This window comes from Prunus mume, linkage group LG6 (genome assembly GCF_029339155.1).
Source record: "Prunus mume cultivar Tortuosa linkage group LG6, ASM2933915v1, whole genome shotgun sequence".
NCBI classification, from domain to species: Eukaryota; Viridiplantae; Streptophyta; class Magnoliopsida; order Rosales; family Rosaceae; genus Prunus; species Prunus mume.
Genome location: NC_142703.1, coordinates 2,079,538 through 2,141,009, shown reverse-complemented (window position 1 = coordinate 2,141,009; position 61,472 = coordinate 2,079,538). Strand labels below are relative to the sequence as shown.

Here is a 61,472-nt window from a genome sequence, read left to right as displayed (position 1 = left end):
CCGGAAGCACAGAGAAGCTGCCCCTTGTACTTGCTCTTCAAAAACGTAGCATCAACGAACAACAAGGGTATGCAATATTGAAATCCAGCAATGCAACCGCCAAACGACACAAAAAACCGTCTAAAGCGATTAATTCCAGCTTCACATTCAAGAGTGCAGAGAGAACCAGGGTTAGTTTCCTTTACGGCGTCCGCATACCACACTAACTCGTTGAAGGACTTCGACTCATCACCGTGAACGTTCAATTTAGCTAACTCTTTGCCAAACCATGCATGGTAGTATGAAATGTCTATACCATAATAATCTTTGAACTCGTGTATAATCTCAACTGGCTTTCTGGTTTTGCACGAATTCTGTCCACAATGAGGGAGGACACCACACGAGACTTCATCATCTTACTCTTTGATTCCTGTATCCGACCCACACATGTATGCACATTATTTAATGTACGAATTACAAAACAACAGAGCTTCACAACAAGAAGCATAAACACGCCAGCTACAACCTCTAATTTCTTATTTGAACAAATAGCAACCACCCGCTTCTTGTCATTGCCGGCATATAAAAATTAAATCCTACTTCAAGAGCGTACTTGCACAATTTCAAACGGAACTCCTCTGCACCACCGTCAAACTTCTGCCCTACATGATGTATGTACGTCTCCCACTCATTCGACAACAAAGGCTTAGCACTTGCTCTCTTGACCTGCCCAAAAATTCATTTCTGTCTTTCGACAGTACTAGAACACGACGACTCGCCCTTTTCACATGCTATCAACTCCTTATTTGCACAAAAATCACCACTATATTCACTGCTCCCGCATAAATCCTTCACTAAAATATCAACACTCTTCTCATTTGATACAAACAAAAATGACCTCATCATGTCCAAATCGCTATCCGTTTCTAGAAAACAACTCGGATAACTGGGCAGCGAATACCGTAACGTAAAACAACCCAACTGCAAACCCTTAAACCTTAGACACAAAGTCTTCAAAATATCAACCATGGATGACTCTGATGAAACTGAAAACATAATGGTTTCCGACTTATATGTGCACTTGGCAATGACACACACCTCCATTAGCCTTGAAAATGCAAACAAAACAACAAACAAAAACGAAAACAATTTAAATCAGTAAATAATGTACATGAGCAGTTGTAAAATTCCAATAGACTTCCAAATATTAGTCGAAATCGAATTATGAAACAAGAAATGCAATGCAGTTTCTGCCTAAAGTACTAAAACTAATATCAAAACACATTTAAGTAGGTCAGCAGTTGTAACATTCCAATATACTTGCAAAAATTATTCTGAAATTGAATTATCGAACAAGAAAAGCTGCAGTTTTGGTCTTGAACAAGAAACTGCACTGTAGTTTCGGTCAAAATCTGCACCTGCTGCTCAAAAGGTAAAGGCATAATCAAAGTACTAAAACTAATATCAAATCACATTTAAGTAGGTCAGCAGTTGTAACATTCCAATATACTTGCAAAAATTATTCTGAAATTGAATTATCGAACAAGAAAGCTGCTGCATTTACGGTCTCAACAAGCTGCTTCTGTCAAAATCTACTTGCTCAAAAGGTAAAGGCATAATCAAAGTACTAAAACTAATATCAAATCACATTTAAGTAGGTCAGCAATTGTAACACTCCAATATACTTGCAAAAATTATTATGAAATTGAATTATCGAACAAGAAACTGCAGACAGATGTAGTTTATGACAGAAAATCAAAACAATTCGAATAGAAACCAAAAGGAAACCATGATAAAAGTACTAAAACTAAATTCCATAAACATACAAGTCGACATAAACGAAAACAGGTTCTAAAGTACTCATACCTCAAAACTTAGGACTGCCAAAAATCTCCACAACCAAACAGCAGCTTAAAATCAAATCTGATCACGAAACGAAGAATATAGGGTTTAGCATTGAACGCCACAAGATCGCGCCGCAAAATCGAGCCACAAAACTGAGCTCGAAATACCCGAACTAAAGAGAACAGAAATCACCCAAAGCGCGGTCATTGAGCTGAAAATCGACACGTAGCAGAAAGAAAAGACACGAAGAAAATAAAAGCAAAACCTACAAGAAAATTGAGCTCAATGGCGGAACCCACTCTGAAAGCGAAGAAGAAAACGAACGAAAGAGAAGAACTCGGCGTCGTTTAAGCGTTGAGAGGCAAAGCGTCATTTAATTTGTAGGTTTACAGATGGGCCAGCTTTTAAGAAAAGGGTAGAATTGTCTTTTTATTTAACATTTTTAAGCTGACCCAACGAATCTAGGCTAGCCTTGGGCCTAATCTAAAATAGCTATTTTTTATTAAGTATTAAAACCCAAACTAAAATACCTAATATCTCACTTCCTAATTAGTAAACTTAATTATGTCTAATACCTAATTTTCCTAAGTTTAATTGTTGTGAAATGTACGGTGTATGATGCGTGAATATTGAAGGTGCACGTAAAGGAAATGAAACTAAATATTTAACAAGGTTCAGTTATGTCTATATACCTGGAGAGCAGCAAAAGTAACCTTTTCACTATGTAAAATATTAAGGCTACAAGAGAATACAACCTTAGTGTTTACACTCTCACAGACTCATAGATTTTTCTCTCAGCTCTCATTTTCTCTCATCTCACTCTCTTCTTTCTTCTTCCTCTCTGCCTAGCTCTCTTTTTCTTCTCTGATGAGTGCTTGCGAAGGCAAAATGATGCCTTATTTATAGGCTAGGGAATGATGCTCGTGAATGTACAATCCAAACCTGATGCACCAAAGTCTTCTAGTGGGCTCCACATTTCTTCTTTTTACAACACTTCCCTTTGGAGACCACAAATAACATATCTAAGAGTTTATTGTATGCAAAATATTTCTAAACCAATTGAGCACTTAAACCGCATCTTAACCCAAAAAGACAATTGAACAAAAGAATTATTAGAGATAAGGCTTACTTGAATTAGCCATAATCAAATATACAAGATGATCTTCTCCTCTCGGTATTCCAAAATGTCAAGGCTTTCAATAGGACAACACATATATGATATGAAAGTATAAATATGAGAGCAGAGACCAAACCTTTTATATAAGTTTCTTTACAACTGACTCTCCTATTAAGAGACAACTGCCAGCCAAAACGTAAAGATAATAGATTATATCCATCTCCTGCAATAGTTATTCCATTTATTCATTATCTAAATAAAAGTCTCATAATATCTTAATTTAAATATAACTCTGTTTATTATTTATATGACATGAGTGCAGCCAATTCATCAAACAAAAACTGTTATATTGAATAATCAATAGTAATCACTGAGTTATATGAAATTATAGATAACTTTTGACAAGTAACCATACTAATATAAAGAGCTGAACTTTAGAAAACTTGACACACTTAAATTGTATCGGCACTATAAAATCACAAACTGATTATATCATAATGTAAATGTTGTAGACATGGAATAAGAAGTGTGAGTATCGATACCATGAGACTCCCACATTTCTTTGGTCTTATGATGTCATGAACATCATTCAATCTCAACAAAACTTTGCAAAGACTTAATAAACACAATACTAGAACCCAAAAAATATAAAACATTCAAAGGTAAAGAATTACCTTACTCCCATGTTCAAAACAAATCAATAGAAGTTTGCATACCCATTTGTGGTACTAGTCTTTCTAATGTAGTCACATGCAAAGGTTTTGTTAAAGGATCTGCTATCATATGTAAAGTGCCACAATGCTCAATATCAATCACTCTACCTCTGACCTTGTCTTGAAGTGCCAAGTACTTGATATCCATTAGCCTTGAAGCATAAGACCTTTTATTATTTTTAGCAAAGAACAGAGCTGAACTATTATCACAATATAGCTTCAATGGCCTCTCTATACTCTTGACAATTTTCATAATGTGAATCAAATTCTTTAACCAAACACATTGCCTTGTAGCTTCAAAACATCCAATATATTCAGATTTCATTGTAGACATTGATCTGGTAGTTTGCTTCTTACTTCTCCATGAAACTACACCATCAGCTAAGATAAACATATACTCACTTGTTGAGATTCTATCATTAACACAGCCTCCAAAATCAGCATTTGAATAGCAAACTAAATCAAGTAAATCCACATAATGATAACACATCACATATGATTTCGTCTTCTGCAAATATCTGAGAACCTTTTGCCTGCAGTTCAACGAGCAATACCAGGATTTGATTGAAACCTTCCTTGTACATTTAGTGCAAATGCCAAGTCTGATCTGGTACAAAATTGAGCATACATCACACTACCTACCAAGGAAGCATAAGGCTTATCTTTCATAGCCTTAATTTCAAAATGTGTCACAAGACATTGATGAGTAGAAAACTTATCACCCTAACCAATTAGAACATCACCACCACTACAACTTTCCATGTTGAACCTCATAAGAACTATGTCAATATAATTATTATGAGATATCCCCAAAACTCTTCTCGACCTGTCCCTAACAATCTCAATGCCTAAACAAAGTGAGCCTCTCCTAAATCCTTCCTATCAAAACTACTAAAAAGCATACTCTTAGTATCTTGAAGCAATTGAACATTTGAAGTTGCCAAGAGTATATCATCTACATAAAGAACTAGAATAATAAAATTGGACTTCACCATTTTCATGTAGATGCAATCATCAAATCTGTTTTCAACAAAGCCAAATGAAGTCACAATCTGATAAAACCTTAAATACCACTGTAGAGAAGCATGTTTAAGTCCATATATAGACTTATATAACTTATATAAAAAGTTCTCTTTCCCCCTTTCAATGAATTTTGGTGGTTGCTTCTTGAAAATATCTTCTTTGAGATAACTATTGAGGAATGCAGTCTTCATATACATTTGGTGTAATTCAAGATTGAAGTGTGTTGTGAGAGCCATGATAATTCTAAAAGAATATTTGGTTGACACATGAGAGAAGGTTTTACAGTGATCGAAACCTTCTCTTTGTGTAAACCCCTTTGCAATTAGCCTTGCCTTCAACCTTTTAACTCTGCCTTGAGAATCCTTTTTAGTCTTGTAAACCCATTTGCAGCCTATTGGTTTAACATTAGCAGTAGTCTCAACCTAAGTCTAAACAACATTCTTGTCCATAAAAGCTAATTCTTATTCCATAGCAGCTTGCCAAAAAGTTGACTGAGAACTTTCCATGGCTTCTCTATAAGAAAGAGGATCATCATGGTCTCCAATGTTAAATTCAATTTCCTGTAAATACAACATATAATCCCCAGAAATTGCAGATCTCCTCGGTCTTTAAGATCTTCGAAGTGCACACTCAAGATTAGCTGGTACTGCTTGTACCTCTGGTTCTGGAATAGGCAATACATATGCTCCTTCAACTTGTTCTTCAAATACTTATGGCTGTGGGACATTATTTGCAACTGGCTCAGATGTAGAACATGGAATTGGCACATGAATTGACACTGAATTTCCAGAGGTTGCAACTGAAGTTTTATCAACTTCTTAAAAAATATAAGAATTTTTGGACTGTGAGGAAGATGTACTGAAATCTTCAATAAAGCTAGCATTATTGGTATCTGCAATTCTAGTATGTGAAGTAGGACAATCAAACTTGAATCCTTTAGACTTCTCAGAATAACCAAATTGGTACCTCCTTTCAAAATGTAATAGTTGTCTTTATAGCTTCTCCCCATAGAAATTCAGGTAACTGAGGATAAGACAACATGCTTCTAACCATATCCTTTAGAGTCATATTCCTCCAGTCTACCACTCCATTTTGATGTGGAGTTCCAGGTGTTGTATAATGTGCTACAATGCCTTGCTCTTGAAGAAAAAGAGCAAACATACCTTTTGTTTGTCCAGCCTCTGTATGCATGCCAAAATATTCTCCACCACGATCTGATCTTACAACTTTAATGGTTTGGTCCAACTAATTTTCAACTTCTAATTTGAGAACTTTGAAACAATTTAAAACTTGTGATTTTTCAGAATTTAAGTACAAATATGAATATCTAGAAAAATCATCTATAAAGAGAACAAAATAGAAATGTCCACATATTGTCCGATTTGATGATACAAATCCTGCTAAAGAAAGCAATGAGTTCGTGGACAATCTTCTCAAGGATATTGAGACTTTGGGTATCAAGTATGAAACAGTTACCTATACTTCAGATTACTTCCCTCAGTTGATGGAAATGGCTGAGAATTTGATTTGCCAGGGCAAAGCATATGTTGATGACACACCACGTGAGGAGATGCAGAAGGAAAGGATGGATGGCATTGAATCCAAATGTAGAAACAACAATGTAGAGGAGAATCTAAAACTATGGAAGGAAATGATTGCTGGTTCTGATAGGGGTCTGCAGTGTTGTGTCCGTGGGAAGCTGGATATGCAGGATCCAAATAAATCTCTTCGTGATCCAGTTTATTATCGTTGCAATCCAATGCCACATCATAGGATCGGATCCAAGTACAAGATATACCCGACTTATGATTTTGCTTGCCCATTTGTTGATTCTATAGAAGGTATTACTCATGCACTCCGATCTAGTGAGTATCACGACCGCAATGCTCAGTACCATCGAGTTCAAGAGGATATGGGACTGCGAAAAGTGCACATCTATGAATTCAGTAGGTTGAACATGGTTTATACAGTTCTCAGCAAGCGCAAGCTTTTGTGGTTCGTTCAAAATAAGAAGGTTAATGGATGGGATGATCCTCGTTTTTTCCAACTGTTCAAGGAATTGTGCGCAGAGGTCTTAAAGTTGAAGCTTTAATACAATTCATTCTTGAGCAGGTAAGACAATATTGTGTTGTAGATGCACAAAAGTAGTTATGATCTATGCCTATAACATATAATGTCTTCCCGCTGCTTATTATGTCCTTACACCAATTGTTTTTCCTTGGCACTAATAGTTTATTTGTTGCGATGTCCACTATTTTGAATGTTTTAATTTCTTAATTGACTTTTATACTCTTAATGTTTTAGGGAGCTTCAAAGAATCTGAATCTCATGGAATGGGACAAACTTTGGACAATTAATAAGAAGATAATTGATCCAGTATGCCCAAGACACACCGCCGTTATTGAAGAGCGGCGGTGTTGTTGACGCTGACCAATGGGCCTGAGAAGCCATTCGTTCGCATCATTCCGAGGCACAAGAAGTACGAAGGTGCTGGGGCGAAGGCGACTACATACACAAGGACAATATGGCTAGACTTTGTAGATGCAGAGTCCATCAAGGTAGATGAGGAAGTGACCTTGATGGACTGGGGGAATGCCATTGTCGAAGGGATTGAGAAAGACGAAGATGGAAACCTCAAACTCATAGGGGTTTTGAATCTTGAGGGTTCCTTCAAGACGAAGAAATTGAAGCTTACGTGGCTACCTCAAATAGATGAACTACCTAAGCTCTCACTGATGGAGTTCAATTATTTGATAACAAAGAAGAAGGTATGTCCCCCAGGTGTTAAGTTATCACACCTTAGCATAGCATATTACTTATTAATACATTGAACTTAAATTTATTGGAAAGTGATTGGTATGTGATTATTTAACTTACGATTGCAGCTTGAAGGAGAGGATTTCCTTGATGTGCTTAACGCATGCACAGAAAAGCAGACTGCGGCCTTGGGTGATTGCAACATGCGAAATCTCAAGCGAGGAGATATCTTGCAGCTTGAGAGGAAAGGATATTTCCGATGTGATGTTCCCTACGTCAGGCCTTCAAAGCCTATAGTTCTCTTTGCAATCCCCAACGGCAGGCAGCATACTGGGTTTAATTGATAAGGAAGAGTTCATAGAAATTCAACTCATGGAAGGAGAGGGATTTGACTACCGAGCAGAAAGGCTACGAGGTACCTCATTGTACATTCACAAATAAGTGAATTACTTTCGTTAATTACTTCATATAATTGGGTACTCTTCATGCTGGCTTCTAATATAATTTCGTTACATGCATCAACTTCTTTCAATTTTCAAACAACATTATCAAATTCTGAGAGTACTCTCCATCAATCATTCATATCTATAGAAATAAATTTCCACAAGAAATGTTTCACAAACCACATTTAGGCGATTATACAATGTAAACAACTGATTTTTGAGTTAAAAGTTCATTAATTTTTCTCATTAGTGTTTCTTAGCGTCTGTGAAATGAGTTGTCCTCCTTTTGGTTTTCCGCAGACCAATATAAGTTGTTACAATTAAAAACACATGATTATAATGGCATGTTTGGAAATGACAAATATGGTCCATAATTCACCAAGGAAATAGGACAGTCCATGCGGTCTTAAATAATTATGAATATCAATGCAAGTCAGTAGTTAATTGCCAAGTTGACCCTCCAACACTCAATAGAATGGATAAGTTGACCCTTCAGGAGGAACACAAAAAGAGTCAAAACAAAACATATTCAGCAGAAAAGAAATCAGTCCCTGTAATTGAAAAATGAGTTGATCATTTTGAGTGCTTTTGGATAAGATATGAAAAGGGATATAACATTTAAGGGCTTGAAAACCCGCAAAGTTTCAACAATCTATGTGGCTGAACTTGCATGAATCTGCATTTGTTTGGGGATGAACCATGCATTTAATCCTAAATTTCAATATAAGCAATTTTGGTACTGTTTGCTATATACGGTTTAATGATTCATCATTGTTGGATTGAGTTCATGTCATACCCTTTTGATATTTTCTTCTTTTGGTGCTTTTTGTTCCAATTCCAACTTTTCTTTTGGTATATGATCTTTAATCCTGGTTTTCCCTCCCTTTGATTGTTCACCCTTTCTAGTTTCCTGCAAAAAATAAAAAATAAAATAAGTGTAAAACACTGAGCAAATTCATTAAATGAATCTTGCTTGATACTTGTGTATGTGTAAGAAGATATTGACAAAATGGATCAGGGCTTACTCTGAAGTTAGAAATAGCGGTTACAGTCTGCTGCTGCACCTGTTCCCCTTGCCGCTGTTTGGATGAGCCTGCTAGATTAGTGTCATGGTGGATGCCAACAGATTCATTTATGAGTGCTGCATATAACCCTGTTTTTACTAGTTGTTAAATGTTGTGAGATGGGAATATGAGCTTTGCTTTTTGAGAAGGGGATGTGTAGCATATGTGGTTTCTGTGTAAGTTATTTAGTAATAATATCTTTCAGAATCAGAAATTTAGTGCTAATGTCTTTCATAATTCATTGCTTCAATTGGTCACTCATTGGTGTAATTGTAATGTGGCGACTGTTTGTTTTGGTCTCTGTACATTTTCCGTTTGCTTTGGTACTTTATTGCTTCAGCTGGGCACTTCATATTTGTCTGTGACGTTATGGTAGATTGGGTCATTGAAAGTTTCTTGTTTTTTGGTTAATTCATCAATATCTTATATTTTGGTAATCAACGAAATTTTTTGGCAGATTGGAGCAACCGGTCAGCTAATTGGAGATCATGGCTTTTGAGGAGAACTAGGAAATTAGTTTACTTCTACTTGTTACTATAAGGTCCAAACATTAGTATTTTGTAAGGAGAAATGAGACGTGTATTTTATTTATGAAGCCTTATATTTTTACATTAATGTATTACACTTGATATTATTTTTGATGTCATTGTTATTATAAAATGAAAATTTCATACATATTTACATTGGATATTTTTTGTACTGATTTAGTAACAAATAGAACATTGCGCAAGTTAGGGAAGAGATTCCAACCAAAAAAAAAAAAAAGTTAGGGAAGAGATGTATGGCATTGTTAGAGTGCTATGAGTGGTGGTGCTATTAGAAAATAGCCTTTCAACTTACTCTCGCATAGTTGAGTTTGAGAAATTCTATGAATTTTTTTAGTTCAACATTATATTTTACAGCTTCAAAAACGAAGAAAATGTCACAAGAAGTTTGTAGTATTTTTCGGTTTCTATTTTAGATTCTCTATTAGTTTTGGGTGCGCAGGATGTTCTTCTCAACCATCTGATCTTCCAACTCTATTTCCTTATTGGCATGGGTGCCAAATACTTGAGCTGGAAACTCACAGGCATACCTGAGAGGGAAAGGAAACAAATCTTGGAGTTGTATATATTATGACATACTACCAAACCCGAATGTCTCTTTCTTTTTTTGAGGTTGAACAGAATCAGGACTGGCAACCTCATCATCTCCCTAATTAACTACTACTGCCATAACAAGAGATGCAATGGAATCCAGTCTTCATATATTGTGAATGGCAACTATATGTGGGGCTCTTAGGGTTGAACCGCACAATGTGAGATCAAATGGAAGCTTCTCATATTCTTGAAGCACCTTCACCTGATTTGCACAACAACAGTCAACAATCATTCTCACCTTATTCTTCATAGGGATATTCTCTGGTGGGAACTTCTTTTTGCAAACCTCTATATGAGAACACCGTTGGATCAAATCCAACGGCTGCTAAGAAGCAATTGTAACTGAAAGTGTCTAAAACTGTTCCACTGGAACGATGCCTCCTCCCTCCAAAACGGATGTATTGTGCTCTTGAAGACCACAATATCTCCCTCCAAAAAAAGTTGTCTCTCTCTCTCTCTCTCTCTCTCTCTCTGTATGTCTCTGTCTGTCTGTCTCAGTCTCTCTCTCTCGTAGGTGTAGCATTTATATTCACTGACGGGTTCATAGATTATTTCGTTGCAGACTCCATTATTTAATAATGTTGCATAGTCTATTTGATATTTGTGGAAAATTTGAAGATCAAAATCACTTATGAGGTAATTAATATCCTGGAGGAATTGTTTTTACCAAATATATTTGCATAATTTACGTTATTTTGGATGTCGGTTGTTTGATATTTCACTAGAGACTCCAAAAGGCTTCGTACATATAGCACTTGTATTCAGTAATGGTTCATAGCTTATTTCGTTTCATACTTCATTATTTACTAATGTTTGATAGTTGTAGGGGCTTTTTTCTTCCGATACTACTACGGGCCGAAGGGCAAAATGGAAGAAATTGCCCTGAGCCCGAAGTTCAAAAATTAAGCCCCAAAATACCTCGAAAAGGCAGTAGAGTTTAGGAAGTATTTTGGTTATCTTCACCAACCAAAATAATGGCAGCTTACAGGTAATTTCTTCATGCTTATAGATAAACTTTTGAGTTTGGCATGAGGGGCTTGTGGCATAGGAGCAAAATTAGCATGAGTTGAGCACCAAAAAGGAAATATGGCTTCCTAGGGTGAAAATGGAGTGTTTAAGGTGAGGAAGAAGAGGTTTTCAAGCATATGTGGCTAGGAAGAGAAAAGGGAAGAACTATGTTCTTCTGGCAGCTTGTCAGAAGAAGAAAATGGAGGAAGATGAACAGTGCACGAAATTGCTGGTTTTTGCAAGTATGAGAGGAAGCTTGCTCTCTAGTTGTGGATGATCTTTGTTGGGTAGAAGAGGCCCTAATTTATAGCCGCTGGAAGCTGATATTTTCCAAGAAAACCTAATGGCTTCTACCCATTTTGGCTAAGCTTTTCCTTCCTTTCTCCCTTCATCTCTTCAATCATCCCTTTTTGGTGAAATCCACTCTACCCATTTGCATAAAATCAGGGATTTTTTGGGAGCTCAAAGCCCCCTTCCTGCGGCTGTTTCCACTTCTATTTTCAGCCATCTTTCTTCCTTCTTTTCTCTCCTTTTCCAAGGCTAGGTCTGATGAGGGAAGGAATGGGTATGCATGCTGGTTCAAATGGTGATCTGCGCTCCAATATCCCTTGGTCATTTGGAAGTTTTTGCTTGAAACTTGTTTCTCCCATGTGCTGGAGCTTTCCAGCAGCTTTCACACATGGATATTTTGGCTTTCAACGTGGCTTTTGTTTTCAGCTAGGTGCTGAAGATTTGCATATATATTTTTTTGGGTTGCTTGGGCCTTCTATGACAATAAGTTGGTTTATCAAGTACATGGGCTAACTTCATCAAGTATTGGGCTAGTTTGGTTGAAGTGATGGGCTATTTTGGTTGGAGTAATGGGCTGTTTTTTGGGCTACTTTCTTTTGTGCTCACCCACATGTTTGGGCCTAAGAAATGGCTTGGGTTCCTGAGGCTCCTAAGTAACTGAACCTCCACTTCTTGGTCCATCAATGGGCCTCATGACAATTTATTACCTTCCATACCACAACCCACTCAAGCAAGCCCCGAGTATTTGAGTGGCTTGGGGCCCACTTAAGCTTGTGGCGTGATTAGGTGCGGAATGATAATTCCTTGCTTAGCGTGGCGTGTCGTCTGGCGTGGCATGTGTGCAAGCGCATATGATGAACTTTTGCATGCCCAAATCGGGTTTCTTCTTGGTAAAGCATCGCATTGGGCTGAGAATTTATTTGGGCCGAACCGTGAATATTTTGGGCCTCAACAATAGTCTATTTGATATTTGGGGAAAATTTGAAGATCAAAATCACTTACGAGGTAACTGATATCCAGTAATTGTTAATTTGAGTATACTGGAGGAAATGTTTTGACCAAGTATATGGACATAATTTCGCTGGTTTGGATGTAGGTTGTTTAAGGTTTCACTAGAGACTCAAAACGGCTTCGTAGGTGAAGCACATGCATTCACTAATGGTTCATAGCTTATTTCGTTTTAGACTCGATTATTTACTAATGTTTGATAGTCTATTTGATATTTGTTGAAAATTTGATATTTCAGTGTTTATAGTATTGCGGTTAATATACATTTGAATGCTTTTTGAACGCATGTGGCAATATTATTATGATGATGATATGATTTTCAAGGTTAAATTGCAAGAATTGTGGAAAATGGAGTCCGAAGCAGAGGTGAAACCGGAAGTTAGTGTGGAGTTCAAACCAAAACTAGGACTTGAATTTGATTCTCTTGAGGATTCGTCGAAGATGTATAATCGGTAAGCACTAAAAGTAGGATAATATTCACTGAGAAACTCTTTTGTATCATGGCATCATTGTATATCATGCTTGTTGCATATTTCAGGCTGTCTATGTGGATTATGTATCATTATGGTTATCTTTATGCACCCTACAACACATATTCAACATCATTGTATTAAAACATTGTTTAGAAGATTGGATTTTCCAAATAGCAAAGAAGAAGGCGGAGAAGAAGAGGAGTGGGAGAGATATGTGTGAGGTTTTAGGGATATATGTGGCACATGCCCCACCCAAAAAAAGGGGATTATGAATTTTATGAAAACAAATATAATCATAATCATATTACACGTGGCACAACAAGAGATTAAAATCAAATCACATCAGTGTTTGTGACGTAATATGTATATTAAAATTCCAAAACATGATAAACTGTTGATAATCTTTTAAGTCATTTATAACACTTTACTTTTTTTTTTTTTACTGAGGAGAATCTAGGGAGAGAATTACGTAAAATTACATTTATGACACCCTACACTTTCCAAAACATGATTATCTTCAAATAAATGCGCGAAAATCTAGGGAGAAAATTTTCAGTGTTTTTTTAAACATTTTTTGTGAATTTTGTCAATTAAAAAAAAACATGTGATGACATGTGGCGCTACAAAAGGAAGAAAATTGAAACTTTGATAAACGATTTGAATTTTTTATGTGTAAAAATTTTATTTTAAAGCTTAAAAGATAAAGAAAATGTCATAATGAGTTTTTGAGAATTCTTGGTGATTGTGATTTTTGGAACTTAAAGCATTGCAAAATAGTAATAAATAGAAGAGAATAACACATGGCAGCCCTGCATTGATGCATTATCGAGTTTTCGACAGTGTCAAGATCGCGTAGCGCCATGTGTCATCGAGGTTTTTTTTTGTATCTTAAACTTAAAAGATTCACAAAAATGAATAAAAAAATCTTTAAAATGCACCGAAGATTTCAGAAAATCCCTTGCAACATTATCTTCAACCATGAGGCATGAAAACAAAATTTTGACTTTGGAAAATTTGAAGTAATAACTAGAGGAAGAGTTGTTATAAAGTAGTGATCAATACTTTGTAAACCACTTTTTGGACTTGGGATATGAAGTATTGATGTTGAGAAATATGTATGTAATTTTTTTTTCCTTTTATTTTAATATTTTAAACGATTTACAGTAAAATATGATTAAAATATAACAAATGTGACACATGTCAGCACAAGGAGAGCCTAGCATCCCATCACTTCCATGTGTCGGCAGGGGAAACCGCCACCTGGCATCCCATCCAATTAACTATTTATTTTTACTTCAAAATTGATTTAAAAATCGTTTATAATTCAAAAAATAATGTGGGGATTGGTATGACATTTTCTTCGAGCACGTACGTCAAATTTCACTAGTGCATTCAAATTTCGATCCGATCCTTATGTGATCAAACAATCAATAGCTTAGGGTTTATAAAGTGTAGTTATGCTTTCATTTGCATCATTCACATTTAGAGATGACCCCCAAATTTTAATTTTAAAACAATTGTAAACCACTTTTTGGACTTGGGATACAAAGTATTGGTGCTGAGAAATAAGTATGTATATATTTTTGTATTTTTTCCATTTATTTTTATATTTTAAACAATTTTGATAAAATATGATTAAAATATAACAAATATGACATGTGTTAGCACAAGGTGAGTCCAACATCCCATCCACTTCCATGTGTCAGCAAGGAACGTTGCCACCTGGCATCTCATGCAATTAACTATTTCTTTTGACTTTAAAATTGATTTAAAACGGTAGAGTTTAGTGGTTTGGGGTTTAGGGTTTAGGGTTTATGGGTAAAGGAGTATTATAGAAAGCGTTTTCATATGACAAACTTGTCAAAATTTTGTTCATATTTCCCAAATTCAAAATTTTGTTTTCATACAACATAGTCGAAGATAATGTTGCAATGGATTTTTAGAAATTCTCTGTGCATTTTTATGGATTTTTTTATTCATTTTTTGTGAAATTTTTACGTTTAAGATACAAAAATGAACCTCTGATGACACATGTCGCCATGTGATACCGACACTTGTCGGAAACTATGATGACACACCAAATCTGGCACTACCATGTGTCAATATATTCCATATATTAGTGTTTTCCAATGCCTTAACTTTCAACAATCATAATAAATTTATTAAAATTCACCAAAAATTCCCACAAACTCCCTGTCACATTTCCTTCATCTTTTAAGCTTTAAAATATAATTTTCACATGTACAAAATTCAAGTAATTTCTCAAAGTCAAATTTGTTTCTATACTAACAATTCCCAAAATCAAAATTTTGTTTTCACAAGTCGTGGTCGAAGAAAAATGTGGCAAGCGAGTTTTAGAAATTTTCGGCTTCTTTTTTCATTTTTTGTGAAGTTTTTAAGTTTAAGACACAAAAATGAACCACTGATGACACATGTCGCTATGTGATACGTACATCTGTCGGAAGCTTTGATGACGCACAAATTTGATGCTACCATGTGTCATTCTCTACCATTCATTAGTTTTTTTCCAATGCTTTCCAAAAATCATAATAAATTCACCAAAAAATCCCACAAACTTCTTAGTAAAAATATATCCATTTATGAAGCTTTAGTTAATAGTAAATCATGCGATGTTGAAGCTCTAGTGAATCCTTTTGAAGCATTTATTGTTATTTCCAGCAGAAATCAACTAAACCGGAGTTTCTATGTTCTCCATTGCTGCATTTTGTCCATTTCTCATATCGGGTATGTTGGTCACATCTGACGGAACTATGCTTATCTTTGACACATAGCATATTGATCTCACAACTGATCCACCAACATGCTCCCCAAGCAATTTTGATGGAGACCATTTCTCAACACCTGGCATATACCTAAGTGATCATTAGACAATTAGCTAGTCTTACATAAGCACTTGATAAATCACTCAGTTTTGCCACCCAGGCGGGTTCATATGTTAATTAAATATAGGCAACAACATGCATGTATACTGTCAGCTCAGTTCTCAAGGTTAACAAAAGTGTAAATACATTCAATTATATTATACAATAAATTCAACTATTTTTCCCTTTTCAATTTTATTTTTAAATTTCAAATATTAAATAGCTAATAATTATAATCACACCTAGTCAACCTCACAGTTCTATCTTCACACCCAGTTTCAATCCAACTAGATGTAGAGAAGAGGTTGTGCTTCCCATATACCCCAGGTTGAAATCTTTATGGGACAAAGCATAGGGAATGCATCTCACCCCCATGGAATTGCATATGCAAATTCCTGGAGAGTATCTTCCTTTCACCATCAAGCACCCACTGCCTATGAATATAAATGATTTCATCCTAATAAATCAAAGAAATATAGTGCAGAGTTAAGATAAAATTTAAATGGAACCTTATCTTTTCAAAGTAAACAAATAATGAAACATATGATCAATTATTAACAAAAGATAGAAAGATGCGCTTAGCAGCAAAACAATTCACAAAGCAATTCACGACACAAAACTAAAGGAACTCATATCATGCATTTTATGGATGTGTATTTTCAGATGATAAAAAATACTTTTGACCTACTCCGTGGATATACCTTTCCACAATGCTTATTTGATTTTATTTGTTCTTCTGAGATTACCAATTCTAAGTAGATTGGCACGAACCTTGACATATGAAAAGCAGTTCTTTATTTCTGGTACATCACCAAGATAATAGGAATGAGGACGACTCCATCCACCGCATGGAATTTGCACAACCTGCAATAAAATATGGGTCCTTAGGCATCAAAATAAATTACAAAAACAACCTACAAATCATTTCAGTAAGCAGTCTGAGGTACAGGAAAAGACTACCTTTGGTCTCAGTTATTAAGTTCCAAATAATAAAATCCACTGATGCAAAACCAGCAGCACAATGGCAGCTCGACAACTCATTGACAGAGCTATTATCGGTGGAGACAGATTGAATAAGACTCAACTCCTTCACTTGCTAAATCGACAATATGTACAAAAAGATAATGATTTTCACAAATAATTTACAATTAAATACCCAAATATTTTAACCATTTCTATTGTAAGCTCTCTTTTTCTCTCCAGCCATTGAGATCACTTTGATGGCTGAGATGGAGCCGCAAATAGGGGTTCGCAAAAAGGAGTTCCCACCTGAGCCGCGTGCTTCTTCATAAATGCAAACCCAGATATGGCTCTCCAGGCCAGGCTTCGTAATTTCATAGACCACTTCTCCATGATCATCATCATCATCATGAAATTTATAGGCCATCATCACCCTGTCATAACCGGTGAGTTCAAAAACCTCTTGGACCATTGTACCACAAAGCCTCTCCATGCTCCCACTAGGCAAAGACTGCAATCGGGCAATTGCTTTAGCTGCAAGCTTGTATGACTGCAGGGCCCCAGCAGCAGTGCAGTCATAGGGACTTCATAAGGCTTCACGGGCTTTTAGTCAATGATCAAACTGCCCGTTAATTGATGGGTTATTGCATAAAAAGGCTTGCCAGAGGTCTTGCAATGGATGTAAGATGGGATTCATTTAGGAGAACCTCCCCAAATCCGAGGGCCTTATGCAATGCAGAGGCACTAGGGGCAATGAAAATTGTTCTTACATTACATCTGTTCCTCTGTCAAGAACAGGGGTAGTCCCCAACGCTTGGGACTGCATCACCTTGCCTCGTCAAATATAAGAATCAGAACCTCAATCAATCATTTCAATAACAAAGGATAATCAAACCTACACAATCACATAATAGAAGTATATCAAAACATCTTTGAATGCATTGCCATGTAACTGGTAAAAGCATTATTGGTAGCTACAATACAAAATATAAAAAAGGTGAAAAAAACCAAACAAAATCAATTTCATGTTTCCTATTGTGATCTAGCAAGTATCACAATTAGATTTTATAACTAGTATGTCAAAATGGGTGCTAATTATTGTCAACCCCCACTAAATTCTACACCTAACCATGTGCTATGCATATATAAGAGCTAGCATTGTGAGAAATTTTGAGAATCGAATCATGGGGAGAGACAGGTGTTTAAAATGCATTTGAAAAGCGTCCAAAATGTGATCGATTACTTTTCTTTGCTACTTACTCAACCAGAAAATTGAAGGCACACCTGAAAAAAAAAAAGAGGTCAAAAGTGATGAGAGCTCGGTTGAGTAAGTTTGACGAACAAGGTGTACGCCACAACACAACACAACATATAAATTGGATCACTTGCTAAAGGCTACCATTCTATTTCTTAAACCTTGATGCTCTATTTGTACCTACAAAATTAAGGCACATTGTGGTCTAATTGTAACCAGAAAAGCTAATACTAATTTTACGTAACAACTTGTTCCTCATCTCTCATTTTTATTTTTGTGTGGGTAGAATTTAAAGCTCGTTTCTTGATTTTAAAGTAGCACCCATTTTGACATACAAGTGATAGCTACCATTTTGCATGACAGTCTACTTAATTTTGGGACCAGGCGGGCGTTTCGAGGTTGCAGGGGTCACTTGACCACTCTTGCTCTTATGTGCATCCGTCCGCCACTGCTCCTCAGTTGACCACTCTTGCTCCTCAAATTGGCTGCAATAGTAAGCTGGCCTCCGTTTGGCATAACATTAATTGATACGGCTAAGAAATCAGCTAACACTTGTTGAAGCCCAAGACTATCGCCATATAAGGTCCCATTCATGATCTCTTCTGCTACATCATGGACAATCCGGATACTCCTGGCGTTGCTCTTAATCATGACTTGACTGAGGCAATTCATGCAAAGTGAACTCAACCATTTCCAAGTCCAAGTAGCTGTCAAGGGATTACAAAACAGAGAATTGTTAAGACCACAGTCAGAATGAACAAATAAACAAGAACTACTCCCCTTTCTTTTGCAGTCTTTATACCCTCTATTCTTATCACTATAATTATCAAAATATCATCACGTAACTTGATAGCAATACTACAACATGGTTTAGATATATTTTCTACAGAGAGAGAATATGGGGGTCAAAATCAATAGCTTCTACAGAAAAGAATGTGTTCATGTTTAAATGTGCCAGCATGTAAGTTTTTTCACAGAATCTGAGCTACTATAAACTAATTATCTGATTCTGTGTAGCTGTGTTAATGTGAGGTGAAAAGGAAAAAAAGAAGTCACTCTTAACCAACTAGAACTCATCTTACCCATCAATGATGGTATCAAGATCCGAGTCATCCAGTATTTTGTTGAGTTTGTATTGGCACTGGGCACTAGTATGCAGAAGCTGTTTTTGCTCTGCTCCCAATTCAGTACCCTCCATCAATTTCTGAGAAAATATTTGCCAGATAAAGGATTCCGGATCTTCTTTTTAACAGAAGACAATTCTTTCAATCTCTTCACAGCGGTTTGTTCTCATAAGCGCTGGACATGGAGTGCTTCTTGTTGCTCTGGGCTAGCAAGTTGCAACAAGCAAAACACCCCTGTGACTGAGCCCTCACTGTCCAATTTCTTGCTCACACACAACAGGCATTCTATGTGCTTTCCACTGCGAGCACAGAAACCAAAAGGAACCTTTTCGGATACCTGACCTGTCATGGCATGGTTAAGTACAACACCAAGATTTACGAAAGCTTCCTGACTCTTCAGACGACAACAGGCCTTGTTGATCCCAAAAACCTCCCCAAACAACATTTTATCCATTACCTCCTCTCGTTTCCACCCAGTTAACTTCGTCATTGATGGATTCCACTCAGAACACCAGCCAAATTCATCAGTGCCAAATATTGGGGGTGATCAATGGGTTTCAATCCGGGTGAACTTGTCCATCACAGTCTTCTGTCCAGTGATATCCTAGGCCACAAAACAAACCCCCACAACATTTTCACGAATTTATCTGCTTGCACAAGAATTCAGAACTAAGCTGATGGCACCAAGGTCACTGTTAGAACCATGCGTTTTTATCTCAAATTGGATGTTTCGTTCCTCTTTGCCTGATCAAAAGAAAAGGATAACCACCTATGCCAGGCCATGGCAGAAAGAACAATTTGAAGGGCTCACCTGGTGGACTGTGTCATGGTAAAAGTCATTCAATTTTAAGGCATGTGCAGGGCTTCCAGTCAGACCTCGAGGCTCACCAATATTTCCACCAGCATACTCCTTGTAGGGAAATGCATATAGATGACCAGCAGCAGCAATTAGCATCTCAACACATATTATGAAATTTATTGAGTAGCATCCTCTGCATTCTTTATTAATCCAGATTTGGCGACAAGGAAAACCAACACACCCTAAAAGGTAGACAATAAGAGTCAGAAACGAACTAAATAAGTTTGCAACTTGGACCAACCTATCAGCAGAAAACCAAAGGTGGGAAAAAACATTCTACATCTTTTGCTCTTAATGCATGAGCATGTGATATACAACGTAGTGCAAATTGCTAACACACAATACACCAAATATTGCTACTAATAAAGTGAGACATATGTTTACCTGCCAATAAGTGAGGAAAATGACAGATTTGATTATAATAAACTTCAGAACTGGATTGAAAGGCTGAAGCAGATCTCTGCAAGACGCATAAAATATTGCCAAAGCATAAAGAGCCATCGTGTATGAGATTGTATAGATAATAGTGAGATACAGGTATGACTGATTTGGACAGAAATTTCCATCTGCATATTTCCCTTTTGGGTAAAGTATGAGTGTAACGGCAGCTAATACGAGCTTCAGTATCACAAACTGCAAACAGCCTTGCTTGCACGTACGTATAAAACCCCTGCATTGACAGTTTTAAGCGTATGAGTTCATCAAACAATCATCTCATAAATACACATTATCACATATTGTTATATAAGAAACCCCCATATTTTCCAGAGATCTCCTTAGTTATGCAGGCCTCTGCCTATTATGTAGTGATCCCTGCTTTTATCCGTGTAAATAAAAACAAGGTATTCACAAGTAATACATAAAAGACCAAGACCACTGCTAACATTAGAAAATAGTTCACATATATTTCAACTTGAGAGAAAAAGAAATCTCAAGTAAGAATAGAATTCTGTGATTTTTCTTGCACCAGAAATTCCTGGCTTGCAGATATTGGCAAATTAAGCATAGATTGTGAACTCACAGAGGTAACATGTCATCAGAATCCACTAAGGCTTTAGAATCCTACCAATTAAACTTAAGACAACAGATCCTGGGCCACCAACCCATGCCAAGCACAGCGACAGAAAATTATAAATGACCCACGCTTCATAAACAGAAAAAAAAAAGTAGCAATAGCATGAGAACAAAAGATACAGCTCGTAATTTCCTACAATTATTCAGAGAAACATATACTTAAGCCTTATCTTGTAATAAACAGGCGAAGAGAGAGAGAGAGAGAGAGAGAGAGACGGTGAGGGAAGGGGTGGCTTGGTGGAGGTCGAAGCTATTGGGAGGGTGGGGCTGGGAGGGAGTGGTGGTGCTGGGTCGCAGCAGAGGTGGTAAAGGGTGGTGGAGGCATCTGCGTTAGGGTGGAGGTACAGTAGAGAGATTTTTTATTATTTAAAATATTTTATTATTTATGTTTCCATTGTTTTATTTTGTATTAGGCTTAATTATGTAAGTGTGTCGTGTCTTTATTTATACGTGTGTTTGAAACGTCTCAAGCATTCTCAACCTTTTAAAACCGCTTTACGTTACTCACATTAGTTTTTAGGCATTCGCTATTTGACGTTGACCCACCGCTTTAACCTTTAACCTCTTGAATAAGCGTTTCTCGGTTCTAATAAAGAGGAAATTGGGTGAGAAGGGAAATTGGAGAAGAGGGCTTAGGGTTTGTGAAAATCTGAGGTTGCCTTCGATTTTGGGAGAATTTGGAGAAGAAATCATTGTTTGGCGTTGTCACATCCGGGATCACAGAGACGATATTGTCCAAGCCCCTCTCTTCCCTCACGGTTTTGTTTCACGAGCTCAAGCTTTTCAGCGGTCACCCATTCAGGATTATTCTAGCCCCAACTCGCTTAACTCGGAGTTCCTATGACAAGTCAATCACCCAAAAGCCTCTGTGCTAGATGGAGCGGGCATGTACATATATAAGGCACATCAACCTCTCCGTTGGTCGATGTGGGATGTTACAATCCACCCCTTTAGGGCCTGACGTCTTCGTCAGCACACTCGCACTCAGTGGCTCGATACAAATTGTCACATCTCAGGATCGGCCACGTAGCATGATATTGTCGCCCGGCCCTCCTCGCCTCACGGTTTTGTTTACAGGAGCTCACGAGTAACTTCGGTGGGTCACCCATCTTGGGATTGCTCTAACCCAACTCGCTTAACCCGGAGTTCCTGACTCGGCGAACTCCCAAAAGGCCTCATGCTAGATGGAGGCGGGCATGTACATATATAAGGCACATCATCCTCTCTCCGCTGGTCGATGTGGGATGTTACCACAGGCATTAGACTTTAAGGCTAGAAAGTGCGAAGATGGTGGTGCTTAGAGAATCTGGAGGTTGTCAACCCATATGTAAGTGGACCCATTCTCACTTGATTTTCTTGATTTTGGCATGTGCATTGAACTGCTGTTAGGTTATTTTTTGGTTTTTGTATACTTGTTGACTCTGTACTGGTCAAGGTGTGGTCATTGTGTGGTCCTTGCGTGTTCCTAGTCTGGTGTGTTCTGGAGTTTTTTTTTCTGTTTTTTCATATACTTTTTACTCTGTGCTAGCCCCAATACACCTTATGTGGTCCTTGTGTGTTCCTTGTATTATCCTTGTGTGGTCATTGTTTTGTCTGTTGTTACCTTTGTCCATTTGTTAAGTGAATCTTCCTCTTACACAGATAAAAATGCTGATGAGGTTGTCATATTTAAGTTTTTCCATAGAGGTAAACTAGTTAAAAATATAAAGGACAATGAATGATCTTATTTGGGTGGTGAAGTCAGTTGGTTTGATGATTGTGAGGTTGACTATATGTCTATGTTAGAGCTATTCGGAATGGCTAAAGATTTGGAATATGACGATGGGTATGATGTTAGTTTTTATGGTGAAGAGTTTGGAACTGGTAGACTCATTCAAATAATATCAGATTGTTCACTTTTAGCTTGTACGAGCAAGGTACCTAAAAGCAATAGTAGGGTGATAGTTTTGTACTTGAAAGTAGTGAGCCTGACTCCAAGCCAAGTGGGGAATGATAGCAGTGATCAAGAATATTCTTATTCTGAGGATGATAATAGCAGTGATCCAGACTTTGAAGACAGTGACTATGCACATAGTGATGAAGAGATTGACTTATTGAAGAAGGATGATAAGTGGTTTGAAGGTTATGTGGATTATAGTTACATTGACAATGATCCTAATGCAGAGGAAAATGATGAGTCAGACAATGGAGAAGAGTCATCTACACTTACCTGCCCAAATAGGTCTTCAAGTGAAGATGATGCAGTAGGTGAACTAAGAAGGAAGAAGAATAGGATGCCAAAAGGTGAAGATTTCAGACCTGAAATTGATATGGCAAACCCAGATTTCAAAATAGGTTTCAAGTTTGCAACTGCCGAGTTGTTTAGAAAAGCTTTGAGGATATGCTCCATTAATTGTGGAAGGGAGTTGATATTTATGAATAATGACCGTAACAAAATAAGAGTAGTATGTGAAGAGGGTTGTCCTTTTGTTATCCATGGTTCAAGTGTTAGTGGTAGCATTTACTTGCGGAGATAGATTCTAATCTATATCAATCAAAAAAAAAGATTCTAATATTCGATTCAACATTGCGGAGATAGATACGTGATTCTTGGAAAAATTTCTCTAGTATGCAACCATACTTAGTACACAAAGCACTGTTCTATATAATATGGTTAAATTTCACTTTACTATCCGGAAGTTTCCCGAAATTCAAACTTTGCTAGAGTAGAGGTAGAGTAGAGAGAGAGTTTTTATTATTATTTATGTTTTCATTGTTTTATTTTCATTTGTATAAAAAGAAATTATTATTTATTTAATTATTGGTCCACATGGCACAATTTCAATGGGTCAATGTTAGGGATAGCAGAAATTCCCGTCAAGTCCTAGGCCCTAACAAGGAGAGATTTCAGGACAAAAGAGGGATTACATACGGGAATTCCTGAATTTTAAAATTCTCCGTTAGTGCGGGCGAGGATGGTATTAGCATCCCTGTCCCGAGCCCGCCCGATAATTAACTTCGCTATAAAAGGCATGAACCAAAGAAAAAAAAAAAAAAGGCGAAACAAAGCGGAGAGAAAACACAGAGGGGAACCGAAGGGCCGCAAAGAAGGGCATAGGCAAAAAGTAGGAGTAGAAAGAAACCAAAGGGCTGCAGAAATAGATACTGAAGCAAGAGAAGACTAGGGTCCTGCAAAAATCCAGAGACAAAAAAAATGTTGCAGAAAAGAAGGCAGAAGTTCGGAGAGAAAACAAAGAGGCTGTTGGGATTCCGATTGAGGAGGAAGAGAAAGAAAAGGGCATAAGAAAGGCAAGGTATAAAGTTTATTTCTTCTCTAGAAAATTTCATCATGTTTCTCTGTGCAGTATATTCCCTTGCGGCTCAAAACTCAAACATCTTATGCGAAGTTTAATTAAACAAGCCTCTGCAAATGGCATTTCCTGAGCACCATACAGAAGTCGACCTATAAAATAACAATCATGGTGCACCAAATTGATGATAGATTTCCTAACAAAGTTCAAAGTCCCCTTCTGCTGTGTCTACCATAAAGGCTTTGAGAATGTGCACTGCGAAATTCCTCCATGTCCTTACTGTCAAAGAAGTCTCATGAGACTACTGCAGGCAAAAGAAATTCATCATTCTCAAAAAATAATTGAAGAATTCATGTCTCTGGTGTTAGAGAAATTTCAAGAAATCACACAAAAGGGAGCTCTCGCAAGGACCTCCCTATTGTGAAAATATCTGATGATGGGCTTCCAAGAAGCCCTTGTATAAGTGCTATGAGCAACTTGTAGGTGTTCATAGGCATACTTGACGAAAATCTTGCAGGTGTTCATAGGCAACAAACACAGACACTAACCAAAGAAAGAGGAAGAAGGCAATATGAGACAAACAAGATTGCAAATAAAAAAGCTTATCTGATGAAGAAGAACCCGCAGAAACCGATCTTGGAAATTATTGAAAATGACAGGGAGAATATGTTTTCTCATTACGTTTTGTCTACAAGATTACAAAGGTAGTCTAGGGGTTGTCGGCCAACACACACCAACCCTTAACTTTAGCCCCTAATTATAGGAAAACTTTAATTACAACACATCCCCTAAAATAAGGAAATGAGACAACCACCAGCCAATCACAACTAGCAGCCACCAAGCTAATCATAGCTAGCAGCTACCAATACTCCCCCTCAAGCTGGATCAAGGATATTAATTGATCCAAGCTTGGAAAGCAAGCGTTGAAACTGAATGAAAGCAAGAGACTTGGTGAAAACGTCAGCAAGTTGATCATGGCTTCGAGTGAATGTGGTTTGAATTACCTTGGACTGAACTTGTTCACGAACATAGTGACAGTCAACTTCAATGTGTTTGGTGCGTTCATGGAACACGGGATTGGAGGCAATATGCACAGCTGCCTGATTGTCACAAAGAAGAGACAATAGGTTTGTTATTTGAAAAACCCAAGTCTGAGATGAGGCCCTTAAGCCAAATTAGTTCACATGCAGTGGAAGCCATGGCTCTATACTTAGCTTCCGCACTTGACCGAGCAATTACATTTTGCTTTTTGCTCTTCCATGTCACGATGTTTCCTCCAACAAACGTGCAGTAGCAAGTAGTGGATTTTCTATCAATAGCATTCCATGCCCAGTCAGCATCATTGTATGCCATGATTTGAGTATGGCCATTGTTCTTCATGATAATTCCCGACCAATGGAGCCCTTGAGGTATCTTAGAATCCTTTTAACAACATTTAAATGAGCCTCAATAGGTGCATGCATGAATTGGCTTACAAGATTGACGGCGTAAGTTATATCCGGTCTAGTAATGGTGAGATATATAAGCTTACCCACGAGTCTTTGGTAGTAACTTATATCACTGAGAGGCTCTCCTTCCAAGTCCAACTTCAATTGCTATCAAGAGGGGTACGAGTCGGTTTGCAATCCATCATCTTCACTTCTTGAAGCAAGTCAATCACATATAATACCGTTGACTTAAAAACATTCCCTTAGGAGAAGTAGCCATTTCAATCCCAAGGAAGTATTTTAACACTCCTAAGTCTTTAATGGCAAATGTCTGATGAAGAGAATGATTAAGAGTGTTAATCTCATCAATATTATCACCTGTGATGATAATATCATCAACATAGATTAGAACAACCAATTTGCCAACTGATCCAATTCGAACAAACAAGGATGAATCAGCATGACTTCTCTTGAAACCAAACTTTTCAAGTACAGAGCTCAGCTTGGCATACCAAGCACGTGGATATTGTTTCAATCCATAAATTGACCTCATATGGCTGGTGATATTGAATCCAGAACACGACTAGGCAGTCTGTTGATGAGGTAGGTGGCTGCAAGAACTCCTTGAGACCGAAACCTCTTAGGCACATTCATTTGTAACATTAGAGCCCTAGTTTTCTCAAGTGGGTCTCTATTCTTCCTTTCGGCAATTCCATTTTGTTCAGGAGTACCTACACAACTTGTTTGATGTATAATGCCATGTGTGCTCAAATAGTTAGTCATATTTTTGGATGTATATTCAGTGCCATTATCAGACCTTAGTGTGTGAATTTGAGATGAAAAATGGTTCATGACAAGATTATGAAAATTCTTGAAAGCATCCATGACTTCACTTTTGAATTTTAGGAGGTACAACCAAGTGACTCTTGAAAAATCATCAACAAAAGTAACGTAGTACCTATAACCATCAAAAGACACTAGAGGTGCAGGTCCCCAAACATCGGAGTGCACCATCTCAAAAAACTTGCTAGCTCTAGATATGGAAGAGTTAAATGGAAGTCTAGTAAATTTTGACAAATGACAAATTTCACATACAAGTGAGGATTTGCATAAACTAGGGAACAAAGTAGACAAAAAAAAATTCTGAGGGATGTGCTAGACATTGGTGCCACAACTGATGTTTTAGATTTGAACTGACTTGGAACCCCTTTGGAACATTAAGGTGCTTTGAAAAATAGTACATCCCATTTAGGTAGTGACATTCACCAATCAGCTTCTTGGTGGCTAGATCCTGAAAAACAGCATTGTGATGGGAGAAAATTGCACGACAGTTGAGAGAATTTGTAATCCTTCCTACGGACAACAATTGAAAAGGGAAGGATGGAACATATAATGCTGTGGACTCAACACTATCTGAAATCAGTTTAACTTTCCCTCTACCTAGAACGGGTACACCTCTACGATTTGCTATAGAAACTAGTGATGGTTTAGTGTAGCTTTCAAAATTGTATAGCTTTGAATATTGATTTGTCATGTGATCAGTGGCACCTGAGTCTATAATCCAAAAATCATGAGAATGACTAACATTTAGAGCAGTTGAAAGAGCACACATAATACCTGGAATATCTCCTTGAGGTACACGATTAGACTCAGCTAAGAATCCTGCAAACTGCCCAAGGAGAGCAGTTTGATTTCCACCAGTCAATACTTTGCATGTGCTTCCTTTTTTGGTTTGAAGATAGGCTGAGAACTCATTTATCAAGTCAGCCGGATTGGCTGTGAAGTTTATCAGCCCATCAATTGATGTGGAAGCAGCAACATGGATTTTTGTTTGTATGTGATTTGGTTTGTGAGCCCTTGTAGTCTCTTGAAGGCTTGTTCTCAAACTTTGTGCTTCAACTCAGGGTGCAATATCCAGCATCGATTGTTGTTTAGTGAAGATGTGACAATAGCAAACCCACATCCCAACCAATTGGTTTTGCTGGACATGAGACTCGCATGTTCCCAACCAAATATCCAAGAAAATCATCAAAGAAGGATGAAGGGCAAGTGGGTCATCTTCCAAATTCAAGTTTTCAAACAGGATAAAAACTCCCACATGTTTAAATATTGCCAACCATTGACAATTCTCAAGTGCTAGAAAATACTAGTTAACAAATAATCAACCTAAAAATCAAAACATGCACAGTGTTATAAATTTGATTTCAAACCTTAACTTGCAATATATGGACTTCAACGTTGCTAATTAGATTCTAATCTCTATCCACAAACAAAACAAAAAACAAAAAAATTCTAATATGCACTTCAACATTGCGGAGATAGATAAATGATTCTTTGCAAAATTTCTTCAGTATGCAACCGTACTTAGTACGCAGAGCACTGTTTTATATAATATGGTTAAATTTCACTTTACTATTCGAAAGTTTCCCGAAATTCAGACTTTGCTAGAGGGGAGGTACCGTAGAGTGAGAGTTTTTATTATTATTTATGTTTTCATTGTTTTATTTTCAGTTGTATAAAAAGAAATTATTATTTATTTAATTATTGGTCCCCATGGCGCAATTTCAGTGGGTCAACGTCAGGGATATCAGAAATTCCCGTCAGGTCTTCGGCCCTAAATGGGAGAGATTTCGGGGCAAAACAGGGATTTGGTGCACGGGGATTCTTGAATTTCAAAATTCTTTATTGGGTACGGGCCGAGGATGGTATTAACATCCCTGTCCTCAAACCCGGCCCCGATAATTATATGTTTATTTTTAAATTAATAAATAATATGTTGTCACCCTAGCCCAGTTCCTCATTCCTCCTAACGCCAACCTCTTTGTTGGTCCTATTCATGTGACTAACGGAGATATGAAAGTGGTAGTAAAATCAAAGTTTAGGCATGAGACTGAGATGAAAAAAACTTCATGTAGTAAAGTTTGAATTTTGGAAAACTTCCAGCTAGTAAAGTGAATTTTACCCAAATAATATATAATCTCCCCTTCATAAGAAAAATTAGGTATTAGACATAAAAATCCTTACAAATTAGGATTTGAGACATATAGTATTCTTGTTTGTGTTTTGATACATAGGAATCAAATTTTGTTTTAGATTTGGCCAAAGAGGAGGCCCAGATTCGTTGGGTCTGTCTAAATTATAAAGAATAAAAATACAATTTTACCTTTTTTGTTTAAAAGCACAAAATCAGATCTCTCTCTATGACGTCGCGCCAAAAGCTCTCTCTTCTTGCTCATGACGAGTTTGCTCTAAAGTAAAGCTGAACTTGGCCGCAGCAAGAAGCTATGGCAGGGCTGATCCGGACTCACGGAGGTAGACTCATTTTAAGGCGACGACAAAGTGGCGGTGAATCCGTACGGAGCGTCATTGGTGGTGGCCAACCCTGGCGGAGGAGGGCTGATTCTCGAGAGCGAGAAGGCAATTCTCTCTGTCTGGTTCTTCTTTCTTTGTCGTAGCTCTCTCGCGTTAAGATCTTTCTTGGGCGGGCGCTGAATTGTATTGATTTTGAGGTATTTGTGTTTATGCAATTTTTTCTTCGTAGTTGTTGACAGTTGGAAAATGACTTTTTATTGATTTTGAATAATTGTGTAGTTTGATGACAATTGGAAAATGACTTTTTTCTTGCTCTAGATTCTGCAATGCTGTTGTGATCTGATATGCGTAGAGAGAGTTGAACAATGTTTGCTTGTTTGTGAAGAGAGAGTTGATTAGATTACTTTGCTATAGAAAGTGATCTAGTAATTGTAGCTGGAGTTTCAATCTCTATAGAAATTTGCAGCTTCATTCTTGACTCTCTTTGATTGAGAATTTTTCATTAGATTTCATTAGCAGTTTTAACACAAGATAGAATTAGACTTTTCAGTCTTTGGGCATTTTGTTGGCGTGACTTGTGGACTATTGACTTACTTTCCTTACACACCAAGAATTCCTATTATAATTGTAATTAATTCCTGATTTCCTACTGTAAATAGATTTGTGAATTTATTATTTACTTGCCCATTTAGGTTTCGATGTATTATAAATATGACCTCATACAATGAGAAGAATACACAGAAAATTCCCATAAACAAATATTCTCAAATATTCTCATATTAGGTTTCATATTTTAGCATGGTATCAGAGCGGCGATCTTGGAATTGCTGACTCTAGTTTCAAACCCCCGCCGCTGCTATAGGGGTTGATGATTTTTTCAACCCTCATGGAGGTAGCACCACCGACTCATTCTTTCCTTCTCAACTAATAATAGCCGAGTTGAGTGCCCACGTGACTCAACTCCTACAGATGTAGCCTTTGACCTCGAACCCGAACCCGATCTTGAATCAAGATCTTACTTTGACGACCTCGACCCCGACTACGATGACTCCGACTTCGACCATGACTCGATGATGACCCTAACCCCGGCCCCAACTCTAATGATGACCTCGACCTCGAATTTGTCTCTGATTCAGACCTAGATCCCGACTTCAACTTCGGCTTTGGCCCCGACTCAGGCTTAGATCCCGATCCGATTCCTATCAGTATCTTATGCATCTTCCGCTGCACAGATTATGACTTCCCGAATAACGACCCCGACACATGGATGGAAGTCTTATAGAAGATGGAGTCCACTGAACGAGATCAACTCCAGAATTCTTGTATGGAAGTCTTATTCACAAGTGTCAAACAAAGAATTCTAAGTTGTGATAATGCAAATTAATCCTTAGACATGAAACATCATAGTTGTTTTGTGTATTGTTTCTCTTTGAGAGCACTATACGGTCGTATCAAAATGATGTGACTGAAAGGTGTTCCTCAAGATTCTCAGCGTGTACGCAGAGACAGGTGAATGTACAAGGAGGAATCTCTGCTCTTAGTAAGAAGAGAGAATACTCTAAAGATATGATTCGTGAATCTTTGGCCAAAGTATTGGATGGAAATTGAAACAAGAAAATTTGCAATTTCATCAAATTGAATCATATAATCAAGAAATGTCATATTAGGGATTTTGACACAAGTTTACCATATCCCGAGAATATGACATAGAGTATTGAATTAGAGAATGATCAAATTGCATTGTAATTACAAACTGACTAGGTTCTCTAAATGAGTTATTTTTAGTTTGGGTAGCCATGACATACTGCTAGGTATCACTCATGGCTTATGGAAGCCCTGTAAGGACTAATTATAATTAGACTTCGCCAATATGGAGAATTGTATGGAGGGATACAATATTCACACTTGATTTAGAGCGAATCATTCATACCCACTACCTCGCTAATTAGAACCTATAAGATCGCACACAGAAAGGGAATCGATTAGGAAATTATGAAGAGAATGAATGATTTTGTGACTTTGTCAAAGTCAATCTGAAAGTCAAAGGTCAATCTCAAAAGTCAAAGGTCAAACGATTGACCCGACACTTGACACGGTCAACTAAGGATGACCGGGACCAACACTCATTAGACAAGTGAGTGATTGAATTAGTCACGTTACTAGAGTAATTAAATTGATTAGATTAATTTAATTATTCAATTAAAGTTATGAAACTTTAATTAAAGGTTCCATATGACTTGGAAATTCAAAAGGGATTTGACCATATGGACTTAGGCACATATGTGACACATTATAGGATTAATGTGTTGGACCAAGATAGCAAAAGATGACACACAAAAGGGGGGTGTGGCTACACCAGGGCTTGGGGGCAATTTTGTCACTCTTGTGACATTTTTGATCCTATAAGTGTGTAGCTATAGAATCCTATCATCCTAGGGTTTTTCAAGTTGGTGAAATTGGAAGAGAGAAAACATCAAGGTCTCTCTCCCTAACCCCTTGAATCTATCACACCAAGTGAAGGTGCTAGCACCACTCTTCACTTGTCTACTCATTCTCTCATCCCATTCAATCTGTGGTGAAGAGCTTTGGGGAGGTGCATATCTTTGTACCTATTTGGAGAACTACAAGGTGGAGAATCAACATCAAAGGAAGAGCCAACAACAAAGGGACCACTCCCTCTACTTGAACACCATTCTTGGTTTCAAGATTTGCTCCAAGGGTATGAACATCTTATCTTTCTCTCAAATAGGATTTAGAGAGTTCTTGGTGCACACTTTCATAAACTTATAAAGGATTGGGATCAAATGAGACTTGCATGAATCCCTAGTTTATTTAATGCTTCCGCTCTTACTTTGATTTCATATTAGACATGGCATGCTAGGTGATTTATACTCTCAAAGTTTGGTTGTAGAGTTTTTAGAAATCTCTACACAATACAATTCCCACAATATTCCCATCAATAAGTCTTAATTACAGAGTGAGTAAAGGAAAATAGGTATGTTGTTCATGGGTTGAGATATTACGATTTTATTTAAAGGGAAAAGATGATCTTAAAATTCACTTATTGGTATTATTGAAAACAATTGAATGTTATCTGGTTCGTGATTATTGATCGTAGTGTTGGAGTTTTTTTTAAATTTTTTTTTTTTAAAATTTAACTAATTTATTTATTGTTTTGGCTGTTTTATTTTATTTATTGTGGGGGTTATAAATATTTAATTTTCAGGTTTTATTTCTACTTAATTTTCTAGTTTAATGTGGTGAATGTTACATGTTATTGGATGCCTATAAAAGGCTACACCTTCTTCACATTTGTACAACCACAACCCCATCAGAATATCACATACCACAATCTGATTCTCCTCTTCTACATTTTATATTTTCTCTACTTATATTATTAGTTTTGGCAACGGTTCTGTGACATGGATATCTATATCCGTTTATGAACGTGCTCATAGCGGATCTTGAGTACAAGGGGTCGTATTTTGGAGTTTTGTAGACCGCCAATACATGCACGTAGGGACTACAAAGGCTTTAGGACAATGTATTTGACGTGCTTTACTGTACTAAACTTACTTTCTTACTTATTATCTATTTTGTTTTTACTTACCTATTAATTTGTTTTCTTCAATTTCATTGTACTTTAAGCTTTCCAATTTGTTTATATGTTATTTATAATATAAAGTTTTTGTATTTGGCTTTATGGAAAAGGAAAAATATATTTTTCATAACAATCTAAAGCCTTTGTATGTTAAAGTTGTTTTCTTCCCGTACTCCTATTGCTTTAATACCTTTTAACTCTTTGACTAAAGCTTTTGCATTTGTATTGGATATTCAAAATGAAAATTACGATTTATTTTGAGTAGATGCACTTTAAAGCTTTCATGTTGTCTATGCAATTTCAATTACTTTAAATATTGTTGGTACATTTATATTTTTATAATTTGCTGCTAACGTTTGGGCAAACCTACAAACAAATTTATGTGGTATTATTATTATAGCTAACCGTTTTGGAAGAGATTTAAATCTTTAATTCCTCAAAGGCGACCAACAAATTAATTACAAAATCAATTTAAAGCTAGATATTTGGTGTGTCCGTTTTCTACAGCACAATTGTTTTTAAAATACATTTCAGAATCCTAGATATTTGGTGTGTCCGTTTTCTACTGTTTGTTTTAAATAGCTTAGTAATTATATGTTATTATCATATATTAGATTAGTTTTAGATATTTATCCTAAAATAAATAATATATATTCGTTTTTTTTTTGTCTACAAATTAACTATAAAAGAGAGAGAGAGAGAGAGAGAGAGAGAGAGAGAGAGAGTGGAGGAGATAATTTTCTTTTTTCGTTTTGTTTCTCTTGGGTGATAAAACTGGATTGGGTAAGGAAGAATGAGCTAGGCAGTTATATTTTTTGTCATGAGGACTGGGCTAAGTTACCTAGGCAAGGGAAAGTATTTTAAAGCTTCAATTGTGGACTTTCGTCCAAATTTTGTTGACTTCCAATGTCTTTGACTACAACAACAACGATTGTCCGTTCTTTTCAGTAGAACCACTTCATCTAATTCTTCTTTTTAGATGTCTGTAACACGTTTAACATCGGTATTTTCATTAATGTTGTAGTTTATTCATATCATAAAAATTAGACGTCTGTAACACGTTTAACATCGGTATTTTCATTAATGTTGTAGTTTATTCATATCATAAGCAGCAGTGTCTTTAGAAGAGCCACTTCACTTGTCCTGCATTATTATTCGATGTCTTTAAGATATTTCACATCAGTTTTTTTGGCCCATTCTAGTGTCTAATTGTTAAGGGCATCGTTTTATACATATTTTCGATGCCTTTTAACAAGATTTACTACACTAATTATATATTTCCTCATGTCTTAAGAGGTAAAAACAACAAGATAATGTTATACCTGATGCTTATTTACAGTTATAACTTCGCCACTTTACTAATGGTGATACCATATGTGTAATGCACTTAAGTCGAATCTAGGTTTGTGATGTCTCATATTTTTAAGGCATAAATTTGAAGAATTATATGTATTCATTTGTCCCAAATAGCATCAACTTTTTAAGGCATCAGTTTTAAGAATTATAGACAAATTAAAGCAAGCAATGTACCAAATGCATATTTTTGTTCCCCTGCAAGTAATCTCTTGTAATCCCAAATAAAAATAAAAATAAAAATAAAGTCATCGTATTTCAAAATACATCATTTATAGTCCAAACTTCAAATTGTCCCACATTAAAAAGCTGGAAAAGAAATAGCATATAGGCTACAACACCAACATTGAAAAGCTTACATGTCAGACTACAAGGAAAAATGCATTTGGCGACGGACACTTTCTTACAATATATGAACATTTGATTACTAAAATGACGTATACCTTTGGGTCTAACACATTGATCATTACCCTGAAAATAAAAAGACACCAAAATTATTTCATTGTCACTGTAGACACTACCAATTCATCAATGAACTGGTACTTGGCTAATAAAACCAAAGTTTGAATAGAACTTCATCCATAATTTTTGCTAGATAGGTGCAGAATTAACAACCACTACATAGAAACATACACCTGCACATCCTTAAAAGAGAACCACTCATTGGAAGACTTAACCAAAGGGAATAAGAAGAAAATCGCACACGCTTGAATGTTCTATAGAACCAAAAGGAACCAAACCAGATCATAAAAAATACGATAGAATAATGAAAGGGGAGATGTAAGATGTAAGGGAGGGAGAGAAAATGTATACACGATGATTCATAATCAGCGTGAACTTTTAGTATACGAAACACAACAGAAAATTACAGTTTTTTCAACACTTGGTAAAGCAACATTGTTTATCTGATACTAATAAGTTAGAGGGAGTTGGAATTTGATTAAGCCTAGAGCTCAAATGAACAAGCATAAAACAAAATCAAATGAGAGATAAAACTAAAAAGTAAAACAGAGGATTTGCTCTGCATTAGACTCTTCAGACTAAGTAAAACAGAAAACTTAAAAAATGAATATTAGAAGAAGCAAAGATACAATTGCAAATAAGCAAGCCAATTCCTGTTAACAACCAGTATATGAAAAGAACACAAATCTGTTAGCAAAGATAAATTTGTCAAAAGTCCACCACTTAACCAAATCCGTAAGGATAAAATACAAAACTGTTAGAAATTGTCAGCAACGAATAAAATTCACATGCATATCACCAAGACTGGGCAGGTTCGATTATGAGGTTCTTTTTTTCCTAACCTTCCAACAAACAGCCCCAACTTAGCCCCTGCGCAAACAAGAATTAAATGAAACACTTCCTCAACAAATTTAATCCACTCAATTATCAAATTAAATCAAACAAAACAAAAGCCTCATTCAAACATTACATATGACCAAATCACATATCTCATCTGAGTCTCCCTCACTCCCTTATCTAGATTATATACGGCCATGCCTCTACATCTAATTTCACATCTACACCTGATTTCCAATTAATTTAACATACCAAAACCAACAAAAGCAGAATATTTAAACATTTTTTACTTAACCTTTTTTTCCAGAACCAAACAAAACCCCCAACTTAATTGGATAGCACAATCCCCAAGCAAAGAACCTACAATCCACAACAAACCAAAATCAGAAAATTCGAAAAACCGAATTTGTAGGTCACCACCTCCAAGAATAAAAAACCAAGAGCTACTTCACTGGCAAGGAAAGTAACTGCACCTAAATAACAGTCTAAGAGGGAAGACACAGAATTGTCCAACTTCCATTATGAGATTTTTTTTTTTCCCTGACCTTTCAAGTAATTCCACATAGATTTTACTGTTATAACAACACAAAGATCTAATTTGAAGTTCTCATTATCATTTACAATAAGCAGCAGTTCTAGTTGATCCAAATTCAGTCGGTAAAATGAGTTAAGAAGGTGAACATAACCACACAAGACGCACACCAACAACAACATTCACCATTTTGTGGATTTACACTTTGTCGATAAAGCACTGCCGTCGAAGTAGGACTGGAAGGTCCTGATAACTTCCTCATATGTTGGCCTCTTGTAGTCCACTGCCTGTGATTAGTAACCACCCATATCTGATTATGTCCACAAAACACAATGATTCAATTAAATTAACCGGAAGGATTATTTTTCAGCACACCTGCTCAATAACTTCTTCAGGGCTCGCACATTTCCACTCTGCAAATTCTGGATCAGCTGCCCCATTGGCTAAGTTGATTTCACTCTCATCTTTTGTGAATCTCATAAGAAACCTGTCAAGTGCCCAAATTCATTGTTAAGCAGCAGCAGCAGAAACTTTTGCATCTCTTATTTCCATCCATTCGGAGAAAAATTACAGATCTATATAAGCAAAGGAAGCACATTAATTTTCCACCGAGAGAAGAAGCCTGATGTAACTGAATATACATGGTAAGCAAGCTCAATATCAATTCTATAATTCAGTTGAACCATACAAAGACATTTCATTTTCATGTCCCATAAGTCCCCAGATGGCTCAAAGCACTTGTGGTTATGCCCCAGGCACCAGAGTGAGCCACTAAACATGTCAGGAGTTCGTAGAAAAACAGAATATACACATCCTCAATAACATGATCATATAAGGAGAAACAGCAGAGTACATGCAATGACAATCACATTAATAAAGATCTGCAATTACAATGAGGAAATTGTCTCTTAATGTGCTGAGAATACAACATTACATACTTGCAAGCTTAAGAAGGCAGGTCTTAGAAGAATGGATATTGTTTTTAATTCATGAAGTGTGTGCATGTGAAGGAAGAAGGACATGCCATTTTTGTGCTTGCCCTTGCCATTCACCTCCCAAGAGACGATTTACTTTGGTCTTCACAGCAGGCGGAAAGTCATATGTCAACCAATTCGGAACTTGTCAATACACACAACCTCAGTCTTAAGCGTGGAAGATTGACTGCTATGAAAATTCAGCTGCTCAGCATAGTTATGAAGCATGCAGCATATTTTGACTATAATTTAGAAGTTTTGAACTCCATCCAAGCCATTACTTCATGATACACTGGAGTTTTACAAATTCAGTATTTTCATAGTGGTGATTATGGGATTTTAGCCAGATTTCCAAACTAACCTCAGCAATAATTTCAGCAGATTCTATCCCAGTCTCTTCTAGCGCCGTTCCGCTCGGATCTGGGTTGTGGCGCTTGAAAGAGAGAGGGGGTTGTCTTAGATCTGGGTTGTGGCTCTCGAAAAATAGAAGAAGAGCGAAAGAGATATATTAAAGGAAGAAGTCGCAGTGGATATTGCTAGTGAAAGAAGAGAGCGTCGAGTACCGAGATATGAGAGAGAGAGAGTGAGAGTTAGGGCAAAACATAAGGAAGGAGGCGAGCGTGAATATGAGAGAAGGGGAAACGATATCAGTTGGCCAAATTTTCATCCTGAAAACGAGGCGCTAAAAATCCCGCAAAATAAAAAAAAAAATTACGACGCGTGTTTTTTTGTTGAACAGTAGTTAGCGTGTTTTGTAAAAGGCAACGGAGAAGAAGCGCTAAATAAAAATATATTTAATAGGCATCATTATTTTACGTTGCTGATGCTAAAACCTTGTAATACGCATCAGCATCACCATTACATTGTTCTTTAGGTACCTATGACCCTGTTTTTTTTTTTTCGTCTGATGGCTAATACCAGAATAACATCCTCTATTTAATTTCCCGATGCTTATGCAGTGTAGTCTATTAGCAAATTTGTAGTAGTGGTAATATCAAATTCGCGTATCCGTTAGTAATTGACCGTATTCGCTGAATTGAATATGTATTTGACACGTATCGTATTTCACACGTATCTCGATATGAATACGAACCTCAAACAGCGTATCCATGCTTCTTAGGTTTATTCACTTTTACATTGCAAGTTTACTTTTTTCTTCTTGGGTTCGATCAGGTTTCCTAGATTATTCACTTTTGCATTGCAAGTTTCCTTTTTTCTTCTTAAGTTCAATCAGGTTTCCCAGTTTATTCAAGCTTCCCAGAAAGATTAAATTTTGAAAACTATATAAGGCACCAAGCGAGACTTTTCACGGGCATAGTAGCCTACAAAGACGGAATAGCATTGAGGTATAATTTTCTTGTTCTTTCTTTTTCAATATGTTCACTCTTCTAATTATATCTAATTAAACTCGTGAGTTAGGGTTGAGGGGATTAAAATTAAATTTATTATTTTTAATTTATTAATACCCATGATCATGTTTTGAATGTTTATGATAATTACTTTCACGTGATTAATGAAATTTTAAAATTTTCACCAAAAAGGGTTTATAAGTAATTTTATTTGACATTTTCTCTTTCAATAAATTTGGATTCATAGAATACTTAAGGTCTATTTGGTATTTGATTTTAGCCCAATTTTATAAACTTGAAAATAGATTTTAAGTCCAAAAGCCCAAAAAACGAGTTTGGTAGGCCATTTTTAAAACCTCAAACCCAAAACAAACTAAAAAGACCCGTATAGTTTGGTAAGCCATTTTTCTTGAATTTTTTTCTCGCGTCATTCGCAGCTGCTGGTTCGCTCGAGCTCGCAGAAGCTTGAAACTCTCTTGCTCCCTCTCTCTCCATCCCTCTCCTCGTCCTTCTCTCTCTTCGTCCCTCTCTCTCATCATTTCAAACCCTAGAAATTGGGGATTTTTCAAATATCAAAGGTCAGTTTACTTTTTCTATTCTTTTTGGATAGCTGGGTTTTGTTTGTTGGTAATGTTTGTTTTTATTTAAATTTGATAATGGGTTTCTTTTAATTCCCTTGTTCCTGTTTTGTGACCTTATTGTTTAAGAAACTCAAGTTTTATGGCTGGCATAGATCTATTATTGCCAATTTGTGATTAATTCATAGTTGGTGTTTAGCTTTACAAGTTTTCTGCTTTAAGGAAGAGTTTAGTGAAGGAGTTACTGAGAAAGCTAAATTTTTTGGATGAACTTCCTATTGCTGATTCTGATTCTGCAATTCTGAGAAAGAGTGAATGATAGTCAAAATTGACACCTAAGAAAACAAACCTAGAAAGAATCCTTAAGAGCATCTCCATGCCACTGGTCATACCAAAACATTCTCATTTCCCTCCCCTTCCTTTAAAACTGAGAACTGAGACCTATTTCTACTATCTTTGTATAAATCCCACCCATAATAACATCGAATAGGATAAGTAGTCCCAATAGATGAAGGTTGAAAAGCTCATATGAGAATTTTTATGGCACGGCCAAGGAGAAGGGAAATAAGTGCAGTTGGTGAAGTGTGAGTTAGTGTCAAAATCTAGGGGTAACGTAGGTTTGGTGGTTGAAATTTTGGTTAAGAGGAATGTGGAGCCATCTCTCTCCAATATGTTCCAGCCTAAGTGCTTAGTTCAACTTTCAATATGTAAAACTGATTTTAACTAAAAACATACAAAATACCTTAATTCATTTGGATTAGTTAGGTTGCACAATTTGTGGGATTTTATTCCCTTTTATTCATGAAAGTTCATAAGATCGTTAAAACTGAGGTTCAGAGATATATTTCATTGGCATATGTTGTGCAATGTAGTTTCGTAAACTATATTGTGTTTTAAAACTAAAGCTCCCTAATTTCATATTGGTGAAATTCATTGGGAGAAAACAGATGCAAGTAGCCGATTCACCCACTATCTCACGTGCGACACCTCCTCTCTCTCTCTCTCTCCCTCTCTCTCTCGGGTTAGGGTTCGTAACGGTTACTTATTTTTCTGGGTTCAATCGCCGCACGACCGCATCTCTCTGGTACTCCGTCTCTTTCATCTCTCCGGTGCCGTCGTCATCGTCTCTTCGAATCCGTCTATCTGTTTCAGTGAAAGATTCCAAGCCATTGGTCCGGGGTCACACCGGCTGGAGGCTCTCATCTCTGCGACACCGTCTCACTCTCTCTTATCTTTGGCTCGCTACTTTGGATAATTTTGTTGATGTTATTTGATGTGGGTTTTCTGCAAGTGAAATTGGGTCAATTCTCTGCTCTGTGTCATCTTCTTTTGCTGATTCTTAGTCTACTTCTAAATTTTCTTTTGGTGCATCATCCCCAATTTCTTTGTCTGATTGCTCACCCTCGTTAGTAACCTGTAGAAAAAAGATGTGTAAGAAACAAACTGATTCTCCATACAAACGGTAAACATCTAATATATAATTTAATGATTCATCATTGTTGGATTGAGTTCACGTCATGGCCCTTTGATATTTTCTTCTTTTGGTGCTTTTTGTTCCAATTCCATCTTTTCTTTTGATAGATGATCCTTAATTCTAGTTTTCCCTTCCTTTTATTGTTCACTCTTTCTAGTTTCCTGCCCCCAAAAAAAGAAAGTGTAAAAGACAGCAAATTCATTTGCTATAGCATTCATTACTTTCAAATTCATTTGTTATAGCATTCATTAGTTTTCCCTTCCTTTGATTGTTCACCCTTTCTAGTTTTCTGTGAAAAACCGAGAGCTACTTTACTGGCAAGGAAAATAACTGCGGGAAGACACAGAATTGTCCAACTTCGATTATGAGATTTTTTTTTTCTGACCTTTCAAGTAATTCCACATAGATTTTATTTTTCCTGACCTTTAGGTATAAGCTAGCTGCGGAGTTGTCTTTATATTTTATATATTAGCTAGCTGCAGGGTCATGGTCCCATAGATTAACTGGCCAGTATAGCAATTATTTTTCTTTCCTTTAGTATTGGTGTCTGAGTGTAGTACCACTTAATTGGACAATGGGATTTAGCTGATGGAGTATCATCCTTCAATGTTGGTTTGATTGTTTTGGAAATCCTTTTCGAGCTCATCCAGCCACTTTTTTTTTCTTTTTAACAAACCATTTTGGCTTTATGTGATGATCACTGGTAGCTTGAATTTTATGCAAGGTAGTTCAATTAGCTTCAAGGGTAAATTTTTGTTAATTTGAAATGGTTTTTTTATCATCATCTAGGGCATATATAGTTAAGAACTGTAGAGAATAATAACTGTTCTGGAATTGAGATGAAGAGCCTAATTACTAATTTCAGATAATTCATATACTACACGAGAGACATGTGACCTTAAGCCTGATTCTATTCATTGTACATGTTATAACTGTATAAAGTGGATGTGTTGATTACAATATTACTTTGAACCATTTGGTTTTATGTTGAGACTTTTATCTTGGATATTTGGTGCTTCCTGTGATATCTTATTATGTTACTGTTTTGAGTTAACTCAGAAAAATAATATTTTTGTTTAATGATGAGTAGTGAAACTATATGCTATTTTGAGTTTGAAGACTAATTTGGACTCAAGCCCTCCAAAAATATAGTGTCTAACAGAATTGTTTTTTTATTTTTCTTTTTTGCAATAGGGTGTTTGAATTACTTGCTTAAGAGGCTATATTTGCTTAAGCGGTATGGATAGCTAAAAATCTGGCTTCTGCCTTTTTTTTGTTTTTGACTTGTGTTGTGGGTTTACTGTGTCTAACTGATTTTTTTTTTTTTTTTTTAATTTAAATTTTATAAATTTTGTTTGCAATAGGTTATTTGAAATACTTGCTTAAGAGGCTATATCTTTGAAGTTTAAACAACGCCTTCATTTATCTCATTCAGGATTTGTAGCAAAGCAACAGCAAGCCCAAAGAGCAAAATCTGAAGCTTTCGATTTTAATGGAGGTTAAGGTGCTTTCATTTGCCGCTGAGAGCCCTCCTCTCCCGGTGCTCGTGGTGGCCAAGCTCGCTGGCATTTCTCTCTCTAACGACAAATCTCTACTTGTTGATTGTCCTCATCTCTTGCACTTCTCCAATGGGTAAATCCTAATCCCCATTTTTGTTGTGCTATTGATTTATTTGTATTCGTCTCTGTTTTCATGTTGGATTAAATGCGTTTGTTCTTCTTTCGTTTTAGGTTGAAATTGCATGGAAATTTTGCGCTTCTTCGATATATCGGTCCAATTGCTAACTTGTATGGTGAGAATGCAATTCAAGCTGCCCAGATTGATGAGTGGCTTGAGTGTGCACCTGTGCTTTCACAGGGTTCTGCATTTGAGAATGCATGCAAATATTTGGATGACTATTTGGGAAGCCGTAGTTTTTTCGTTGATCACTCCTTTTCCATTGCCGATATATTAATCTGGTCAAGTCTATTAGGTATGGCGTTGCTTCTCTCACTCTCGTTTCCTTTTGTTTTTATCATTATTTTGCATGGTTATGCAAAGCATTAGAAATTGAAGGATAAGGTCCTAAACTAAGGACTATTCTTGTGTAAACATTTCTATAACATAAATGGAAGTGCTTTTTGGAGATGCTTAATTAACGCTCTATGCATTGGCAGAAAGTTGGCAAAGATGGGAAAGTTTGAGAAAGTCGAAAACGTACCGCAACCTTTCTCGGTGGTTCAATTCACTATTAGCGGAATACGGTGGTGCCCTGAATGAAGTCATCGCTACCTTCGTTGGCAAGAGAGGTTTGGGAAAGCCAGCAACAACAAAATCAAAAGGCACTCAAGCCAATCAGGAATCAATGAGTGTAAATGGAGATGTGTATGAGAAAGGTAAAGCAGGAAGCAGACCAACATTTGAAGTAGACCTTCCAGAAGCTGAGGTTGGAAAGGTTCGATTGAGATTTGCGCCAGAACCCAGTGGATTTCTTCACATTGGGCACTCAAAAGCAGCTTTGTTGAATCAGTATTTTGCTCAAAGGTATCAGGGTCAGCTTATTGTGCGATTTGATGATACAAATCCTGCTAAAGAAAGCAATGAGTTCGTGGACAATCTTCTCAAGGATATTGAGACTTTGGGTATCAAGTATGAAACAGTTACCTATGCTTCAGATTACTTCCCTCGGTTGATGGAAATGGTTGAGAATTTGATTTGCCAGGGCAAAGCATATGTTGATGACACACCACGTGAGGAGATGCAGAAGGAAAGGATGGATGGCATTGAATCCAAATGTAGAAACAACAATGTAGAGGAGAATCTAAAACTATGGAAGGAAATGATTGCTGGTTCTGATAGGGGTCTGCAGTGTTGTGTCCGTGGGAAGCTGGATATGCAGGATCCAAATAAATCTCTTCGTGATCCAGTTTATTATCGTTGCAATCCAATGCCACATCATAGGATCGGATCCAAGTACAAGATATACCCGACTTATGATTTTGCTTGCCCATTTGTTGATTCTATAGAAGGCATTACTCATGCACTCCGATCCAGTGAGTATCACGACCGCAATGCTCAGTACCATCGAGTTCAAGAGGATATGGGACTGCGAAAAGTGCACATCTATGAATTCAGTAGGTTGAACATGGTTTATACAGTTCTCAGCAAGCGCAAGCTTTTGTGGTTCGTTCAAAATAAGAAGGTTAATGGATGGGATGATCCTCGTTTTCCAACTGTTCAAGGAATTGTGCGCAGAGGTCTTAAAGTTGAAGCTTTAATACAATTCATTCTTGAGCAGGTAAGACAATATTGTGTTGTAGATGCACAAAAGTAGTTATGATCTATGCCTATAACATATAATGTCTTCCCGCTGCTTATTATGTCCTTACACCAATTGTTTTTCCTTGGCACTAATAGTTTATTTGTTGCGATGTCCACTATTTTGAATGTTTTAATTTTTAATTGACTTTTATACTCTTAATGTTTTAGGGAGCTTCAAAGAATCTGAATCTCATGGAATGGGACAAACTTTGGACAATTAATAAGAAGATAATTGATCCAGTATGCCCAAGACACACCGCCGTTATTGAAGAGCGGCGGGTGTTGTTGACGCTGACCAATGGGCCTGAGAAGCCATTCGTTCGCATCATTCCGAGGCACAAGAAGTACGAAGGTGCTGGGGCGAAGGCGACTACATACACAAGGACAATATGGCTAGACCTTGTAGATGCAGAGTCCATCAAGGTAGATGAGGAAGTGACCTTGATGGACTGGGGGAATGCCATTGTCGAAGGGATTGAGAAAGACGAAGATGGAAACCTCAAACTCATAGGGGTTTTGAATCTTGAGGGGTCCTTCAAGACGACGAAATTGAAGCTTACGTGGCTACCTCAAATAGATGAACTACCTAAGCTCTCACTGATGGAGTTCAATTATTTGATAACAAAGAAGAAGGTATGTCCCCCAGGTGTTAAGTTATCACACCTTAGCATAGCATATTACTTATTAATACATTGAACTTGAATTTATTGAAAAGTGATTGGTATGTGATTATTTAACTTACGATTGCAGCTTGAAGGAGAGGATTTCCTTGATGTGCTTAACGCATGTACAGAAAAGCAGACTGCGGCCTTGGGTGATTGCAACATGCGAAATCTCAAGCGAGGAGATATCTTGCAGCTTGAGAGGAAAGGATATTTCCGATGTGATGTTCCCTACGTCAGGCCTTCAAAGCCTATAGTTCTCTTTGCAATCCCCGACGGCAGGCAGCATACTGGGTTTAATTGATAAGGAAGAGTTCATAGAAATTCAACTCATGGAAGGAGAGGGATTTGACTACCGAGCAGAAAAGCTACGAGGTACCTCATCGTATAATTCACCATTCACAAATAAGTGAATTACTTTCGTTAATTACTTCATATAATTGGGTACTCTTCATGCTGGCTTCTAATACACATGATTGTTACATGCATCAACTTCTTTCAATTTTCAAACAACATTATCAAATTCTGAGAGTACTCTCCATCAATCATTCATATCTATAGAAATAAATTTCCACAAGAAATGTTTCACAAACCACATTTAGGCGATTATACAATGTAAACAACTGATTTTTGAGTTAAAAGTTCATTAATTTTTCTCATTAGTGTTTCTTAGCGTCTGTGAAATGAGTTGTCCTCCTTTTGGTTTTCCGCAGACCAATATAAGTTGTTACAATTAAAAACACATGATTATAATGGCATGTTTGGAAATGACAAATATGGTCCATAATTCACCAAGGAAATAGGACAGTCCATGCGGTCTTAAATAATTATGAATATCAATGCAAGTCAGTAGTTAATTGCCAAGTTGACCCTCCAACACTCAATAGAATGGATAAGTTGACCCTTCAGGAGGAACACAAAAAGAGTCAAAACAAAACATATTCAGCAGAAAAGAAATCAGTCCCTGTAATTGAAAAATGAGTTGATCATTTTGAGTGCTTTTGGATAAGATATGAAAAGGGATATAACATTTAAGGGCTTGAAAACCCGCAAAGTTTCAACAATCTATGTGGCTGAACTTGCATGAATCTGCATTTGTTTGGGGATGAACCATGCATTTAATCCTAAATTTCAATATAAGCAATTTTGGTACTGTTTGCTATATACGGTTTAATGATTCATCATTGTTGGATTGAGTTCATGTCATACCCTTTTGATATTTTCTTCTTTTGGTGCTTTTTGTTCCAATTCCAACTTTTCTTTTGGTATATGATCTTTAATCCTGGTTTTCCCTCCCTTTGATTGTTCACCCTTTCTAGTTTCCTGCAAAAAATAAAAAATAAAATAAGTGTAAAACACTGAGCAAATTCATTAAATGAATCTTGCTTGATACTTGTGTATGTGTAAGAAGATATTGACAAAATGGATCAGGGCTTACTCTGAAGTTAGAAATAGCGGTTACAGTCTGCTGCTGCACCTGTTCCCCTTGCCGCTGTTTGGATGAGCCTGCTAGATTAGTGTCATGGTGGATGCCAACAGATTCATTTATGAGTGCTGCATATAACCCTGTTTTTACTAGTTGTTAAATGTTGTGAGATGGGAATATGAGCTTTGCTTTTTGAGAAGGGGATGTGTAGCATATGTGGTTTCTGTGTAAGTTATTTAGTAATAATATCTTTCAGAATCAGAAATTTAGTGCTAATGTCTTTCATAATTCATTGCTTCAATTGGTCACTCATTGGTGTAATTGTAATGTGGCGACTGTTTGTTTTGGTCTCTGTACATTTTCCGTTTGCTTTGGTACTTTATTGCTTCAGCTGGGCACTTCATATTTGTCTGTGACGTTATGGTAGATTGGGTCATTGAAAGTTTCTTGTTTTTTGGTTAATTCATCAATATCTTATATTTTGGTAATCAACGAAATTTTTTGGCAGATTGGAGCAACCGGTCAGCTAATTGGAGATCATGGCTTTTGAGGAGAACTAGGAAATTAGTTTACTTCTACTTGTTACTATAAGGTCCAAACATTAGTATTTTGTAAGGAGAAATGAGACGTGTATTTTATTTATGAAGCCTTATATTTTTACATTAATGTATTACACTTGATATTATTTTTGATGTCATTGTTATTATAAAATGAAAATTTCATACATATTTACATTGGATATTTTTTGTACTGATTTAGTAACAAATAGAACATTGCGCAAGTTAGGGAAGAGATTCCAACCAAAAAAAAAAAAAGTTAGGGAAGAGATGTATGGCATTGTTAGAGTGCTATGAGTGGTGGTGCTATTAGAAAATAGCCTTTCAACTTACTCTCGCATAGTTGAGTTTGAGAAATTCTATGAATTTTTTTAGTTCAACATTATATTTTACAGCTTCAAAAACGAAGAAAATGTCACAAGAAGTTTGTAGTATTTTTCGGTTTCTATTTTAGATTCTCTATTAGTTTTGGGTGCGCAGGATGTTCTTCTCAACCATCTGATCTTCCAACTCTATTTCCTTATTGGCATGGGTGCCAAATACTTGAGCTGGAAACTCACAGGCATACCTGAGAGGGAAAGGAAACAAATCTTGGAGTTGTATATATTATGACATACTACCAAACCCGAATGTCTCTTTCTTTTTTTGAGGTTGAACAGAATCAGGACTGGCAACCTCATCATCTCCCTAATTAACTACTACTGCCATAACAAGAGATGCAATGGAATCCAGTCTTCATATATTGTGAATGGCAACTATATGTGGGGCTCTTAGGGTTGAACCGCACAATGTGAGATCAAATGGAAGCTTCTCATATTCTTGAAGCACCTTCACCTGATTTGCACAACAACAGTCAACAATCATTCTCACCTTATTCTTCATAGGGATATTCTCTGGTGGGAACTTCTTTTTGCAAACCTCTATATGAGAACACCGTTGGATCAAATCCAACGGCTGCTAAGAAGCAATTGTAACTGAAAGTGTCTAAAACTGTTCCACTGGAACGATGCCTCCTCCCTCCAAAACGGATGTATTGTGCTCTTGAAGACCACAATATCTCCCTCCAAAAAAAGTTGTTCTCTCTCTCTCTCTCTCTCTCTCTCTCTCTCTCTCTGTATGTCTCTGTCTGTCTGTCTCAGTCTCTCTCTCTCGTAGGTGTAGCATTTATATTCACTGACGGGTTCATAGATTATTTCGTTGCAGACTCCATTATTTAATAATGTTGCATAGTCTATTTGATATTTGTGGAAAATTTGAAGATCAAAATCACTTATGAGGTAATTAATATCCTGGAGGAATTGTTTTTACCAAATATATTTGCATAATTTACGTTATTTTGGATGTCGGTTGTTTGATATTTCACTAGAGACTCCAAAAGGCTTCGTACATATAGCACTTGTATTCAGTAATGGTTCATAGCTTATTTCGTTTCATACTTCATTATTTACTAATGTTTGATAGTCTATTTGATATTTGGGGAAAATTTGAAGATCAAAATCACTTACGAGGTAACTGATATCCAGTAATTGTTAATTTGAGTATACTGGAGGAAATGTTTTGACCAAGTATATGGACATAATTTCGCTGGTTTGGATGTAGGTTGTTTAAGGTTTCACTAGAGACTCAAAACGGCTTCGTAGGTGAAGCACATGCATTCACTAATGGTTCATAGCTTATTTCGTTTTAGACTCGATTATTTACTAATGTTTGATAGTCTATTTGATATTTCAGTGTTTATAGTATTGCGGTTAATATACATTTGAATGCTTTTTGAACGCATGTGGCAATATTATTATGATGATGATATGATTTTCAAGGTTAAATTGCAAGAATTGTGGAAAATGGAGTCTGAAGCAGAGGTGAAACCGGAAGTTAGTGTGGAGTTCAAACCAAAACTAGGACTTGAATTTGATTCTCTTGAGGATTCGTCGAAGATGTATAATCGGTAAGCACTAAAAGTAGGATAATATTCACTGAGAAACTCTTTTGTATCATGGCATCATTGTATATCATGCTTGTTGCATATTTCAGGCTGTCTATGTGGATTATGTATCATTATGGTTATCTTTATGCACCCTACAACACATATTTAACATCATTGTATTAAAACATTGTTTAGAAGATTGGATTTTCCAAATAGCAAAGAAGAAGGCGGAGAAGAAGAGGAGTGGGAGAGATTTGTGTGAGGTTTTAGGGATATATGTGGCACATGCCCCACCCAAAAAAAGGGGATTATGAATTTTGTGAAAACAAATATAATCATAATCATATTACACATGGCACAACAAGAGATTAAAATCAAATCACATCAGTGTTTGTGACGTAATATGTATATTAAAATTCCAAAACATGATAAACTGTTGATAATCTTTTAAGTCATTTATAACACTTTACATTTTTTTTTTTACTGAGGAGAATCTAGGGAGAGAATTACGTAAAATTACATTTATGACACCCTACACTTTCCAAAACATGATTATCTTCAAATAAATGTGCGAAAATCTAGGGAGAAAATTTTCAGTGTTTTTTTAAACATTTTTTGTGAATTTTGTCAATTAAAAAAAAAAAAAGAACATGTGATGACATGTGGCGCTACAAAAGGAATAAAATTGAAACTTTGATAAACGATTTGAATTTTTTATGTGTAAAAATTATATTTTAAAGCTTAAAAGATAAAGAAAATGTCATAATGAGTTTTTGAGAATTCTTGGTGATTGTGATTTTTGGAACTTAAAGTATTGCAAAATAGTAATAAATAGAAGAGAATGACACATGGCAGTCCCAGATTGATGCATTATCGAGTTTTGACAGTGTCAGATCACGTAGCGCCATGTGTTATCAGAGGTTTTATTTTTTTATTTTTTTTGTATCTTAAACTTAAAAAATTCACAAAAAATGAATAATAAAAAATCTTTAAAATGCACCGAAGATTTCAGAAAATCCCTTGCAACATTATCTTCAATTATGAGGCGTGAACAAAATTTTGACTTTGGAAAATTTGAAGTAATAACTAGAGGAAGAGTTGTTGTAAAGTAGTGATCAATACTTTGTAAACCACTTTTTGGACTTGGGATATGAAGTATTGATGTTGAGAAATATGTATGTAATTTTTTTTTCCCTTTATTTTAATATTTTAAACGATTTGCAGTAAAATATGATTAAAATATAACAAACGTGACACATGTCAGCACAAGGAGAGCCTAGCATCCCATCACTTCCATGCGTCGGCAGGGGAAACTGCCACCTGGCATCTCATCCAATTAACTATTTATTATGATGATGATATGATTGAATGCTCTTTAAAATTCCATCAGTGTTTGTGACGTAATATGTATATTAAAATTCCAAAACATGATAAACTGGTGATAATCTTTTAAGTCATTTATGACACTTTATATTTTATATTATGATAAATTAGTAATTCAATAAGTAGTTTGATAGTAGGGTGTATTTAGTTAATTGTACGGTTCATTTAGCAACACATGATCTCCAAATTTGACGAGTTTTATATAGTTAAATTATTATTATTATTATTATTTTTAACAGCACTGCGCTTAAAAGAAAAACAGGTGCAATGAGAATGGAATGGCCAATTTGGAGTCCTTGTTACAGAAATGCACCTCTCTCGCCCACATCAAGCAGCTCCAATCCCACCTCCTAACAAGTGGGAAATTCCAATTCTACCCCTCCCTCACCACCAAACTCATCGAGCTCTGTGCCCTCTCCCCCATCGCCGACCTCTCTCATGCCATAACTCTCTTCCACCAACTGCGAAAGCCTTCAACCAATCAATGGAACGCCGTCGTTCGGGGCCTCGCCCAGAGCCTCCAACCCACGCAAGCCATCTCATGGTACAAGACCATGTCACAAGCCTCCCAAAAGGTCGACGCCCTCACGTGCTCCTTCGCTTTGAAAGCGTGCGCACGTGCATTGGCTTTCTCTGAGGCCATGCAGATTCACTCTCAGATTGTACGGTTTGGGTTTGGGGTCGACGTGTTGCTGCAAACCACTTTGCTCGACGTGTATGCCAAAGTAGGCGACCTGGGTTTTGCACAGAAGGTATTCGATGAAATGAGTGACAGGGATATAGCTTCTTGGAATGCTTTAATTGCTGGGTTGGCTCAGGGGAGTCGGCCCACTGAAGCTATAGCTCTGTTTAAAAGAATGAGCGAAGAAGAGGGTTTGAAGCCCAATGAAGTCACGGTCCTGGGTGCGCTCTCGGCCTGTTCGCAATTGGGTGGAGTGAAAGGAGGAGAGAAAATACATGTCTATATAATGGAGGAGAAGCTTGATATGCACGTCATCGTGTGCAATGCGGTTATTGATATGTATGCCAAATGCGGCTTTGTGGATAAAGCATATTGGGTGTTTAAGAATATGAAATGTGGGAAGAATTTGATAACGTGGAATACGATGATAATGGCGTTTGCTATGCATGGCGATGGTGATAAAGCGCTTGAGCTTTTTGGGGAGATGGCTAAAAGTGGGGTGTGCCCTGATGCAGTGTCGTATCTTGCTGCTCTCTGTGCGTGCAATCATGCAGGACTGGTGGAAGATGGGGTTAGGTTATTTAATTCAATGGAGGTGCAAGGGGTGTCCCCTAATGTTAAGCATTATGGGACTGTGGTCGATTTGTTGGGACGTGCGGGGCGGCTTCAAGAGGCTTACCAGATTATAAATTCTATGCCTATGTTTGCTGATGTGGTGCTTTGGCAGACTTTACTTGGTGCTAGCAAGACTTATGGGAATGTGGAAATGGCAGAAATGGCATCACGGAAACTAGTTGAGATGGGGTCTAAGGGTTGTGGTGATTTTGTGTTGTTATCAAATGTTTACGCGGCTCGTGAGAGATGGGACGACGTAGGCAGGGTGAGGGAGGCGATGAAGAGAAGGGATGTGAAGAAGATACCAGGTTTCGGTTACATAGAAGTGGACGGTGTGATACACAAGTTTGTTAATGGTGATCAAAGCCATGTTAAATGGCGTGAGATTTATGCAAAGCTAGACGAGATTATGTTGAGGGTCAAAGCCTATGGATATGTGGCCAAGACTAATAATGTGCTGCATGATATAGGGGAGGAGGAGAAAGAAAATGCATTGAGTTATCATTGTGAGAAGTTGGCTGTGGCTTTTGGATTGATTAGTACCAGTGAGGGGACACCAATTCAGGTGATTAAGAACCTAAGAATATGTGATGATTGTCATGCTGTGATCAAACTTATTTCAAAGATTTATAATAGGGAAATAATTGTGAGGGATCGAGCCCGGTTTCACAGATTTAAAGAAGGATGTTGTTCCTGCAGAGATTATTGGTGACATTCATTTGTTCTAACATTGGAAAGAGAATGAAATTAAAGGGTTTGAAGCCTCTCTGATGGATCTACAGAAAGTGTTGTTGATCGATTCGTTATTTATTTATCCTTTTAAAGGAAAACACAGATGATTTGAAAAATAAAATCTGCAGATACAGGTACAGTGCAAGCATCTCTTTCGTGTTTCTTCCAATGCAGAAATCTGTCCACACACATCAGCCAAAATAAACATTTTGAAATGCATTCGTCTTGCATTATAATCCAAAAAACTAATAATTGCATACATGGTTGATTAGAGTACTGAAAAGAACCGTACCTTCATATGTGATTTGTACTTACAAGAGCGTTCAAGCGCCAACCAGTTACCAAGTTACACTGGCTGGTAACATAACAGTCAAATTGTATGAAAATTGAGCATTACTATCTATCCCGTGGTGCTGTTTAAAATTAGGACTCACAAGGTGCTGTTGTGGTATGTGCGAAGTGTAATTTCTGAAAAATATACAAATTCTATAATCACACTAAACTTCAGTGTTAGTTCAACTCTGTTAAAAAAAAATTCTAAACTTCACACACGACATACCAATCCAAGTACATCAATCTTTGACAGGCTGAATTAAAACTACTGTTGCATAACCATGAACAAATATGCTACAAATTAGACAGCCGAGAATCTCACAATTACAATGGATAAGGCAGGTTGGTGGAATTAACACAACCAAGCAAAGACAAAACACTGCCACAGCCAAAAAAGGACTAACTCGAACCACAAAACCCTCCTGCTAGAGCCTAGAACATAGACTCGATATAACAATTCTAATCCAGATTCCCAAGGATGACAAAACCTCAGCAAAATAATTTCCCTGGGGAAGTGAGTTTGAATTAGTTAACTGACAGATTGTTGTGATTCAACTAGTCTTTCATTGCCTTCACTGCCCTTGCTTCAAAACCCCCTTCAGGTCTCTTCACAAGATTATAAGGCATGTAGGTCCCAAAAAGTTTATCCCATAGAGGGAAGAATGGCTGAGAATAGTTGTACTTCAAGCCTTGAAGTTGATGATGTATGTCATGATAAGCAGTATTGTTCTGGAATAAAATATGGAAGATATTACCGGGCAACCAAAGTCCACTGTGATCATCAACAGTTTTAATCACTGCAAAGCAGAAGAATATAACTGCCGTCCGTGCCGTCATCCCTGAGACTAGAAAAGAGATGGCCCCACCGAAAGTGTCGAGCAAGAGACCCTCAAGCGGGTGATTATAAAGGGCTCCAATGGCATACGGAACAACAAGTCTGTGGTGCTGAGAATGAACATGGCGGTACAAAAACTTGTTCTGATGCATGTAGCGGTGCACAAAGTACTGCCACGTGTCCATGACTAGCATTGCGATAACAATCTGCACAATCTGGACGGGTATTGAGGGCTGAACTGTGATCCCCGAGATATTTGCCTTTGACGTCAACTGTAGCAAAAAGACATGAACATATTAGTCATAAAAATAGTTGATACAAAGGACCTTCCAAATTGGACACATAAGAGTAACAGTTCACTACGAAATGTTGAAATGAAATAAAAACAAGAATGGAATATTGAGAGAGTTGGAGGAAAAGTAGGAAGCATAGAAAATTGCTAAGGAATGTAACTGGTCTTATCCATCATTTTGGGGAAATTGACATCTTAAAGTGTCCATTCCTTTATTTTCCTTTTCCCAACAAAACAATGGACTAGGAATATTTACTTAATTTCAGTTTCATTGATTCCAATGAACCAAATAACCAAATACTACCAGATCATTACAAAATATCAATTGGTTAATGCACAATTGCCTAAGTTACATCACTAGTCCAAATTATACAGCAGGTAAACCATACACCTAACGTAAGATAGTAAAGCTACTGAATCAACCAAACAACCAAGCAAGGCATTCAATTTCAAATCTTTGGCAGATTAGCAAGACTGACATATACATCATTTGAAGTTCGAAACTCTTCAACCGATAAACCAAAAGGGCCAAAAAACAAGCAAAGAAAGCCATCTAAGATACGTATAAATAAAGAACATCAAGTCATCTACACAATGGTCTTTTCACCCTAAACAATATAAGGAAATATGATTTCTTCTCAAACATTAGACCTGACTATACAACTCCAAAATTACCCAGTAAATTCCCAAACTGATCTGAGGTTAAGAAGTTAAGATTTAGGTCACACCATATGCTAAGAGATCTCATGATCTAAGTTACATGTGCTGCAGGTAACTTCTGTATTAGCTATGTTGAACAGCTTTATGGTCATCAAAAGCATAGTTGGAAAGCAGAACATAAATTTCAAAATAAAAAATTTATTAGTTCCTTAATTGGAAAGTAAGCAAGTGGGTTTTACAAAATTTCAACATGCTCTTCCTAATAATTATAATTACATGTGTTATTTTAAATTACACTGTCGAAAAAATAACTTGAAAATTCTACTATATAAAAATGCTATTACCTCACGTGTACAAGTTTGCATTGCTCAAAAGAAAGGCAGAAGCAATCAGATTATGCTTGAGCAGGTAATGATTTTTCTTGAAGAAAACAACCATCCTTGTAGTTTATTAAAAAGAAACACTGATAATTTTGATAAATCAATGCACAAAATGCATAATTGCCTACAGATAGAGAAAAGAGAATACAGAATGCTTCTTATCCCTGAAATTATCATCCCAAATATCAGATTGATAACATTTAATGGGGTATTCATAGCAGACTTGAAGTTTCTTGGACAAATATGGCAGCAATGGGATTTTCCCTTGTTAAAGTTAGAGCATCGACTCTGATAACATATTAGACAACCACTGGCGTGGTTCCTTGTGGTCTCAATTAAGAGAGAATCACCTTTTCAGTAACTTTCCTTTTAGTATGTTTCCTAGTTATAATTGGTTTTGGTTTCTAATTGGGATTTCACTTCCTTTTCCAACTGTAACATGGGAATTTATAGAGCCTGTATATACTTATTAGGGTATTGGCCTTATGCATGTGATCATTCAGCCTCTTGAGTGTTTTGCCTCTTCTAAATTTGAAATAGACTAAGAGAAAAACTTTATGAGTTTGAGTTATTTGAGTTTTTCTGGATGTAATTAGGGTTCTCTATTGAGAAAGAGTGAGACTGCTTAAGTGTGAGTGATCGAAAGAGACTCCGCTCGTGGGTGTAGCACAGTTGGGGTAAAGCAAACGTATACGAAATAATTCTAAAACAAAATTGTTGTGTCCACAATTTATTTTATGCGCATGTAAATCCACTTAACTCAATTGAGTAACAAATCTAAATAATAGATTCATCGTGAACATGTTAATCCAGAATTTAGTGTGCACGATTTTGGGCTGGGAATTTAAGTCCAAAACTCCTAACTATAACCCAAAAGCTTAGACTTTTAGGGAATGGGCCAACACTATAGATCACACTACCACCCCGACCCCATCTTGCATGTAGAGAGGCAAAGAAATGGAGACAGTGAAGAAACTTATAGGCGCATCCCACCATGCACCTTGCAAACAACGATGAAGTGGGGAATTAGGATTGGAGGTTTTGAACCTAATACGTCCTGCAACCAGCACTCTGAACTTTTGATACATACAAAGACAAAGAGGAAAAAAAAAATAGATGCAGCCCTACCCTCCAAACCACAAAGAAGTGGGTGGTTGAGATTAGGTTCCAACCCAAAAGCTCCTGCAATGAGAGCATTCATATGATGATAGACAACCACTAGAGACCAAAAGCTTAAGCTATTAGGGAATGTGCCAACAATGTATATCATGCTAACAGCCCAATCTCAAATTGTCTTTTATTTGCAACAGAAAATGCCAAATGTTCATATAAAGAACCCTTTTTTTTCCCGTTTGATCATTGCTAAAACAATTAGTTTAGATTCCTTCTTATTAACTAACTAAGGAAAATCATCTATTCAATTTAATCTATGACAATTCTAACTACAAATCTCATAGTGCTTGACTGTCCACTTTAGGGTTGAACCATAAGAAAAGAAAGCAATCGATCTAAGACAATGGTGCCTAAAGTAAGTCCATCTTATCAAGGCTAGAGAACCAACCTATAGAATCTATCCCTTTGAAAACAGGACTAGGCTAGACCCTAAGCTCTCAGTTCACAACTTCTGGTCAAATCCTTGTCAGTTGGGGAAAGTGCAGCACCTGTTCTGCACAATCAATATATTAAAAGGGGGAAAGAGGGAAGAAAATAAATTGTTCGAGTATCTGCTTTGATGCAACGGTCATACTCAACCTGACATGCGCTGCTGTATCTCAATTCTTAAGCAAATCAAACTATGATTTCATAAATAACAAACAAATTCCAAAATATGGTATGCAGTAACTTTATTATTCAATTCCAAAATATGGTATGCAGTAACTTTATTATTCAATAACCTAGAATCTGATATATCTTAAATCATGCATCACAGCATCATGTGTTTACTTTTACGAATATCGTAATGTAGCAAAGCGCAAAAAGAGTCAATACATTAGGTTGCAAGGCCTAAAGGATTATAGTTAACTGCAGAAAACACTTTATGGGATCAGCAAATTGGCAAACAAGCTAGATGTCCAGGATGCCTACACGATACAGGCACATGCAATTGAATACATAACAGAGCATCACATACTACAACCATTTGCTGAAAAGTACAACTACACAAAATCACTTCAGTAGTGTATGATAAAGCTTAGTGATGGCAACCAATACGATCAACTAGGTCAGGCTGAACAATTATTAAGAGAAACTGCTGCAATGAGTATATATTATATGCCCAACAGAATTAACACATTCTTTTTTTTTATTTTTGGTCACTGCATACGGTTGAATCTGGAACCACCTAGATTTGGTGATCTTCCTAGGAAGCCTTTTAAGTGCCCCCCCACCAGGCGTTTAGGTAAGAAACCTTGCTTTTTTTGTTCAATTTTGTTTCTTTCTTTTGTTTGGGCCAGAAGGGGGGGGGTGTTTAGTAAAAGATGATTATGTGACACTGACAATATGATGCAAAACTATGAACATGCCATCCTTCTGTGTCGCAGAAAAAAACAAGAAGCAAACAGGATTGAAGAATGTCTCACATGAATGCATGTTTAGGAGAATCCAAAGGAACACCTTTTCAGACCTTACTCAACTTTGTTATGCTTCTCTTCCAAGTTAACCACTGAAATTGTAGAATTAACACGTCTCCTCAGTAGTATCATTTGGCAGGTATGTAATGCAGTTAGTGTTTAGAGCGACCTATTGTCAAAGGTTTATTTATTTTGTCAAAAAAAAACCCATTCTGTCAAGTACTTATTCAAAGACATCAGATGAGTGGGGCACTTGGAGACTCAAAGAGCATCAAGACTAAAACCAGAGTCGAGATGGAACCAAGACAGTGAAGACAAGATCAGGACATCGTCAAGCCTTCAGAACACTTCAAGTAAGGTAGGTTGTGTCTACAGAGTTGAGAACATTTCTATGACTCTTTTAAGGAAAAAAAATACAAATATGACAATGAAAGACAAACCTACATAAATTGTTTGGTTAAATAAAGAAGATGCCCTCAATTTATCGAGGCCAAAAAGTTTGACCAGCATACACAAGGTAGACCCAAAAAACATTTTTATGAAAGCAAAATACAATGAATAGAGATCTCTCTGAGCAACTTTCTACGTCAGTGTATCTAAAGGCAATTTCTCCAAAAAGCCTCCAACTGAGTCATGTCTTATTCTCAAGAACGGTCACTTGATACAGATTTCAATAATTAGGTAGGCATATATACACAATTTATTTATATACATATGAGAATGCATGACAATGAAGTACATTCGGCATAAATTTCCATAAATTGATATAATGACAAGTTGAAGTAACTGACCAAGAAGAGCCCCTGAGCAACGGTGGCCTGGACAAGCTGTTGAAGCAAAACACCTTTAACAACGGAGGGGAGTGGAACCGAGTTCTTATCATCTTCTTCTCTTCTTGTATGCAAGCGGTAATTGTCCAAAGGCGGCAACAACTGATATAACCCCGCATACAACCAGTATACCAAAATTGGGGCAAAGGTCCCCATTGCCTCATCAGTCACATACCCTTCCCAAAACACCATCTTTTTTCTGTTTTCTTTTTCTTTTTCTTTCGCAAGTCAAATCCAATTCAAGCTTATATCATATATTACTCCCAAACAAAATCCACTACATTTACAGTTGAAGATCTAGAATTCGAATGCACATTCTCTGAACCCTGAAAAGGAAACGAAGGAAGAATAACTAAATGCCAGAGTTTCTCATTGTTTCTGAATCAGGAGCGGTTTCAGTCAAACCAACATGATTTCATAATAATCAATCAAGAATGCAGAAGTTACTATTTTCACAATTTTCAAATTTTCTCGGAAAATCAAACAGAGCAGGAAAATAGTATTCCTAGAAGACTAGACAAAACAAAAACACAAGGACATTGAAATGTAATGAAATGAATGTTTTCAGAAACAATTCAGCAGAAGAAATTGCTACGACTTACAGAGAATGTGGGTTCTCATTCAGATCTAAGGCCCTGTTTGGCGCACAGCAATGCGAAACTCTTTTCCGTTGACAGTTGTGAGATTCCAACAAATTAAACACGATAAAAAGGGTTTTGTGATCTTGTTTGGGAGACAAGAAAATTAATGATTGAATTTTCTCTCTTTTTCCCGTCATTCTCCTTTTATACCTCCTTTTCTTTTTCTTTTTTAAGGAATTTTTTTATAATCCTGGCTTTAAAATACTTTTAGGCCACGTATGATTCTGTGGTGCCGCGTAGGCAGTGATTTTTGAGTTGTGGAAGGACCGCCAGGATCCCCAAGCTTTGATACTTGTCAGGCCCACTTTTTTTGTTGCTTCAGTTAATTAATTCTGGCCATTAGCTTGCGCACGAAGTCCTCTAGTTGGAAGAAAATATGTTCACGAACTTATTTTTTAGTTAAAATTTATTTTTTAATTCAATATAAATAGTTTATCTCTATTAAAAAAAATTATATAAAATATAGGCAATATTAATTAAAGATTTAAAAATATTCATTAAATGTGGCAACATTAAATTATAAGTATCCACTAAGAGTCCATTCTCTCTTCTTAGATTTAGGAGCTCCTAGAGGCCTTCCTATTTTAGAAGCTAGATAGGGAGCATAATTGGAGGTGAGTTTTTACACTTCCTTTCTAAATTTTATATAAGAAGATGGTTTGGGGAGTCCATTACGGATGCTCTAATGAAATTATTTTTTGAGCCTGATTTTGTAGTAAATAAAAATAGGGTGGGCATAGTCCGGATTCAATTGATTTCGCTTTTAAAAAGGCCGAGCCATATTTTCTTTCCTTGTGCATTGTTTTTAGGGTTAAAAACATTTTTGGTCACTAGGGTTAGCCTGGAAAACAAAAGATCACCGAAATTTCAATTTTCCCAATTTCGTCATCTCATTTGCATCAACAAATTAAGTCACATTCTCTAATTTCGTCATTTTTTAGTGCACGTGTTGCATGCGTGCAGGGGCAAAATTGGAACTCCAATTCAATCTTGATCATCATCATCATCCCAGCCCTGCCAATCCCCTTCTTTCTCTCCCTTCCACGTTAGCCACCTACACAACATCCTCCCCCATCCATCCAGGTCACAACTAACCTCATCGGTGACAACACCTCTCCTCCTCAATTTCGACCACCCTTCTCTCTCTTCCATAATCTCTTAATAAAAACCCATAAATCTTGCACTTTGAATCAAAATCCGGAAATCTTTTGCTTTGATAAAACACCATAAAATCTTTTGACCCTGAAACACCTCCAAAGCTCTCTCTCTCTTCTCTTCGACAACTCCGCCCACCTCTCTTTAAACCTCCCCGACCTCGTGAGCGTTCCATTCTCGTAACCAAAAAACAGCACTTCCTTTTTTCGGGCTCCATTGAGGTCAACTCCATCACTGAAGACGACCTCAGAGGCTTCCGTAGCACGTGGTGCACCGAGTTCATCTAAAATGGTAAAACTTGATGTAACATTATGCTGGCAAATGTGAAAGTGGGGGATCAACTGCTTGTGGATAGGGGAATGGTGAGGTTTGAGGTGGTTGAGAAGCTTGGTTAGGATGTTCAAGTGTAGATGCACAAATCCCCACATCAATCTCATGGATTCAACTGCAATAACAACATCCCCTTATCATAAATGGTCATTGTTCTAGACCAAATGGTCACCCCTTGCCCAAAGCTTACAATTTTGCTTTATTTTTATTTATTAATTGTTTAAATGGTGGAAGTACAATTTTGACCATGCACGCACACATCACGTGCAATTAAAATGACAGAACTGAGGGATGTGACTTAATTTGTTAACAACTGCGAATGAGATGACGAAATTGGGAAAATTAGAATTTCAGTGACAAAAATTGTTTTCAAGCCCAACTCCACTAACCAAAAAATATTTTTAACCCATTTTTTAAAGAACATTGTTAGCGCAATTACAACAAAAAATTCACAACTTGCTACATAATTTTTTTTTTCCTTCATTTTCTAGCATATCAAGCCATCTTAAAACTCAACATGTCATAAAACTTCAAATTCCAATAATTGAGGGCTCGTCTAGTAACTTTTTCGATGAATATTTTCATAAAATGAAAACAAGCGTTTCCCTCTTTTCAGCCGAGTTGGTTGATGGAAGCAACTTTTTTGTCCTTCTTTTGGATGCATAGGTGTTCCACCATCAAGTTACCGATTGGCTTGAATGGAAAGGGTTAGATTTTTGTGCTCGTGCTTCTTAATTCTAACTAGCCAATTGACCAGCCAAGCAAGGAACCTTATCTTGGCCTAGGCTTTGTAGGTATATTTTTCGGGTTTTTTTGGATATTTAAGTGAGAATGTTAAAATTTAATTAAAATGTGATTTAAACTAATTGACAAGAAAGTAAAGTTTGAAAAAGTAGATTAAAGCAATAACAAATGTAAATTTAAGCAAGAACGACATAAGAATGGTAAAGATGATAAAATAAAGTAATCTTAAATTGAAATTAAACTGTAACATCCCACATCGACCAACAGAGAGGGGGTGATGTGCCTTATATGTACATGCCCGTCTCCATCTAGCACGAGGCCTTTTGGGATGGGTGACCTACTGGGAAGTTTCTTGTGAGCTCCCATAAACAAAACCGCAAGGGCAGAGAGGGGGGCCCAAAGTGGACAATATCGTGCTACGGCGGAGCCGATCCAGGATATGACATAAACTTAACCTAAATTTGATAACAATTGAAAATTTCGCGATACCTCTATCTCTCCAACGTGCGTGGAAGAGATAGGCAATGAGTTGAGTCTGCTGAAGCCTACAACACCTAGGGGTGTTGCGAAATCGAAGGTGAACACATTATATCTCTAGGTAAAAGAAGGGCGTAGAGTATTTTGGATTGAAGTATATGGATTAGTAATGCATTTTCCTTATTATCTATTAATGATTAGGGATGGGTGTAGTAATTCCTTTTAGGGTTTTGTAATGGAAATTTTTGGCGTATTCATGTGTTGGGTACCCGTTTAAATTTGGCGTAGGAGTTGACATTTGGAGCGTTGATATAGTTTGGAGGGTACAATTCTAGGTGTTGTGTTTGTTAAACGAATTGATGATTCATTTATGGAACTTGATATAGAGCATAATGATGACCAAACTTAACTGAAGATCCATTTGTGGAACTTGAAGATTCATTTAACTTATTGAATTAATTGTTCTATTAATTTTGAATTTTCCTTTGGCAATATATGTAATAATCCGATGATGTAATGTAATACCCTTACATGTTGACATGCAGAGATTGCAATTTGAGATCGATGGTGTTTTAGCACAAACATGGAGCACCAAAAGGATATGAAGTTAGTTATTCCCAAAGACCAAGTATTTTGTGCGAAGATATAGTGTGAAAGCCAAGCGAATCGCGTGCTCCCAATTGTTCGCAGTAAGCTCAGTGACTAGCTGCTAAAACAGTTCAAAGCTTCGTAAGATTTCTT

At 36.8% G+C, this 61,472-nt stretch overlaps 6 protein-coding genes, 1 long non-coding RNA gene and 1 pseudogene across 15 annotated transcripts; 4 read left to right on the top strand and 4 right to left on the bottom strand.

Annotated features, from left to right (window-relative positions):
* Positions 1–6,187: 6,187 nt before the first annotated feature.
* Positions 6,188–6,769, top strand: LOC148915802 (glutamate--tRNA ligase, cytoplasmic pseudogene; annotated as a pseudogene).
* Positions 6,770–6,981: 212 nt separating this feature from the next.
* On the top strand, positions 6,982–9,629 carry LOC148915801 (glutamate--tRNA ligase, cytoplasmic-like). The gene is made up of 3 exons (XM_089054089.1): positions 6,982–7,445; positions 7,563–7,849; positions 9,399–9,629. The coding sequence occupies exons 1-2, from the start codon at positions 7,257–7,259 to the stop codon at positions 7,776–7,778; spliced, it is 405 nt and encodes a 134-aa protein (XP_088910215.1). The 5' UTR covers positions 6,982–7,256; the 3' UTR covers positions 7,779–7,849; positions 9,399–9,629.
* A 5,765-nt stretch (positions 9,630–15,394) lies between these two features.
* Positions 15,395–18,366, bottom strand: LOC148915800 (uncharacterized). Of its 2 annotated transcripts, none has more exons than XR_016127762.1 (3): positions 16,703–18,366; positions 16,514–16,606; positions 15,395–15,733 (listed from the first exon to the last, which is right to left on the bottom strand). It is a non-coding gene; the product is annotated as an uncharacterized LOC148915800 (long non-coding RNA). The 2 variants fall into 2 exon arrangements; XR_016127763.1 differs by lacking the exon at positions 15,395–15,733 and adding an exon at positions 15,871–16,199.
* A 110-nt stretch (positions 18,367–18,476) lies between these two features.
* Positions 18,477–21,388, bottom strand: LOC148915799 (uncharacterized). Its single transcript, XM_089054090.1, is given in 5 exon segments — positions 18,477–18,664; positions 19,040–20,059; positions 20,062–20,122; positions 20,325–20,610; positions 20,962–21,388. Coding segments are annotated over 4 exon segments (567 nt in total). The 5' UTR covers positions 20,973–21,388; the 3' UTR covers positions 18,477–18,664; positions 19,040–19,850.
* A 13,681-nt stretch (positions 21,389–35,069) lies between these two features.
* On the bottom strand, positions 35,070–37,466 carry LOC148915798 (nudix hydrolase 25-like). 8 transcript variants are annotated; one of them, XM_089054097.1, is made up of 6 exons: positions 37,164–37,466; positions 36,881–36,992; positions 36,204–36,315; positions 36,015–36,115; positions 35,592–35,656; positions 35,070–35,329 (listed from the first exon to the last, which is right to left on the bottom strand). In XM_089054097.1, the coding sequence occupies exons 3-6, from the start codon at positions 36,306–36,308 to the stop codon at positions 35,244–35,246; spliced, it is 357 nt and encodes a 118-aa protein (XP_088910223.1). In that variant the 5' UTR covers positions 36,309–36,315; positions 36,881–36,992; positions 37,164–37,466; the 3' UTR covers positions 35,070–35,243. The 8 variants fall into 8 exon arrangements, 7 of the variants coding, with proteins under 7 accessions (XP_088910223.1, XP_088910221.1, XP_088910218.1 ...); XM_089054095.1 differs by having other exon boundaries at positions 36,881–36,989; XM_089054092.1 differs by having other exon boundaries at positions 36,853–36,992; positions 37,164–37,465.
* A 1,062-nt stretch (positions 37,467–38,528) lies between these two features.
* LOC148915797 (glutamate--tRNA ligase, cytoplasmic-like) lies at positions 38,529–46,330 on the top strand. Its single transcript, XM_089054088.1, has 7 exons — positions 38,529–38,729; positions 41,639–41,835; positions 41,934–42,175; positions 42,360–43,480; positions 43,672–44,136; positions 44,254–44,540; positions 46,100–46,330. Exons 2-6 carry the CDS (start codon positions 41,696–41,698, stop codon positions 44,467–44,469), a joined length of 2,184 nt encoding a protein of 727 aa, XP_088910214.1. The 5' UTR covers positions 38,529–38,729; positions 41,639–41,695; the 3' UTR covers positions 44,470–44,540; positions 46,100–46,330.
* Positions 46,331–49,690: 3,360 nt separating this feature from the next.
* LOC103336182 (pentatricopeptide repeat-containing protein At1g34160) lies at positions 49,691–51,630 on the top strand. The gene has a single exon (XM_008239211.3). The coding sequence runs from the start codon at positions 49,734–49,736 to the stop codon at positions 51,462–51,464; it is 1,731 nt and encodes a 576-aa protein (XP_008237433.2). The 5' UTR covers positions 49,691–49,733; the 3' UTR covers positions 51,465–51,630.
* A 380-nt stretch (positions 51,631–52,010) lies between these two features.
* LOC103336183 (very-long-chain aldehyde decarbonylase GL1-9-like) lies at positions 52,011–58,198 on the bottom strand. Its single transcript, XM_008239212.2, has 3 exons — positions 57,987–58,198; positions 57,346–57,710; positions 52,011–52,924 (listed from the first exon to the last, which is right to left on the bottom strand). The coding sequence occupies exons 2-3, from the start codon at positions 57,574–57,576 to the stop codon at positions 52,373–52,375; spliced, it is 783 nt and encodes a 260-aa protein (XP_008237434.2). The 5' UTR covers positions 57,577–57,710; positions 57,987–58,198; the 3' UTR covers positions 52,011–52,372.
* Between the last annotated feature and the right edge of the window lie 3,274 nt (positions 58,199–61,472).

Coding starts and splice junctions, on each gene's coding strand:
- LOC148915798 (XM_089054094.1), bottom strand. CDS start 36,308: ATGAGATTCACAAAAGATGAGAGTGAAATCAACTTAGCCAATGGGGCA. Junction 36,116..36,203: donor CTGAAGAAGTTATTGAGCAG/GTGTGCTGAAAA, acceptor TACTAATCACAG/GCAGTGGACTACAAGAGGCC. Junction 35,657..36,014: donor AAGTGTAAATCCACAAAATG/GTGAATGTTGTT, acceptor TGTGGATTGTAG/GTTCTTTGCTTGGGGATTGT.
- LOC148915801 (XM_089054089.1), top strand. CDS start 7,257: ATGGACTGGGGGAATGCCATTGTCGAAGGGATTGAGAAAGACGAAGAT. Junction 7,446..7,562: donor ATTTGATAACAAAGAAGAAG/GTATGTCCCCCA, acceptor TTACGATTGCAG/CTTGAAGGAGAGGATTTCCT.
- LOC103336182 (XM_008239211.3), top strand. CDS start 49,734: ATGGCCAATTTGGAGTCCTTGTTACAGAAATGCACCTCTCTCGCCCAC.
- LOC103336183 (XM_008239212.2), bottom strand. CDS start 57,576: ATGGTGTTTTGGGAAGGGTATGTGACTGATGAGGCAATGGGGACCTTT. Junction 52,925..57,345: donor TTGCTCAGGGGCTCTTCTTG/GTCAGTTACTTC, acceptor TTTTTGCTACAG/TTGACGTCAAAGGCAAATAT.
- LOC148915797 (XM_089054088.1), top strand. CDS start 41,696: ATGGAGGTTAAGGTGCTTTCATTTGCCGCTGAGAGCCCTCCTCTCCCG. Junction 42,176..42,359: donor AATCTGGTCAAGTCTATTAG/GTATGGCGTTGC, acceptor ATGCATTGGCAG/AAAGTTGGCAAAGATGGGAA. Junction 44,137..44,253: donor ATTTGATAACAAAGAAGAAG/GTATGTCCCCCA, acceptor TTACGATTGCAG/CTTGAAGGAGAGGATTTCCT.